This window comes from Leucopleurus acutus (assembly GCF_964270905.1).
Source record: "Leucopleurus acutus genome assembly, chromosome: 16".
Classification (NCBI taxonomy): domain Eukaryota; kingdom Metazoa; phylum Chordata; class Mammalia; order Artiodactyla; family Delphinidae; genus Leucopleurus; species Leucopleurus acutus.
Window position 1 is genome coordinate 65,613,106 of NC_139158.1, and position 71,447 is coordinate 65,684,552.

At 43.8% G+C, this 71,447-nt stretch overlaps 2 protein-coding genes across 2 annotated transcripts in view; one reads left to right on the forward strand and one right to left on the reverse strand.

Annotated features, from left to right (window-relative positions):
* Positions 1-4,112: 4,112 nt before the first annotated feature.
* RPN2 (ribophorin II) lies at positions 4,113-58,794 on the forward strand. The gene is made up of 17 exons (XM_082858220.1): positions 4,113-4,217; positions 8,030-8,223; positions 19,011-19,106; positions 19,674-19,849; positions 24,155-24,230; positions 25,250-25,384; positions 27,479-27,655; positions 29,283-29,401; positions 30,805-30,910; positions 42,742-42,833; positions 44,847-44,961; positions 47,271-47,465; positions 48,720-48,806; positions 50,317-50,412; positions 52,210-52,285; positions 53,848-53,977; positions 58,476-58,794. The coding sequence occupies exons 1-17, from the start codon at positions 4,205-4,207 to the stop codon at positions 58,486-58,488; spliced, it is 1,896 nt and encodes a 631-aa protein (XP_082714346.1). The 5' UTR covers positions 4,113-4,204; the 3' UTR covers positions 58,489-58,794.
* Positions 58,795-68,273: 9,479 nt separating this feature from the next.
* The window catches only part of GHRH (growth hormone releasing hormone), a gene marked incomplete at both ends in the record, with an annotated part of 3,571 nt that continues 397 nt past the window's right edge, over positions 68,274-71,447 (reverse strand). The window contains 3 exons of the mRNA XM_082857825.1: positions 68,274-68,346; positions 69,219-69,338; positions 71,363-71,447. The exon at positions 71,363-71,447 is cut by the window's right edge and continues 20 nt beyond it. Of these exons, the coding sequence (XP_082713951.1) occupies positions 68,274-68,346; positions 69,219-69,338; positions 71,363-71,447 (278 nt within the window). The remainder of the gene's footprint in view (positions 68,347-69,218; positions 69,339-71,362) is intronic.

The window sequence follows — 71,447 nt, forward strand, 5'->3', positions numbered from 1 at the left end:
ACCCTTAATCATGCACATTATATTGAGTTCCAATCATTTGTTTGTAAGTACACTGTGTCTATTCTGCACTAGATCAGTGTTAAGATCACAGTAGGGCTTCAATAAATATTTGTTGAATGAATGTACAAGTGAATGAATGTAGTTCCTTAGACACACTGTAGTCTTTGTTGTCTCATGCACATGCTGTTCTACCCACGTGAAATGCTCTTCCCTCTACTTCTCACCTGGGTTGGTCTTTCATGGCCTTGAGGCCTCCTTTAGCTTTAAACGGCACCATCTCAGACAGGTGTTCTCTGACAACCATGGTTTAAAGTAGGTTCCCATCGCCCTTATTTTTTGTCTCACCCCTTGTTCAATTTTTTCATAGTATTTACTGTAAACTTGTAATTACTTTATTTATTGTCTGTTTACTTTTTTTGGTCCTTTTCAGCACTATAATGTAAATTCTATGAGGGCGGAGACCATGTCTGTCTTGTTCACTGTCGTATGCCCAGCAACTGGTTCTCAGTAAATGTTTGTAGAAAAATGAAAGTTATTCTGTAGTCTCATCCAGCTTCCATCCACACCTACCCTTCCCTTTTCAGAATCCTCCTAGCACTTAGACTCTGTCCAAGTCTTCAGTATCACCTGTCTTAGGACCAAGTTTAGATTACTATATGTCTAGAATAATGCATCTTATCTCATTTTGCCAATCATATTCCAAGGTCTTAAAGTCAGGGACCAAATTCATTGTCAAAGTATAGTCAAAAAAAAAAATCAAAAAAAAAAAAGTATAGTCAAGAGCTAGACTTGAAAAGATTCCCTTTGCCCTGCCCCCTCCCCCTTTCTAATATTTCCCCTTTTCACCTGTAAGTTCAAGGCTACTTGGGCCTTTTTTAATATCCTCTAAGTTGCTCAGCTGCAAATCCACACTTCCTGAATCATTGTCAGAAGCACAAGGGACCACTACTTCTTCCCGACTACAGGTCCTACGGATGAAGAGGGGATTAGAAAAATTAGTTTTTCAGGACTGCTTCTGTCTCATCACTCAAGTGCAAGCTTAAATGTCTCCTTCTCAGAGAGGTATTTATTGATCACCAATTTAGATTAAGTAAGCTTCTTCCCACCCCAGCCCCACATTTATTTTTTTCACAGTATTTAACCATTACCAACAATCACCAAGTTCATTTGTGTTTGTTTACTGTAAAAATTTATTTCATTTTCTTGTTTGTATGTTTAGCTGTTTTGTTCATGAATGTATTCTAAGAGACTAGAATAGTGCCTGGCACATGGCAATGCTCAATAAATATTGATTCAGTGAATGACTGGATAGATCTATATTTGCTGAATGTCTAGCCTATATTAGTGAATGAAAAAGCAAGTTGCCAATCTGTTTTCCAAAATGCCTGTTGCATTTTACATTTCATTTTTTAAAAATTTATTTATTTCATTTGTTAATTTTTGGTTGCGTTGGGTCTTCATTGCTGCATGTGGGCTTTCTCTAGTTGCCGCGAGTGGGGGCTACTCTTCATTGCGGTGCACGGGCTTCTCACTACAGTGGCTTCTCTTGTTGCAGAGCACGGGCTCTAGGCGTGTGGGCTTCAGTAGTTATGGCTCTCGGGCTCTAGAGCACAGACTCAGTAGTTGTGGCGCACGGGCTTCGTTGCTCCATAGCATGTGGGATCTTCCCGGACCAGGCCTCAAACCCGTGTCCCCTATATTGGCAGGCAGATTCTTAACCACTGCGCCACCAGGGAAGCCCATGCTTTACATTTCTATCAGCAGTATATGAGAGTTTCAGTTGCTCCACATAATTGCCAATATTTGGTATTGTTGGTCGTTTTATTATCAACCGTTCCAGTGGATGTGTAGCAATATTTCACTGTGGTTTAATATGCAGTGCTGTTGGTCATCTTTTCACGTGCTTATTTGCTATTTGTATATCTTTGATGAAATGTCTACTCAAATCTTTTGCCCATTTTTTTTTTTTTTTTTTTTTGCGGTACACGGTCCTTTCACTGTTGTGGCCTCTCCCGTTGCGGAGCACAGGCTCCGGATGCGCAGGCTCATTGGCCATGGCTCATGGGCCTAGCCACTCCATGGCATGTGGGATCTTCCCGGACCGGGGCACGAACCTGTGTTCCCTGCATCGGCAGGCGGACTCTCAACCACTGCGCCACCAGGGAAGCCCCCATGTTTTTTATTGGATTGCTTGCAAAAGTATGTTGGTAAATGTTTAAAAAAGACTCTCGCAGTGTAGTTCTGAAGTTTGATATTTTCATTTATATTAACGAGTAAGATGTAACTGAAACTTCAGAAGTGACTTCTTTTCTGAATGGGATAATAGTTTTCAAACAGGAGAAGAATATTTCCTCAAGTTTTTGTGCTATTGACAATGTGAAATTGATTGATGCAATATACTTTTAAGTTTAATCTCTATTAACATTTTCTCCAACATTAAGTTTACACAGTAAAAAAGCAATAAGTCAAGCTCTGGTCTGTAGCATGTGCTGACTGTATGGGGTAAATATTCTTATTGTAGCCAAAATTCAGCTATTAATGTTACTGGGAAGAGATTTGTAGTAGCACACCATGATATAAGATTTTTACTATTCAGATATTATAGATATAAGCTACCACAAAAACACAGATGATGGTAAAATACAGCAAAATAATTAGGAAATGATGACTTTGGTTTTCAATATACTTTATTTCATTGTAAGTGCGTATAGTTTAATTTTTCTAAATAGCTGTATTTAACAACCAATTTGCAAAATTCCTTTTATTTATATATATGTTTATTGAAGTATAGTTAATTTACAATGTTGTGTTAGTTTCTGGTGTACAGCGAACTGATTCAGTTATACATATATACTCTTTTTCATATTCCTTTCCATTTTGTTTTATTACAGGATATTGAATACTGTTCCTTGTGCTATACAATAGGACCTTGTTGTTTATCAAAATTCCTGATAAATTTAACAGTAAACTCTCCAAGCGAGTATGAGGCTTCAGCACACCATTGGTTGTCTTATTACTGAGTTGGAAAGAGTTCTTTATATATTCTAGATCAGTGCTGTCCAATAGAATTTTCTGTGGTAATGGAAATGTTCTATAGTTCTTCACGGTCCAACATGATCTCCACCAGCCACATGTGGCTACTGAGTGCTTGAGATGTGGTAAGTACAACTGACAAACTGAATTTTTAATTTTAATTAATTTAAATTCAAATTAAAATATCCACATATTTAATGGCTAGTATACCATACCCGACAGCACAGTACCAGACATAGAAAGAACTGACTCTCCCTTATTTAGGATAATAATTTCCGGGACACTAATTATAGTAAGAGTTATCGCATAGTGAATACTTCATATGTTCATAATAGTTAAAAGCACAGATTATGGAGTCAGACTGTCCGGGTTCAAATATTTCAGTTTCCTTCTCTATAAAATGGGAATACAAATAGTGCATATTTCACAGAATGGTGATGAGGAGTAAATGAAATAGTGTACATGGAGTGCTCAGTACACTGTCGGGCTATCCCATAAACTCCCAATAATCGGAGTTAGCTATTATTGAGTTCTTAGATAAGTCACTTCCTTTTTTGAGCCTGTTACTTCATCTGTAAAATTGGGCTAATATTCTCCTGATACAAATGCTGTGCAAATCAGTTAAAAAATCACTCGTAGGTCAGTTATTAAGAACCGAAACAATCTTTGGAGAAAGTTGCCATAATTTTTAATTTTCTAACAAAACCCGAAACCCCTCGAACATTGCTGGCCCTCCCCCACCGCACCCTTCCTATTCCTTTAAAATCGGCCGGGCTGCAGAGAGACGACTGAGTGACAGCGCAATAGGCCAATCACAGGAGGACGCGTATAAGGCCCACCCCCAAGGCCTCGTCCAACCGCGTGCCGGCAGCGCCCGGAATGGGATGGTTGCGAGGCGGTCGGTTCCAAGTGGGCCAGGGTGCGGGGGGGAAGCGGGCCTGTACTCGAGGACTGCAGCGCACTCTGCGCGCGAGGACTGGAATTCCGGCCGCAGCTGCTGGGAGTGACCCGGCCCAGCGGGACGGCGGGGGACTGACCTGTGCCTAGAGCCCATCCTAGCACGCGGGGTCTGCCGCGAATCCCTGGCGTCCCCTCCGGCGCAGTCTTGGAGCCACTTTCCCGAGCGGAAGTCCGCCTGTGTCTCGGGCCCTGGTGGGACCTGCTAGGAGGAATGGCTCCGCCGGGTGAGGCGTTGCGCATGGGTCGACAATGGGGTCCCGCGGCCCGCAGGCCTTGGCGAGTGGGCCCTCGCCCGCAGGATACTAGTGCTCGCCACGCAGGAGCTGGCTAGGCGGGATCCCCTTACCCTGCGGGGCAGGGGCATGGGCCTGGGCATGGGCTCGGGCTCGGGCTTTTGGGGTCGAGGGTCTGACGAAGAGCTGGCCAGCGGGTGGAATTGCCGCGGAGGAGGGGTTGGGTACGGGTGCGGCGCGGAGCTGCGGGTCCCCCCGAAGCCCAGCCAGGGACCGCGGCCGCGGATAACGCTCGGGCTGACTTAACTCATTCATTTGACTTGCGCGGGCTTCCGGGCCAGGAGGCGTAAGAGTGAGCTTTTGGCCAAATCGTCCTGTTTTTTAAAAAATATTTATTTACTTATTTATTTGGTTGCACAAGGTCTTGGTTGCGTTAGGTAGGGTCCTGAGTTATGGCATGCGAACTCTTAGTTGCGGCATGCATGTGGGATCTAGTTCTCTGACCAGGGAGCGAACCCGGGCCCCCTGCTTTGGGAGCACAGAGTCTTAACCACTGCGCCACCAGGGAAGTCCCTCGTCCTGTTTTTGGACCATGGTTTCCTTTTTAATGAAAGGGGCAAGACAGTCAGTCATCTCTCTTTGGGAGCTTAGAGCATGAGTCCTGAAGTTAGAGTCTCCGGTACAGGCTTGGAGTCTGCCACGTATTCGTTAATGTGACCCTGTGCAAGTTACTTAATTTCTCTGCCCCTCAGTTTCTCATCTGTAAAATAGGTTAGTAAAGTTATCTATCTCATGAATTACAGTGAGTGTTAAATCAGATAATCTTGCGTAGCGTGGAACAGTGCGGCACTAAGTAAGCGCTCAGTAAGCTTAACTATATTGCTAGGTATTGAGTGGGCACTGTGCAGGATGGAACCTCATGTAGTCTCACAACAACTTGGGAAATGTGTACTGTTATTATTTCCATTTGACAGACGGAATATCAGAGAAGGGAAGTAACTTGCCCCAGGTAAAAGTGAATAAGTCAGTGAGCTCACTGCTCCATTATTTGAGAGGTTGAGGATAATAGAGCTCCTGCAGTTTGGTTCTCACCTAGTTACGTGTCTTAGGGCAGGTAACTATTTCTGAGACTCAATTTCATGGTCTGTAAACCGCACTCACTTGGATGTTGAGAGGATTTAATGACTAAATGGATGCAAACTACTTAGCATAGTGTGGGCATACCGTACACGTTAAGTGCTCAAATTTTAGACCCCGCAGTTGTTATGATTAATATGAGGTGGGAATATCAGGATTCTGGCACAGATGCTGTGTTAGGGGAACTTACAGTCGACCTGGCAAAAGCTAGTCATAGTTACTCACTAGATCTTAAGGTATTGAGTGCGTGCATACGGGCCTCTCACTGTTGTGGCCTCTCCCGTTGTGGAGCACAGGCTCTGGATGCGCAGGCCCAGCGGCCATGGCTCACGGGCCTAGCCGCTCCGCGGCATGTGGGATCTTCCCGGACCGGGGCACGAACCACGTCCCTTGCGTTGGCAGGCAGACTCTCAACCACTGCGCCACCAGGGAAGCCCAGCATAAGTATCTTGATTCCTCTTTTACATCTTTCAATCCATTATCAATTCTGGCTTTAACTTTAAATTCTAGCCAGACTTCAACCACTTCTCAGTACCTCCATTGCTGTCACCCTGGGTTAGACCACCAGCATCTTTTTTCCTGGGTTATGGCAGTAGTCTTCTATCCTTACTTCTCTATAATCTCAACACAGTATTGTTTATTCTCAACACAAAGTTCCTGTTAAAATGTATGTCGAGTCACTCCTCTGCTCAAGATTTTCCCGCGGCTCCCATCTCACTTTATAAAAGCCAAAGTCCCTATAATGCCCTGTGGATTTGGCCTCTGCTACGTCTGTTACCTTGTCCCTACTTCTCAACCCTTGCTTAATCCTCTCCAGCCATATTGTTCTCTTTGCTAAGGCGAAAAACACCATCTGCACTCCTGATTCAGGGTATTTGCCCTTGCTTTTCTTGGGATAGTTTCCCTCCAAATTTCTTTATGACTTGCTCCTTTTCCTTCAGGTTTACACACAATATCTTTATTTCTTAGGGCTTCACAGGCTACCATATGTAAAATTACAGCTCTTCCTGGTATTCCTTCTGTGCTGTATTTTTCTCCATAGCACTTTTCACCTTCTAAGATGATGAATAACGTTTCATAATTATTTTGTGTAATGTCTTTCTTTTCCAACTAGAATGTAAGCTCCATGAGGTTAGGGGTTTTTGTTCTGTTTCCTGTTGTATTTTTAATACCAAAAATAGTGCTTGGTACATAGTAGGTACTTAATAAATATTTGATGAATGATGATCCACATTATAGATCTCTTTCTAGTTTTTTTCAAGAGCTTTTGCATTCTTTAGGTTATTTAACACACACGAGGACTTAAATAACACTAACACTCATGCCCCTAGTGTAGGCATCCCTTCTACAACATTCTCTAAAAAATAGTGGAGTGCGAACTCCATAGATAGACCTGGGTTTGAGTCCAAGATTGACTATCTCCAAGCTGTTCTGGTCCTCGGTTTTCTTATTTGTAAAATACCTTTTTTAAGGTATTTAAGGTATTTCTAGTTCAAACTAAATTTGACGCTATAGGCAAAGGAGCAGTAATCATTAATGTTAACCTTGTGATTACTGTTACTTGGAAGGCAAGACTGTTCATGAAGCTGCCCATCTGAATGTGTTTTTTTCCAAATGAAAAGTAGAAATGTTCCACTTCTGTGATTTCTCTCTGTCCCCTGGGGCATAATGGATGAGGATTGATTTTTCTTTCCATTTATTCAGCAAATATTAATTCAGTACTGCTATGTGCCAAGCAGTGTGCAAGATCTGGAATTACTGGGATGAATAAAAGCAACGGTCTCTGTCCTCATGAAGCTTACAGTCTAGCAGAGGAATAAGACATTACACTACTAATTTTAGTTGTGAAAAATTCTGCATAGAAGTGCAGGTTGCTGTGAGCAGATATAGGAACAACAACAACAATAATGTAATAGAAGGAGTAGCTAACACTTATATAGCACTTACCTATATATGTGCCAGTCACTAACATTTTCTGTATTAACGCATGTAATCCTAACAACCCTGAGGTAGATACTGTTATTATCCCACTTTACACTTGAGAAAACTGAGACACAGCTGGTCACATTGTAACTGCCATGGCCACCTTGCTAAGAAGTGACAGAGCTAGGATTTAAACCTGGCCCCAGAAACCTCGTTGTTTGCTACTTTATAGTACTGGGACCTCATCCAAAGGAGGGCTGTTGGGAGGCTTCTTAAGGAAGAGATACTCGAAATCTGAAAGTCGAAATTAAGCAGGAGAAGGCATGCAAAAGAGCTGGGTGGGAAAGAACACGACTACTTAGAGGAGCAGAGAGGAGGGCAGAGAGCAACAGATGAAAGAGTGGGGGAGGAGATCTGGTTGGGGCAGGCAAGGCCACGGGGAAGGATTCAGGATCGGGTTTGTCCTACGAGGCATACGAGTTACAAATGTACTTGAGATGGGAATGGCATGATGAGTCCCTTGCTTTAGAGGCACAGAAGCTGCTGGGAGGACTGTCGTTCAGAGAGTTGAAAACCATGCCCACCACTTCCCCAAGGCGTGTCTCCAGGTTGAACCTCCCAGTTCCCTCACCCTTCCTCACATAATTTGGTTCCCAGACCTTGGTGTGCCTCATCATTGGAACTTTGTGTAGAACTTTGGAATAGTGTGGAGTGTATTTATTTAATAGTCGTTTCCCCCCAAGGTTCAAGCACTGTCTTCCTGTTGGCCCTGACAATCATAGCCAGCGCCCATGCTCTGACGCCCACTCACTACCTCACTAGGCATGATGTGGAGAGACTGAAAGCCTCGCTGGATCGCCCTTTCACAAGTTTGGAATCTGCTTTCTACTCCATCGTGGGACTCAGCAGCCTTGGTGCCCAGGTGCCAGATGTAAAGGTAAAGACCACTTTTGTCTTGGTGGCCTCATGCCTTCACTGGGTTCCTTTTGTGTACTTCAAAACTAACCCTTGCTCATTTGAGGATAACCAAGGCAGACCCAATATAATAAATATTTATATCAGTCTGACAGATCCTTTTTTTTTGTTGTTTTTGAATGTCTAATATATGTTAGGACCATGCCAGGTGTTTTAGTAGAATATAAAGGAGAGCAAGTCATAGATTCTTTAGAAACTTTTTTTTTTTTAAATATATATTTCAATCTCTTTCCAGCTGTTAACCAGTGTATGTGTAGGTTTATTAAGGGATATAAGACACACTTTTAATTTTATTTATTTATTTTTTTTATTTTTGGCTGTGTTGGGTCTTCGTTTCTGTGCGAGGGCTTTCTCTAGTTGGGGCGAGCGGGGGCCACTCTTCATCGCGGTGCGCGGCTTCTCACTGTCGCGGCCTCTCTTGTTGCAGAGCACAGGCTCCAGACGCGCAGACTCAGTAGTGTGGCTCACGGGCCTAGTGGCTCCGCGGCATGTGGGACCTTCCCAGATCAGGGCTCGAACCCGTGTCCCCTGCATTAGCAGGCAGATTCTCAACCACTGCGCCACCAGGGAAGCCCAGAAACTTTTTTTTTTTTTTTTGTGGTACGCGGGCCTCTCACTGTTGTGGCCTCTCCCGCTGCGGAGCACAGGCTCCAGGCGCGCAGGTTCAGCAATTGTGGCTCACGGGCCCAGTCGCTCCGCAGCATGTGGGATCCTCCCAGACCAGGGCTCGAACCCGCGTCCCCTGCATTGGCAGGCAGACTCAACCACTGCGCCACCAGGCAAGCCCCTCATGCTGTTTTTGAACATATTTCCTTATCTCTTTAATTCCTATAAACTGATAGTTAGCTCTTCAGGCTTAATTATAATCAGGGTCAGTTTTCTTGGCAGAAATAGTTCATAGGCAGTGCTGTGTGCTTCCTATCAGTGGATGCATAATATCTGATTGTTTCATTTTTAGTTATGATAAAGTTGAATCAGTGGATTCAGGTGTTGTCACACTAATCTATCTCCTGTACACAGTATATAGTAGGGACTTGTTTTTTATCCATTCTGGCAATCTCTGTCTTTTAATTGGAGATTTAGTTCATTTATATTTTTTTGTAACTATACTGTTGGGTTTAAGTTTACCATCTTGTTTTCTATTTATCCATTTTTTTCCTCCTCCTTTCCTGTCTTAGATTGAATCTTTTTTTTTTTAATATTCCAGTTTATCTCTTATATTGGCTTTTTAGCTTACTTACTTTTTTAGAGGTCGCTCTAGAGATTGTAATATGCATCTTAACTTATCACAGTATACTTTGAATTATTATTTTGCCACATCATGAATAAGGAAGGAACCTTATAACAATATATTTCTCTTTAAACTCCCATCATTTGTACTATTGTCATACTGCTTACATTCTTTCAAGGGTCATGGCCTTGTCCTGTCTGTTGTCCAACATCTCAGCTTCATCTATTTTGTTCAGTTTTACAGTTATTTATGACAGGCTGGTAAATTCAGTACGTTTATTTCTGTCCTGGTCAGAACTGGTAGTCCCTGTTGATGTCTTGCAATCCATTGCAATTGTTATTGTTTTTGATGCTCAAAATGTCCCGTTTTTGCCAGTGGGCCAGAATGTCTCTCTGTGTGTGTTTTGTTTGTTTCTATGTAATCCAGTAGTCTTTGAGAGTTTCTGATGTCCTTGGCTTAAATATTTTCTGGCCGAGACTAGAATCAGTAATTGTTATTATTTATTTATTTATTTATTTTATTTTATTGCGGTACGTGGGCCTTTCACTGCCACGGCCCCTCCCGTTGCGGAGCACAGGGTCCAGACGCGCAGGCCCAGCAGTCATGGCCCACAGGCCTAGCCGCTCCGCGGCATGTGGGATCCTCCCGGACCGGGGCACGAACCCATGTCCCCTGCATCGGCAGGTGGACTCTCAACCACTGTGCCACCAGGGAAGCCCCTGTTATTATTTATTGAATGTCTCATGTGCCAGGTACCCTGGATATGTTATCTTGAGTTGTCTTCATTCTATATGGTCAGAAATATTATCCTGTAATAGAGGAGGAAACGCAAGCTCAGAAAGGTTAAGAAAATTGTCCAGTGTCTGCCAACCATCATCTGCATAATGGCCCCCAGGGTCAAATCCAGCTTGAAGCCTGTTTTTGTAAATAAAAGTTTACTGGAACACAGCCACGCCCATCACTCACATATTGCTATGGCTGCTTTTGCACTTTAACAGTAGAGTTCAGTAATTACGGAAGAGACTTACCTGGCCCCCAAAGCCTAATATTTACTCTCTGGCCCTTTACAGAAAGTTTGCTAATCCCTGCTGTGTGAGAGCTGTGCTTATTCAGATTTCTTCCTGACAGCTATCTCTTGTTGCTGCCCAATATTTCCTTCCTGTGTGTGACTGTTAATGAAACAGACTTCCCTCATGTTGTTTTAAACCCTCCAGGTCAATATACCTCCTAATAAAATTAGTTTTGTTCAAGAGAAAAGAGTACAGGCAGCAGAGTCGCTAGCCCAAGTTTTTAATTCTGGCTCCATCTCTCTGTAAAATGGGAGTTGTGATGCCTTCCTCATGGGATCATTGTAAAGATAAAGTGAAATCATACTATGCCTAGTAAGTGACTGGCCCACGAAAGGCCCTTTGAATGGTAGCTATTATTATAATTATATTATTATATTATATTATATTATAATTATTTAATAATTATTATAATTTTAAAAGTTTTGCTTCTATTTATAACTTATTCAGGTGAGTTCAGACAATGCTGGTGCAGATACTGTATGGAAGGCCCACAGTGTCTGTAAAGGCTTGGGAAAGAGAGAGAACAGACAGTTGGGAGACATAGGGTGGAGCAGTCTTGACCAGTAGAGGTTTGTATCGTAAGGTGTAGGAGAGAAAATTGGAATATTAGGCTAATGTTAAATTTTGGCGGATCTGAATGCAGGATGAGAGTTTTCTGCTGGTCTGTTTGAAAATTCTGTGGGACCATAGGATTCCGTCTAGGGGCCTCCTGGAGGAGTGAGGAGTGAGGCACTCTCACTCTAACTGAAATGATACTTTTTAAAATTAATTTATCAATCAATTAATTAATTAATTTTTGGCTGCGCTGGGTCTTTGTTGCTGCATGCGGGCTTTCTCTAGTTGCGGCGAGCGGGGGCTACTCTCTGTTGCGGTGCATGGGCTTCTCATTGCAGTGGCTTCTCTTGTTGCAGAGCATGGACTCTAGGCGCACGGGCTTCAGTAGTTGTGGTACTCGGGCTCAGTAGTTGTGGCTCGCTGGCTCTAGAGCACAGGCTCAGTAGTTGTGGCGCATGGGCTTAGTTGCTTCGCAGTGTGTGGGATCTTCCCGGACCAGGGCTTAAACCCGTGTCCCCTGCATTGGCAGGCTGATTCTTAATCACTGTGCCATCAGGGAAGCCTCAAATGATGCATTTTTATCTGTCTCATGATTTAGAGCTGCACGTGGATTTACGTTGAACTCATGCCCCTATAGGTTTTCTCTGCTGATGTAATGGGTTTGAGGGCACGTTGGTCAGGGCTGAAGACATAGGCTGAAGCCATCCAGACAGCTGCAGTGCAGTGTGATTTGGGGGTAATTGCGTGATTAGCTGTGGGCTTTTTATTCATAATACAGACTCTAAAGTCACATTGGTTGGCTTCAAGATCTTGACTTCACAACTACACCACTGAGTAACCTGTGCAGCTTACCGAACCTTTCAGAATCTTTATTTTCTCATCTGCAAGATGGAGATAGTTATTGTACTCAGCTCACAAGTGATGGATGTAGGTTGGTTGGCATGGTGATGGCATGTAGTAATGGGTGTAAACAGTATTAGCTCTTAGTAGTACTATTACATGGTAGTAGCGGTAAATGTATGTTGATTGACATTTTATTTTTTCTCCTACTGTAATCCCCATTGCTTAATGCCTAATGAAGAGGGTGTTCCACAAATATCTGTTGAATTGTAAACTTTAGCTTAATAGAAATGAAAGCTCTCTAAATGTGCCTCTTAATTGGAAAATAAATGGGTTAATCACGTACTTCATTTTAATCACTTATGAAATGTGCTGTGGTGATGGTGTGATGTGTACATTGTAAGCAGTGGAAGGAAGGGAGTTGTATGGATATTTTGAAGTTGGTGAATTTCCTTATTAGAGGTGTACACTAAAGAAATCCATTGAGAGAGAGTCTCTGTTACTGTCACTTCCATGTAGTGGGATGTGTCCTGCTCAGCTGTTGTTGCTTTCAGCTGAGTAGAGAGAACTCCCTCAGTTCTGCTAGATGCACTGAGTTGGTTGTTCTCACAGATAGATCATTAGGGGAGATTTTGGTTATTTTGTCGAAAGAGATTCAGCAACAGAACTGAGAGGAATGGGGTTTAATAAGAATATGAGAGTAGAGCGCAGCTCTGGGAACAGTGGAGTGTGGAATGAGAGTTGATTTTAGGTGTTATGAAGACTGAACATCTTTCATTTTGGTATCAAGTACTGTGTATGTATATTTTAAAAACATAAGCACATGAGAACGGCGATTTTATAGATTTTTTTAAAAAATAAATTTATTTTATTTATTTATTATTTGGCTGTGTTGGGTCTTTGCTGCTGCATGCGGGCCCTCTCTAGCTGCTGTGAGCGGGGGCCACTCTTCGTTGCGGTGTGCTGGCCTCTCATTGCGGCGGCCTCCGCTGTTGTGGAGCATGGGCTCCAGGCACGCGGCTTCAGCAGCTGTGGCACATAGGCCCAGCAGTTGTGGCTCTCGGGCTCTAGAGTGCAGGCTCAGTAGGTGTGGTGCACGGGCTTAGTTGCTCCGTGGCACGTGGGATCTTCCCAGACCAGGGATCAAACCTATGTTACCTTGTGGGGTTAAGAATCCCCACACGCCGGGCTTCCCTGGTGGCGCAGTGGTTGAGAGTCCTCCTGCTGATGCAGGGGACGCGAGTTCGTGCCCCGGTCTGGGAGGATCCCACATGCCGCGGAGCGGCTGCGCCTGTGGGCCATGGCCGCTGAGCCTACGCGTCCGGAGCCTGTTGTTCCGCAACAGGAGAGGCCGGGAGAGGCCACAGCGTACTGCAAAAAAGAACAAAAAAACACAAAAACAAACAAACAAACGAAAAAGAATCCCCACAGGTGGATCCTTAACCACTGTGCCACCAGGGAAGTCCCTATAGGTACTATTGCTTAGCTTTTTATAAGACTTAGGAACATTGAGGGTTATTTTGTATTCGTTTTAATGAAAATATTAAGTAAATGGGAGACATACTATGCAAAAATTGTGATGGTAGATTAGATTCTAATGACTGAAATCAGGACACATTAGACAGTGTTCACAGGTTGTCAGTCAATCAGGCACTTTCCTGATCTGTGAAAGGGGATAAGAATATCTACCTTATAGAGTTGTTGTGAGAATTAAATGTGATAATAAGTGTAAAGTGCTTAGCTCAGTATCTGGCACATGGTGAGTGCAAGGTAAGTATATCTGTATCCATTCAACAAGTGCTGAGTGCTTTTTGAGGGCCAGGCACTCAGCCAGTTACTGGGAATAGCAGAGAAGCAGGCACTCCTTCAGGCAGTAATCATTTTATGGAGCATCTGCTATGTGCAAGGTATTATGCTAAGTGCAGAGGAGCTCATTAACTAGTGAGAGACAGGAACCATAAGAGAGAGAGCAGGTGTGAGTACAGAGACACATGTAACATGTAGTGCGTGGAAAGTGCCAGGGGAGTCCAGAAGAGGGAGCTGCTCACTCATCCGGTCTTCTGAGAACACTTACTCTTGGTTCCAACCTTGTACAGGGGGAGTTACCATCTGTGCTGGCTGCTACACAATTCCTTTAGTCATTCATCAGATGTCTAGTGAGTTTCTGCTGTGTGCTGAGCATGATGCTGGGCACCGGGGATTCAGTATTGAACAACAAAGAGAGTGTCTGCCTTTTGGAATGTATACTCTAATAGTGGAGACAAGCATTAGTCGTGTAATAAATATATACATGAATATTTATAACAATGGTAAGTTTTATGAAGGTGAGATGTATGGTGTTATAGGTGTGAAATAGGGGACTTTGACCTGGTCAGGGAAGGCACTTCTAAAGAAATCTCTGAACTTAAATCTCACTCTATATACCCCTAAATTACAACTCCTTGAGGGCAGGAACTTTGTTGATTTTATTTGTTGTGTATTTCCAGTATCTAGAGAGCACCTGGCAGGTGGTAGTACTCAATAGCTGTTTATTAAATGAAGGAAGGTATGATGGGTCTGAATTCTAAAAAGAAAGTAGGATTTAATCAGGAGATGGGGAGGGAAGAGACTTTAGCCAGAGGAAGTAGCACGTGCAAAGGACCTGTGCAGTTAGGGAGCAGATTACATCTGAGAGACTGCAAGGAGGCTGTGTGAGAACAGAGAATGCGAGAAAGCTAGAGAGGAAGGCTGGGGCTAAGCCTCCGTGCCTTGGTAGTCAGAGGGAAGATTTTGCTTTTTCTCTAAAGAGAAGTTGATTTTAAGGAGCAAGTATCAGGATCTAGTTTTCATTTTGGAAAGGTTTCTGTCCTGCCTTGTGGAGGACAGACTTTTGCAGGGGAATATGGCACAAGATTGAATGCTGGTGGGGTACAAAAGATAACACCTGGACTTCTGACTTTTGCCACATGGATGGATGGTTGGGATTCCTTAGGATAGGAATGCAGGAAGAGAATTAGGTTTGTGCAGGAAAGATCATAAATTCGGTCTTAAAGATGTTGAGCTTAAAATGCCTTTGAATCATGTAAGTGGCCTTTGAGAGAAGTCTGGGCTGGGGGTACAAATCTGAGAATTATCTGCATAGCGGTTCTGGATGAAGCCATGGGCATGATTGAGATCGCATAGGAAGAGAGGGGATGGATGAGAAGTGGGCCTAGGAGTTGAAAAACTCCAGTGTTAAATGGTCAGGCAGAAGAGGATGAAACTTGAGGAGCAGCTGAGAAGGAGGAAGAGAGCCAGGGGAGGGCAGGGGAATCCCGGAAGCGAAGGGAAGGGAATGTTTTAGAACAAGGAAGGTTCTATCTAGTGTTAAGGGCATGAGCATTGGAAAATGTCCTTTGGCTTCCATAATTTGGAGGTCATTGGTGGGAAGAGAGAGAAGGTAGCAGCTGGAGGGGAGAGAAGGATCAAGGTAAGTTTTACTTTCAAATCAGTCTTAAGTTTTGTTGATACATTAGGAGTTACCAGTCGAGAGGGAGAAGCTGAACTGACGAGACGGATTGGCTTCCTGATGGAGAGAACAGCCTGTACTAAGCCTAGAGACTTAGAAGTGCTTGTTGTGTTGTGGGGGCCGTGAGTTGGCTGGAGCAGAGGGGTGGTCAGAGAGCATGTGGAAAAAGCCGGCCCAGCTACCAAGACCTGGTGTGGATGGAGGCTGTCGCCAGCGTGTGCCGCAGTAGCCTGACACAGAGTCTGGCAAGATTACAAAGCCTAGGCTGAGAGGAGACGGGAGTTGGGGGCTGCTGCTGGAGAGGAAAGGGCAGATGAGAGAGAGATTTACTGTCTTCTTGGTTGCTGATTCAGGCTGGGGAGTTGTAGGGAAGCATGGACTGAGAAAAGCACTCATGTCCTTCACTCAGGAGGATATTTAGGTAGCTGGGCACAGAAAGTTGGAGGGGAACAGATAGGGGATGGACGTTTAGGAGGCCATTTTCAGCCTTCACTTGTGAGGGTGAGTGTGGAACTAGGGCAGCAGGAGTTGGAGTTACAGATCCCCTGCAAGCGGCCAGCTGAAGCCTCAGATCTGGGTGGGCTTCCTGAGGGTCCAGAGTATGTTTTGTGAGGTCCCTCATTTTTGCCACTATTAAAACTAAGCTGTCAACATTTTGAGCTTTGAAGCCACAGACCCTTGGTACTGTTTACCTAGATCTGTCTGTGCAAACGAGTAGGCATGATGCTGGTTTTATTCAGGAACAGGTCGTTTTTAATAGTCCCTTGAGAGAGAGAGACAGCTTGTATAGCTCAGACTCTGGAGCCAGGCTGCCTGGGTCTGAATTCCAGCTCCTCCATTAAGAGCTGAGTGACCTTGGGCAAGTCAGTTTCCTCTCTAATGCCCCAGTTTTCTTGTCTGTAAACTTAAGGTAATAGGAGGACGTAATGCATAGATCCCCCTATTAAATGAGAAATGCGTATACAGCACTTGTCAACAGTGCTTGACACATTTTAAGTGCTCAAAAATTGGTAACAATGACCATAATCATTGTTTGGGGCCTTGGGTGTTGTTCTATTGCTAAAGCACCAGATGGCGACAAAGCACACGTCTTAAGCTTGCCCACATTCTGCTGAAAGGATTCCTTGAATAGGTTGTTTTCTTCAGATCCCTAATTTGTGCAGTATGAAGTATTTTGTTTCTTTTCTTTTTCTTTTTGGATTCTTTCAGACTTCTGGTTGAAACTCATTTGTTTGAGACTCTTATTTAAGTGTTATTCATAAAATTTAAAACAAAAGTTTTTTGGTTGAAGTAGCACATGCATACAGTAAAATACCAGATAATACAGAACAGCTATTAGTGAAAAGCAACCATCCATCCTGTGGCCCACCTTGTCCTACTCCTGGGAAGCATCCACTTTTAACTGTTTTTATTACCATTTAATTTTGAATAGCTGAATTTTATATTACTTCAACCAAAGTATTTAGTGCTATAACTAGCTATTAAATGTTATTTCTCAATATAGTAGGAATAGCATGGGTTTTCTTATGTGCCTACTCTGTGCCAGGCACTGTGGTGGGAATTTTTGAAAGTCTCTGCTCTCAAGTAACTAGTCCCTGCGGGGGGAGGTAGTTAGTACAGTGTGGTAAGTGCTTTGGGAGAGTGCTCGGGAGGGAAGGCACCTGGCCTGTCCTGGATGAATGTCAGGGAAGGTTCTCTGGAAAAGGTGACATCTGAGCAGAGGTGAAGATGGGACCTGGTTTGGCAGGCAAGAAGGACAAGGGAAAGGTGCTCCTGGCACGGGGTGGGGGGTAGCAGGGTCAGGAACATAAATGGTGAGAGCATGTTATGTCTGGGAAGCTGCAGTGGGGTGGAGGGTAAGATTTTGGAGTTGGAGGTGGGGCTGTGGTGAGGAAGCTGGTACAGAGAGTGAGGGTCAGTCATGAGGGCATTTAAAAAAAAAATATATATATATATATATATTTATTTATTTATTTTTGGCTGTGTTGGGTCTTCGCTGCTGCATGCGGGCTTTTCTCTAGTTGCGGCGAGCAGGGGCTGCTCTTCATTGTGGTGCACGGGCTTCTCATTGCAGTGGCTTCTCTTGTTGCAGAGCATGGGCTCTAGGCACGTGGGCTTCAGCAGTTGTGGTGTGCAGGCTCAGTAGTTGTGGCGCCTGGGCTTAGTTGCTCTGCGTCACGTGGGATCTTCCTGAACCAGGGCTCGAACCTGTGTCCCCTGCATTGGCAAGCGGATTCTCAACCACTGTGCCACCAGGAAAGTCCCAGTCATGAGGGCATTTTATGCCAGATCAGAAACTTTGAGTCTTGTTCTGAGAAGGATAAGGAACCACCCAAGGGTTTTAATAGCAGAGTAAGGTGGATACACTTGTCACCAAGACAAAGCTTGTGCTGCTGGCCGCATGACAGGCCAATAATCGAGAGATGAGGTATTGGGGCAAGGAATAAAGACTTTGTTCAGAAAGCCAGCAGACCGAGAAGATGGGCTCATGCCCCAAAGATCCATCTTGCCTGAGTTACAATTCAGGCTCCTTTTATAGTAAAAGGGGTGGGAATAAAGTCAAACACTTCCCGGTTCCCATCAGCCTCCAGAGGGGTTGTGTTAATTTCTTCCTCCCTGCAGTCATTCACAGGTGGGCCTGGTCGGGATGTTTCCTGTGAGCTAAACAAAGATATTTTAGCTTAATGCTCATAACCTGGAAGGTCATTCCCAGAGTTGCGTCATCATGTATAATTTAAGCTTATAGTCAGCATCCCTTTAGTGATTAACTTGTAATAGGATACAAAAGGTTCTTCCCTATTACACTTTTGCACCTTGTAAAGATCACTCTTGAAGCAGTATGCAGAATGGATTGCATGACTTGAGACCAGTTAGGAGATGAGTGTAACAGTCTCCATGAGAAATGGCAGGGGCGTGACATAAGGCAAGAAGGGAAGCCAGAGAGTGGGGATCGGGTTTGAGAGACTCGATAGGCTTGGAGGGTGAGGGAAAAGTCGAGAATGAGTCCTAGGTTTCTGATTTAGGTAGTAGGTGCATGGTGATGCCTGTACATGAGCCAGAACGTCCAGATGAAGAAATAGAAGGTTTCTAGCTTATGTTAGATGTGTTGAACCTGACTTAGCTTTGGAGACATCGAAGTGGAGACACTGCCATTTATTAGCTTTGTCACCTTCATTACATTACTTACCAACTCCAAGCATCAGTTTCTTATTCTGTTAAATGGGGATGATAGTATCTGCCACAGGGTCCTTATGTTCATTAAAAGGAAGAGCATCATAAACACCCCACACAGGTTATGGCCAGAGCAGGTGATCAGTGGAAGTGGTTCCTTTCTAGGTTCAGAAGGACGAGAGTGCCTTCAGGTTTGCTCTTTCTATGAAGTTAGCATTTTGGGATAATACAGTGTTCTGTGGAAAATATCTGCTTGAAAAATGAAATCTTGTGTAGCTCTCGTACTTTAAGCCATCATGGATTGCTGAGAATTATATTTGTCATCCAAAAAACACATACAGTTTTCCTAATCACTGTGTATTTCACCACTTATCATTGACTTTCCCCCCGTTCAGCAAGCATGCACCTTCATTAAATCAAACCTTGATCCAAGCAACGTGGATTCCCTTTTCTATGCTGCCCAGTCCAGCCAGGCCCTCTCAGGGTGTGAGGTGAGTCCAGCTTCTTACATTTACATTTACTTTAAACTGTAAAGTGTATTTTTAAAAAGGGAAAGTCATGTCAGAATATTTTTTTTTTTAGCAGTGAGACCCCATTAAGTGTGGGTGGGAATTCCATTCTTGTGATTTTTTTTTTCTTAAAGAAATAGACTTTTTATTTTTCCCAAGTTTTCACTTTTCATGAATTTTAAATAACTTTTTTCTATAGTTGCCTCTCTTCTGGGAAGTCTTATTTTTTTTCTTTCAGTCTCCCTTTAACATTTAAAAATGTTTAAAGCAAAAGAAGAATGCCCCCACGCCAGATTTCTAGAAATCCATTTTTTTGAACACAGGAGAAGAGCCATATCAGTAGACAAGTGACTTGCCAGAATCTTTTCAAAAGTGTTATGCTGAGGTTTTACAGATATTTAATTCTGGCATCTGAGATGTCGAAGAGGGGTGATCACAGCCCAGGCGGGTGGTGTGACCTCGGCAGTTGCTCTGCCTGCCATCTTTGGCGTGCCTTCCACAGGCTGGCAGCACCTGTTCTAAACTCTGTGTCTACCCATCCTTTCTTAGATCTCTATTTCAAATGAGACCAAAGATCTGCTTCTGGCAGCTGTCAGTGAAGACTCCTCCGTGGCCCAGATCTACCATGCAGTTGCAGCCCTAAGTGGCTTTGGCCTTCCTCTGGCTTCCCAAGAAGTGCTCGGTGCCCTTACCTCTCGCCTCAGCAAGGAGGAGACCGTGCTCGCGTAAGTCACCATCTTGAGCGCTTCTCAGGCTACTATCCTGAGAGGCTTCATCCACTGGTTCCACAAGTATTGTCTGGGCACCTGCTATGTTCCAGGTGCTCTGCTGGCACTGCAGATGTCGTATTGTGCTAAGGCAGGTAAGGTCCGTGTCCTCGTGCAGCTCACCAAGACACGGTCTCCCTCAAGCTGCTCCAGCAGAGGCAGATACTGAGTCCGAGCATAAGCACACTGCCACAGAGACACGACTGCCTTTGAGGTTAGGGGCTGAAGCAAGGGTAGGGGTGACCGAGGGAGAGTGGGGCCAGAGAGCCATGTGCACCTCTTACTGCAGCTTGGCCAGGCCATGGTGAGATGTTGGCATTGGAGGCTCCGCCCTGGAGGAGGGCTCACGGGGTCCCTTGGAGAGGTGGGGGAAGTAGGGCCTCAGAGGGGGGAGTATTCTAGGGATCAGACCCTGCTCCTCTGCAAAAGGCTCAGGCGAAGGAGAAGCACCTTATAGGAAGGAACTATACGTTTAAATGTTGCAACTGACTCAAGGATGTTTACTAAAGTTAAAGTTAAAGTTACTTTACTAAAGTAAAGTAAAGTTAAAAGTAATAGTATACGTAGTTTTTTTTTTTTCCCTTTGACACTGAAACTCCTCATTTAACACAGTATATGTATTTTTCGTTTTCTATGTGTCCCCCATTTAATTGCAACCCTGAGACAGATTGGAGCACCTGGACTCCTATTCATTGTTCAGCAAGATGTTAGTGACACCAGTTCCCTACTGCAGAATAGTCCAGTTGTTTCCCAGGGTTTTTTTTTTTTTTTTTTTTTTTTTTTGCTGAGAACCAAAATGTTTCTAAACTTGAAGCTTTGTTAAGGGCAGGGCTCACAGTCAGTTGACATTCTCCCTGTCACTCTCACGCCCTATTCATATTCACATGGTCAGTAATCAGTGACTTTGAGGCTGGTACGTTTCTCAGGAATGACATTTTCCGCACCCTTTGCCCAATGCTTGGCCCTTGTGGTCCTCCTATTTCAGGTTACATTACTTTGATCTCGTCCCATAATCCCTTGTGGAATGCCTCTGCAATCACCACCATATCTCCTGTCATGAGATAACTGTCAGTGCCTTACTCTGATGCCACCTTCTACAGAAAAATCTTTCCCTTTCCCTCTGAGCAAAAAGGAAAATCTCCCTCCTCTAAACCCCAGAACAGAAAGAAGTACAAAGAAAGTACATCCATTTTGGAGTCAGTTAGACTTGGGTTTGAACACCAGCTTTGTTTCTTCCTTGCTGTGTGACTTTGGGCAAGTTAGTAACCTCTCTGAGCCTCATCTGTAAAATATTACCAACAATCCTTACATCATAGAACAAATGTCAAGATTAAGTAAGATAATACATGTGATGAGCCTAGTGCAGTGCCTGGTCTTAATGGGCATGACAAATGGAGTTTGTGCTCTCTAGAGCATTTCCTTCTTAGGTCCCTTTCTTAGGGAGCTGGTTACTTCCTTGGTTGTATTGTTTTTTCTGTATTAGATTTTAAGCTTCTTTACTTACAGTGCTCAGAGAGCCTGGCACATGGCAGATGCCCAAGAAAGAGTTAATAAAGGCTGAAACTATACTTTTGTGTTTCTATTCTATCCTCTTGCAAAAAGCTTCAGGTAGAAAGACCACACGCTTGGGGTGAGAGAGAACTGTGTCCAGACTCTTCTACTTAATACCTCTGTGGCCATGAGCAGGGTGTTTAACCTCCCTAAACCTCAGTGTTTCCATATGTAAAACAGGCAGAATGATATCTGTCTCATAGGGTTATTGTGAAGATCAAACTGGCAGCATGCCTTATATAATATTACTACTAATTTACCCTATTTAAGCAAATCTGATATAGATTAGGACTCTTCTAAATGGGCCTTCTACATTTAACTGGACTTATTCTAGGAAACGAATGTTCATAAACTTGTCTAGAATGGTAAAAAACATTAGTAGCTTTGAATGAACAATTTGAAAAGATGCTATTGTGGTCTCTCATAACCCAATTTCTTTGAATCATCTGCTGTTTATTAGCAAGACAGGATCTGCTTTCTTAGCATTTGAATATAGTGCTCCAGAGGGAGAGAAATTGCTGGAGTATAAGTAATTAAAGCCAATGACAAAACTTTTCAAAAGCTAAGTGGATTAATTTCATTCTAAAAACTTCTGAGGTTGTTACCAGCATGACGCTTATTCGTTCCAAAGAAGAGAAAAATGATATCTTAATTGAAAAGTTCTTTCTAGGCTCTCCTAGCAGCCTTTTCTGGGCTCAGCATTTATCACAGGCAGATGTGGGATTTTTATCTTGTTTGGAAATTCAGGTTTCATTTTCTCAAGTCTGTTCTAACAACAAGCATCCCAGAGGGGTCATTGAACACTCTGGGGCTTCCCTCTCTGTGAATTGTGACTCCTCTGTTTTCCAGCTTACCATCTTAATGGAATTCGTTTTCCATGGAGGGAATCTAAATTGTTACGATTGGGATGAAAGCGGACAGATTCTCGCTCTACATTCCCCAACACACTGACTTGATAAATGGTGGTTTTACATAAAGGCCCGGTCATCCCTTGGGAATTTGGGAACCTTTCTGGGGTGGACCAGCAGTTGGCTTAACCACCAGGGGTCCTCAGCTTTCTCTTTTCCACCCCGAGAAGCACCATTTGTATTTTTCAAGTTATCCACATTAAGAGAATAGAACGTAATAAAAAATCTTATGTGGACATACTTACTGCATTCCGCCTTAAAAAGTTTATCTTACATAAATACACTCATAAGTGGATAAAAATATATGAATAAACCATAAAAAAGAATGAGGTACTGATACATGTTACAGAATGGCGAGCCTTGAAAATGTTACGCTAAGTGAAGGAAGCTAGACACAAAGGGTCACATTTGTATGATTCCATTGATATGAAATATCCAGAATAGGTAAATCCATAGAGACAGATCCCAGGTTGCCAGGGGCTGGCGGGGAGGGGACAGGGCAGGGGATGGGAAATGGAATGAAGCTGTTTAATGGGTATGGGGTTTTATTTTGGACTGATGGAAATGCTTTAGGACTAGATAGAGGTGGTGATTGCACAGCGTTGTGAAATATACTAAACGCCACTGAATTGTTCACTTTCAAATGGCTAACTTTATGTGAATTCACTTCAATAAATTAAAAGGTGTATATACACATACAGCCATGAATAAGGGTTCACAGTTACAGCATTGAACAGTTACAGTTCATCTAAGCAATGCAATACTATGTCGTTGTTAATAAGGATGAAATATATTTATACGTCCTCACGGAAATATCTGTACAATCTAAATAAATTGCAGGACAGTTATCTTTTAGGGGTAGGCATTACAGGAATTTTAACTTTCTCCTTTAGTAATGTATTTGAAGTTTTGACAAATAGGTACTTTTATAATCAGGAGTAAATAGTAGGAAAAGAAAAAAAGAATAGACGCTGGTTTGAGAACCAGATCTTCTATTTCTTTCATCTTATTTAATGCCTAAAGGACGGGTGGCTTTCAGGTCTCCGAGCAGGATGGTGACAGCACAAGCGTTAGCTGAGTGTTTACCGAATGCTTCCTGTTTATATTGCATTAATCTGGTTTCAGAAAAGTTGCTCCAAATTCTACCCAACAACCTACATATGTAGATTCCACAGTGCTTCTTTGGTTTTGGAGTAGGAAAAGTAGAAAAGAGGCAGCCAACCTTTGCCCAGCACAGTTCCTCTTACAACATGGGGATGCCAAATATACCTGCATTCGATGAATTGGCTCCTCTTCTCCCTCTAAGTATATCTCTTCTAAATCTGATTAAGTCTTAGTCTGGTGTTCTATATGTGATGCCATTAGGAACCAAACAGATTTTCAGAGGGGGGTGACCTGGTGCACCCTCTCTTCTCTCTGCCCTCAGTACTTATGTGGATCCTGCTGCCCAGATTGCCTTCTCTCTAGCTGTAGTGAACTTTGTAATGTAATGGTCTTTTTTTTGGTGGGGAGTGGGGTGGGCGCTGCATCACGTGGCTTATAAAATGTTAGCTGCCCGACCAGGGATCGAACCTGGGGCCCTGGCAATGAGAGTGCAGAGTCCTAACCACTGGACCACCAGGGAATTCCCTGTAATGTAATGATCTTTGTTACATCTTTCCCTAGACTGTAAACAAGCTCCTTTGGGGCCGAGGCTGTCTTATAGTTCTAAAGAACAAGAGCGGGATATATGTGTAGGTATACCAGTACAGGAAGGGGAAATGGAGACTTGCCATTCATTGGGGTTCTATTCTCTACCTTTCAGAACAGTCCAGGCTCTACAGACGGCATCCTACCTGTCCCAGCAGGCTGACCTGAGAAGCATCGTGGAGGAGATTGAGGTACAAATTTATTTTGGCAAGTGAATTTCCCAGCTTCTGTCTTTGAAACCCTTTAGAAGAGTCTTGCAGATAGACGTGAATGATTTGTTGTGGCCAGTTACCTTTCTTTTCATATCCGTGGCACACTTTTGTTCTTTGTATCAGAGCAATATTTCCTAGGGAATATTTGTTAGGCTCGTATAGTTACACCATCAATTAGGCAACAAACTACTTCAGTGTTTTGTAGGTACAGTCTCACAGTCTACAGATTTTAGAGCCTAACAAACCTGAACTTCAAATTTTTTTCTACTTCTTATTACTTTGTAATCTCAGGCAAATTATTAATGTCTGAGCCTCAGTTTCCTTACGTGGTGGTGGTTAGGAACAAGTGAAGTTCTAAAGTGCCTAGTACAGAATTGGTGCTCAGCGAGTGGTCACTGTGGTTTTTGTTATTCCACTACCCTTTCCACTGCCCACGACCTCCTGCTGCTCAGAGACTGCTTCCATGGACCGCAGAGCCGGGGATGACGGGCACTCTGACAGTGTCATCGCTGGATGGCCCACAGGCACATTAGCTGCCTCGTCACGTTGCCCAGGAGAGCAGTATGTCTCTCTTCATCCTTTAGAGCGTTGAATAAGAAAGAGAAATGCTCTGCTCTGGAGGTTGTTTCCAAATGGATGGCCATCGAATCCATCTGTGTCACGATGCTTCCAGGGTGAACTGTGGCTGGGCCCACTGGCCTTCTGCCCAGAGCAGTTGGTGCCTTCAGTGCCATGACTCCTGGGCTTGGGCTTGAGTCGAAGGGGTCAGGGAAGGAGCACTCCGAGAGCTGCAGAAGATACTGTTCTCTTCAAATGCCTATATGATATACGTTACTCTCTGCCTAAGCACCTTTTTTGAGAAAGCACTAAGTGACTGAGGTGGTCTGCAGACTTAGAGTGGGATTTCTCAAAACCGTCTGCACTGGGGTAACAGTGGTTTGTACGTCTCATCTCTCTTATCACTTGACTTCCATTCTGCCTCTGTTTTGTTGTGACAGGACCTTGTTGCTCGCCTGGATGAACTGGGAGGTGTGTATCTTCAGTTTGAAGAGGGACTGGAAACAACAGCATTGTTTTTGGCTGCCACCTACAAGCTCATGGACCACGTGGGCACCGAGCCATCCATTAAGGAGGTGCCTGTCTATATAACAGTTCTTGGGCATGAAACCCAAAGGCGTTGTTGGCTTTATCTGCTAAGGGAAGCTTTTTTCAGAGAGGACAATTCAGTTAGCTTTGGGGTGTCTTGGGTTAGGCATTGAGAATGAGAAACAGAAAAATGTAAAGCCTGTTCCTGAGAAACTGGTTGTCAGTGGGATAGACATGTAAAGAAATTGTTATACTTGCTTTAAATGGCGTACGGACACATCATGAGGTAGAGACAAGAAGGCCAAGTGTATTACTCTCGATCCACCTCCCATTCCTTCCTGATGCTCCTTACTGCTTGTCTCATGAATGCTTTCCATGCTGGTGGCCTGTGCAAATCCTCTTTCTCTTGAGAAGTGCCCTGTACTTCAAAATTGCCTGTTCTGCTCTCTCCCCACTGACCCTCAGCAGTGCCTAAGTCTGAGCTAATCTGTGCTGATTGACATAGTTCACTGAGAGGCATGTGTGTCTACCAGACATCCACCAAGAGTTAATTCTTTTCTTTCTTTCAAGAGGAGCTTGTTAACCTGAAAGAACCTTTAGTTGGAATGTGTGTGGGAAGTCTTGTGAGTAGGACCCTCTTTGTACCACTTGTTTGTAAAGTTACCAACCCTTGATCTAAAGGACTTAAAATACAAGCTGCTGCTGTTTTAATTTTAGGAGGAAAGATTTGGGTTCCAAGTCAGAACTTCCACTTCTTTTGTGAATTATGAATGCATTGTGAGTTCTGTGCTGAGTTTCAAGTAAACAGTAAATAATTACCTGTCTTGAGTAATTTGAATTAATTTTGTATTTTCTCTGGAGGATATGATCTAATAATTTATTCATGTATTGGCCTTTTTATGTTGTCTTTTCCTTCATCCTAAGTTTAGGAGACCTAGAGATACCACACTATTTAAATTTCTGTTACGGGTGAAAGTGCAAGAATGTGGGTCTTATAGTACAAATCATTTCGGGATTCTCCTATACACAGTACAGTACATGAATTGGCGATATTCTACATAAAACAACTTAAACTTTTTCTTGCTTTATTCCCAAGCTGCTACTAACCAGGTATTTGGCTGGGATAATTTTGCTGTCACTGCTTTTGACATAACGATTCTGGTGAACACTCCCCCATTTTAACATGTCAACAGCTTACTGATGGAAAATGTAATTGGTACAATTAAAGAAAATTATTTCATGTCGACTGTGAATAACACTTTCGGGAACAGGGAACTCTTTTGTTAGACGGTAGATTTTAAAAAACGAAACTGATTGAAGTGGAAAATGTTTCCTCTTAAGCAAACAACCTCTAGAATTTTAATAATGCCTTTTAGGTTCTACTTTTTTAAAAAATTGCTTTCCGTTTTCCCCTCTAAGCAGCCCATTAGTTCTTAATGGAGAGTTATTTTAGTTTCTTTCTAATGTTCACTTTGGCTGTGAAGTTTGGTCTTGTAAACAGCAACTTAGCCCCAGCATACTGCTTAGAGGTGGGTTGGCAAGGAAGGGAGCTTGGGTGGGAGGGTGAGGAAAATCAAGAAAGGACATATTTTATTGTGGAATGACTTTGGAGACAAACAGACCTACATGTGAATTTGGGTCCTGCTTTTTTTCTTTCCATCGTAACTTGTAGGAGTAACTTAACTTCCTTTAGCCTCAGTTTCCTTATTTGGAAAGGATTGATATCAGTCTTTTCAGGATTTTTGTCAAGATTTGAGTTAATGCTTGTAAAGCACCTGTCACAGTGCCTGGCACATATAGGTATGGAACAAATGGGTACTGCTATAGGTGTTTTATAATATAGTTTCATATCTCAGTAGTTATCTAGAAGTACCTTGCATTTGTATAGTAAGCATCCATAAATGGTTGACAAATAAATGCATTAATTTCAGTTTGTACTAGAAGATGGAAAAAAACAACCAAATTCAAGTTTTACGCTTAAATGCAGAATATGTGCTTCCCCCACCCCTACCAATTTGGGTTACTGGCTAAAAGACCTTCCAAGTGAATGCCTAGAAAAAGATAAGGAATGACTTGAGCCAGGTGGGGAGGGAGGGGTGGCTGGTCACCTGTCTGACTGCTGCATTTCCCTTTTCTTTCAGGATCAGGTCATCCAGCTAATGAATGCCATCTTCAGCAAGAAGAACTTTGAGTCACTCTCAGAAGCCTTCAGTGTGGCCTCTGCTGCCGCTGCACTCTCCCAGAATCGCTTCCATGTACCTGTTGTGGTTGTGCCTGAGGGCTCTCCTTCCTACACTCAGGAACAGGCTGTCCTACGGGTATGACTTCCATGCCCCACATGCGCTGCTCTGATTGCTGTTTCCAATGTAAGCCTTCCAGAAATCCAAAGACTGGTACACAGCTGATTGTAACCCCCGTGAGGACAGACCCCTTAAATGAAGAGCAAATGGGGATGGCCACTGGGTGAACTAGTCACAGAATCCTTGAAGCAAAAGTGTGGAGTTCTAACCTCTGGACGGCTAGGGAATTACCGTCAGAGTATTTTAAATAGTATAGCTTTCACTAAACTAAGTGCTAGAAAATTGCATTTCTGGATTTGTAAGTCCAGATGTATAGAGAAGTCTTACTTCTAAAATGTATTTTCCAGTACCCAGACTTTGTAAATATATTATTTTAAGACAGCGTTTTAAATTCCCAGGTAATTCTGGTACTTACAGTTGTTAAAATCAATATCAGGTCTCTTCTTCCTTGGAGCCGACAGTGTATCTTTCTGCCTCTTCAGAACATAGCTATCCCTCTCACTCAGCAATAAGCACGGACTGTTTTGGTGTGTTAACTCTCTGAATAGAGCAAAATGCACACGTTTAGAGTTTTCCATTCGTCATAATGAGGCATTTGTTGCTATTGTTTGGAAACCAGGAATAAGCTAAAATCTTTATAAAAAATTAGCATTTTATTTATGTCTAAACACACGGGTTCCACATAGGACAGTTCCATAAGTTCTTCTGCTTCAGAAGACCCTACAGATACTCTCCTGAAGAAGTGCCCCGTATTCCAAAGTTGCCTCTTCTCTCCCTACCTACAAGTCACATCCCCTCAGCAAAGACTGGGGTGAGAACTAACCTGATTAACATAGTTCACCATGAGTTAGGGGGAGCTAAGAGAGCAAAGTAGAAAAAAATACTGGCTTTTGAAGCTAGGTAGGCTGGGGTTTGAGTCCTTAGCCATGTGGCCTTTGGCAGTCTTAACCTCTTTGTGGCCTCAGTTTCTTCATCTGTAAAATAAAGATAGATTCTGCTATGTCTCAGATGATCGGTGGGAGGATATATATAAGAGCCTAGCCTGGTATCTGGCAAATAGTCGACTTTCAACAAATGAGTGTTATTACTGTGTTATCCATATTACTTCAGTTTTCCCATTGCCCATACCTTCCTATTTTTCTTGCTAATAATTTTGTTTTTTAAAGATACTGTAATAGTGAAGTAGAGTGGGTAGATCAGGGGATCATTAACTGTGTGATCTGGAGCCAGTCCTTATGTTTCCCTGGGCTCTGGTTTCCTCATCTGAGAAATGAGATCATTGGGTAAGATCATCTTTAAGATCTTCCCCACCTCTAACATTCTGTAATCTGTCCCATTCCCAGACTAATTGTGTTTTCCTGTATTTGATTTCCCATAGATAGTAGACCAAAGGTCAGTGATGGTTTTCTAATAAGATCTTCCCCACCTCTAACATTCTGTAATCTGTCCCATTCCCAGACTAATTGTGTTTTCCTGTATTTGATTTCCCATAGATAGTAGACCAAAGGTCAGTGATGGTTTTCTAAAACAAGATGGTTCTTTCCTGGCAGAGCTTGCTCCCTGTGGATGAAGCACCCACCCTAGAAGCAAAATCTGTACTCCCTCAGCTTTTGTTGCTACAGACAATTTTAAAATTTATTTCCAGTTGCAGGTCACCAATGTTCTGTCCCAGCCTCTGACTCAGGCCACTGTTAAACTAGAACACGCTAAATCCGTTGCCTCCAGAGCCACAGTCCTCCAGAAGACATCGTTCACCCCTGTGGGGTAAGAACTGAGCACATCTCTGTAGGGTGCCAATATACTTGTTTTGGAAAGTTAGCCTGCAGCCAGTATAACCCAGATTTATGTGGTTATTACCAAGATCATAAAACCAAATTTACCTAAATTTGGGATTATGCTTTATTTATAATAATATGTCATGAACATTTCCCCCATAGGATTAATATTCTTCTATAGTCTTATCTTCAGTGGCTGTGTTATTGTTATGTAAATTTTTAAAAAAATTAAGGGTCAATTTTTTTTTTTTTTTTGCGATACGCGGGCCTGTCACTGCTGCGGCCTCTCCCGTTGCGGAGCACAGTCTCCGGACGCGCAGGCTTAGCGGCCATGGCCCACGGGCCCAGCCGCTCCGCGGCACGTGGGATCCTCCCAGACCGGGGCACGAACCCGTGTCCCCTGCATCGGCAGGCGGACCCCCAACCACTGCGCCACCAGGGAAGCCCAGGCTCAGTTTTTATATGAAACTTCGTTAAGTATTAAATTAGTAAGTTAATGAGATTGGGAACTGAGTTTTAGAGAGAAAATGCATTTCTTACACAGTTGTAAAGATACATAGGCAATATGTGAAATTAAAAAGCAAAATCATTTTTTTTTAACATGTTTATTGGGGTATAATTGGTTTACAATGGTGTGTTAGTTTCTGCTTTATAACAAAGTGAATCAGTTATACATATACATATGTTCCCATATCTCTTCCCTCTTGCGTCTCCCTCCCTCCCACCCTCCCTATCCCACCCCTCCAGGCGGTCACAAAGCACTGAGCTGATATCCCTGTGCTATGCGGCTGAAAAGCAAAATCATTTTTACGAATGATCAGTAGAATGGTAAATGACATTGAGGGTTTTGCCATGTAGTTAGAGTTAAGAATTCTCTACCTTTTTTTCCCCTTTAAAATAAAAACTAATATTTTAAAATTAAATTAAAAATAAGATGTATCCTTTTTAGGAAATTCACAAAGCACAGGAAAGTAGAAATAATGCAGAAAGTTACCTACAATTATACTACCCTACACCAACCTCTTTGAACATTTCTACTTTTTTTTGTTTTTTTTAACGTAATTGGTATCCTACTGTAGACTTAGCTGTTTTGCATTTAGTTGTGGAAGACTTACCCGAAGGAGGTGGGATTTTTAGGAGCTGAGAGGGGGAAAAATGAAAAGAAGACTTTCAAGACTTGAAAAAGGAGGTCAATTTTAGATCGTTTTGAAGTTTGCCCCTCATTATAATCTGTAACTGAGCAGGAGGTGGCCCAGGCGGGTGGGAAGTTGAAAAGTGAAGAAGTGGTGCAGCCCTGGACCATCTCAAGGAATGCCTCACTTTGTAGGCCGTTTGTTATATTTGTGACTTTCCTATGTGAGTTCTTGCTAACCCCACTGTCATTCTTAACAGGGATGTTTTTGAGCTAAACTTTGTGAATGTCAAATTTTCCAGTGGCTATTATGACTTCTCTGTCAAAGTTGAAGGTGACAACCGTTATATTGCAAATACTGTAGAGGTAAGTGCTTTTCTTGTTGTCCCCATCTCCATGTTAATATACATAAGGAAATGACCAAACAGGCACATAGCATTAACCATCTGGTATATTGACTTCACTTATGACCAAGTTAACGTGAATATGTTGAGAGGGATAGGTTTGAACTGTGCTGTTTGACAGACTTAGCCAAGAACTTGATCATAGCAAGTTTTCTTTTATTTGTAAATTGTTCATTTTCCATTATAATTTAGCATTACTATCTTACATAAAATTTAGGAAGTAGAAAAAACTAAAATCACCCATAATTCCACTGAGGTATAAATATTCTTGAGATGTTTTCTGTGGTTGGCCTTGATAGATTTATTTATTTATTTTTAATTAAAAAATTTTTTTTGTTTTATTCCCCATGATAGATTTAGAAAAGTGCTTGATGCTAATTAGGGGAGCAAAAGCATCAAGTGACCTGTAGCACCATAGTGAGTCTGTCTGGGTAAAGTACAAAAGAAAATTGGTAATCCTTCATAATGAACTATGTTTCAGATGTTTAGCTAACTCTAGTTTTGTTGAAGATCCACGTGGTTTTTTAAAATTTATTTATTTTATTTATTTATTTTTGGCTGTGTTGGGTCTTCGCTGCTGCGCATGGGCTTTTTCTAGTTGCGGTGAGCGAGGGCTACTCTTCGTTGCAGTGTGCGGGCTTCTCATTGCAGTGGCTTCTCTCGTTGCAGAGCACGGGCTCTAGGCGCATGGCCTTCAGTAGTTGCGGCACGTGGGCTCAGTAGTTTTGACTCACGGGATCTAGAGCACAGGCTCAGTAGTTGTGGCGCACGGGCTTAGTTGCTCCACGGCATGTGGGATCTTCCCGGACCAGGGCTCGAACCCGTGTCCCCTGCATTGGCAGGCAGATTCTCAACCACTGCGCCACCAGGGAAGCCCCAATCCACGTGGCTTTAAGGATGGAAAGCTATGCCTCACTTATCTGATGCTTTGTGGGAATGTGGTATTTCACATTAGTGGTTTTCCTAGCTAATTGAAGTTTACCCCTTCAGGCACTGTAGCTTTCATTTTAACCTTTTTGGGTAGAAGTTTATTTAAGATGAATTACATATTTTCCTACTTTTTAAACTATGGGATATGGTTTAACCTCTTCTTATTCTGGCTTAGGATCATAAGTATGAACCTTTCATTGAAGGCCTGTGACATGGACAGTACAGTTCTATGTGCTTTTGCTTATTTTATTCTTACAACAATCCTAGCAGTTGTGTGGAGTCCTCTTCATTTCACAGACGAGACCCAGAGGGGTAGAGTAACTTGTCCAAAACCTCCAGCTTGTCTGTGCTTGGGTGGATCCCCTGCACAATACTGGTTTAGTCACTGTGCCCTTGTGAATATTGAGCTAGCTTAGAGGCTGCAGAGCTGTGTGCAGCTCCAGCTGCTGGCCTATTTATAATATTACTTTGTCCTTACTCCTGTCATTTCTTAATGTTTCTGCCACTGTGTCTTTGTTGCACCTACCACATTGTCATGCATTCTGTTGGGTCAGGGGAACTTGAAGTAGTACAGTGCCTTTCCCGAATAGTTAAATATATGCTGTTTGTGACAGCTATTTTCTTCACTATTCAAATGTCATTTTTCACTCACTTTTCTTTTTTAATGAAACTTTTTCATTTTGAAACAATTTCAATCTTAAGTTGTAAAAATAATATGAAGAATTCCTGTATACCCTTTACCCAGCTTACCCAAATGTTAACATCTTATGTAACTGTAATATTATTGTCAATACAAGGAAATTAATAATGATATAATACTATTAATCTATATAGTCTTCATTCAAATTCCACTAGGTATCCTGATGTCCCTTTTCTGGTCCCAGATTCAACCTGGGATCACATATTCCTTTAGTTGTCATGCCCTTTTACTCTCCTTCAATTTAGGATAGTTTGTCTTTTGTGACCTTGACACTTTTGAAGAGTACTGGCCAGTTACTTTGTAGAATGTCCCTCACTTTGGGTTTGTCTGATGTTTCCTCATAATTAAATTCAGGTCATGCATTTTTGGCGCGAATACACCAAAAGTGATGCTCCTTCTCAGTGTATCCTATTAGGCAGTATATGCTGTTGATATGTCTCATTGCTGGTGATGGTAACCTTGATCACTTGGTTAAGGTGGTGTCTGCTAGGTTTCTCCATTGTAAAGTTGCTGTTTTTCTGCTTTATAATTAAGTGTCTGGTGGAGTGATATTTTGAGACTCTGCAAATATCCTGATGATCTTGCCTGTAAGAGTTATTAATGTGGTGTTTGCCAAGAGGTGATTTTCTCTTTCATTCTTTCTACATTTATTAATTGGAATTCTACTGTAAGAAAAAGCTGTCCCCCTTCCCCTGCATTTAGTTATTCAGTTACGTATAATACTTTGGATTCATGGATACTTATTTTACTCTGTAGGTTATAATCCATTATTGTCATCTTTTATTTTTTTTTGCTCATATTATCCCAAATTTGGCCTTTGGAGAGCTCCTCAGGTTGGCCCCTGTGTCACTTTCTTTTACTGAAAGGACAAGGCAGCTAGAAAGTTTGACCTTTTCAAAAGTGGGGCATTACTTAACATAGTTAGATTAAACATTTATATTAAAAGTTTGGCAGAAAGGATATTTTCTGGAACTCTAGTCTCTCTGCCTTTTCTCTACCTCATGTCTGACCTTTTTGGGCAGGAGACATCTGATCCTACTCCATTCACTAACACAAGATTTGGATAGAAATTATTGTAGTGTGTACCTTGAACCTTGAAAATCCAGATTCTTTCAATTTTAGTTTCCTGCATTAAGGGGCCTTATTTGCAACTGAGCACATTGAAAGGCAAACTTTTTTTTTTTGGCCTGAAACCTCCTTCCTTCTACCTATACAATCTTGATAACAACATATCCAATATAAGTGCCATACCCATACATCACAGCCATTCTTAACCCTTCCTTTCTTTCCACTTCTGGTCAGTCGCCATGTCGATTCCACCTTTAAGTGTCTTTTGCATGATTCCTTTGTTCTTCAGCCCCAGTTTTCCTACTTGGGTAGATCCCAAGTAGGTAGATATGTAGTTTCCAGCCAGTTTCACTGTCTTCAGTCTCTGCCCCTTCCATTTAATAAGCACCGTAGACACCACTAGAATTATAAAATCACAGTGTTCCCCTAGTTAAACATTTCTTTGGTTCTCTATTGCCTGTGAATAAGGTCTAGACTCCTCATTGTGGCTTTAGAAGGTCCTCCACAGAGCGCATGCGCATCCTGCATTGTGGCTGCATCCCCATCCCCTCAGCTCTAGCTGCTCTTGACCACATACTCATCCTCATATACATTTTATGTGCCCAATACACGTAAAGCCTTTGGACTTCTCTTGTTTCTTCCATGGGGAATGTTCTTCCCCTCCCTTGCTGAACTACTCATTCTGTAAGGTCTAGTTCAAATATTGCTCCTTCATCTGTGCTCCCATAGGAATTTAATTTTATTTTTTATTTTGGACTATTTAAAAGATACAGAAAAGAACAAAGAATAATATGATTGTCATATATCTACTGGCCACTCATCTCCCTCAAGCCCTAACATTTTGCTATGTTTTTCTCCTTTGTTTTATTTTGGTAAGAAATAAAGCCCTATAGATTGAATTTAAGCTCTCTGTGTATTCCTCACTTTTTCTTCCTCTTTCCCCAGATTTGAGGTGTATGTTCCAATGCCAGTTTTTATATTTCTGCTACATATGTATTTTTAAGCAATTTATTGCATTGATTTCCATCTTACCAGAATTTATATGCTTCATTATACTATATGTATCCTCTCGCAATTTGCTTGTTTTCACTCAATATTAAAGACAACTAGCCATATTTATGCACGTAGAACTAGAGCTATATGGATAAATATGAATAATTTTCATAAAATTGTCTTCCTTTTATGAATGCATCAGATTTATTAATTCATTTTCTGTTGGACATTTAGACTTTCACTGTTAACAGACAATGCTGCTGTGAATATCCTAGTACGTTTGCTTATGCACATTTTGTTTATCTAGAATGAAGTTGTGGGGTCGTAGGGTATGTTCATCTTCCAGCTTTATTAGGTTTTGCCAAATTGCTCTTTTCTTCATATTTGTACCAGTATTTGCTATTATGAGTTTGGATAATCTGATGGATAGGAAATGGTTATCTTGTTGTTTCAATGTTTTTCTTTGGTTTCTAGTGAGATAGAGCATCTTTTCTTGTGTCTATGGGCCATTTAGGTTTCTTCTGTGAATTGTCGTGTATCTTTTGTCTTTTTCTTTTGGTTTGTTAGTCTTTTAATTATTGATTTTTAGGAGCTACATATATTCTGGAGCTATATATATTAGTAAACCCCTAGTTATAAGCATCAGACATTGTCCCTCAGTGTTGCTTTATGGCATCTTTCGATGCACTGAAGTTCATTTCAATGAAGCCTAATTTAAAAGTCTTTTTTTCCCTAGATTTTACTCTTTGTGTCTTTAAAAAATTCTACGGTGCTCCAAGATAAAAAAGATAGTCTCTAATATTGTCTTCTAACAGTTTTAAAGTTTTTTTCCCCGTATATTTAGGGCTTGTCTACTTGGTTTATTTTTGTTGCTGTAGTATTTTACACCCTGTCCATAATTGTTCTTGCTGCGTTGTATTACTATTGTTTGCTTATAAGTGTTGCTCTTTCACTGGGCTGGGTGCTCCCTATGGGCAGAGACCAAATCTTATTTTTTCAGTGCTTAGCTTCCATCTCAGACCACTTAAAAGAAGAAAAGGATGGAGTGGTCTAAACATTAAAGATGTTTCCCCACATTCCAAGGCCCTTAGAACTATGGTAATTCATCTTCTAGGGGTGAGCCTTTTACCCTACACAAAGTAGCTTCCTTTTTTCTTTCAAATAACAGCTTTACTGGGGATATATGTAATTCACATACCATAAAATTACCCAGTAAAAGTATATAATTCAACATATTTAGTGTATTTAGATGAGAGTTGTGCAACCACTACCACCATCTAATTCCAGAGCATTTTTACCACCGCCAAAAAGCAACCCTGTGTCTATTTGTAGACACTCCTTATGCTATAGGAATATATCCTCCTCCCAGTCCTGGCAACTACTAACCTACTTTTTGTCTCTATGGTTTGCCTATTTGGGACATTTCATGTAACTGGAATAATAAAATATGTAGCCTTTTGTGTTTTTAACTTAGCATAATATTTTTAAGGTTCATTCATGCTGTAGCATGTATCAGTACTTTATTCCTTTTTATGGCTAAATAATTTAGTATTCCATTGTGTGGATATACCTCATTTTGTTTATTCATTCATCACTTGATGGACATTTGGGATATTTCCATGTTTTGGGTATTATAAATAATGCTGTTATTTACATTCATGTACAGGTTTTTGTTTGAACACCTGTTTTCAGTTCTTTCAGGTTTATGCCTAGGAGTGGAATTGCTGAGTCATATGATAACTCTATGTTTAACTTTTTGAGGAACTGGCAAACTCTTTCTCAAAGAAGCTGCACCATTTTACATCCCCACCAGCAATGTGTGAGGGTTCCAATTTCTCTATATCCTTACCAACTCTTGTTATTTATTATCTGTCTGTTTCATTTTGGCCATCCTAGATGGGTGTGAAATGGTATCTCATTGTGATTTGATTTGCATTTCTCTAATGGCTAATGATACTGAGCATCTTTTTATGTGCTATTTGGTCATTTATATATCTTTTTTGGAGAAATATCTATTTAGGTCTTTTCCCCATTAAAAATATTTTATTTTTTCTCTTTATTTCTTCCTTCCTAATCTATATACTTCTTTTTTCCTTTTCTTTTTACACTGTTTGTCTTTTTATGTTCTTGAGTTATAAGAGTTCTGTATATATTCTTTTTTTTTGTATATATTCTTAATACAAGTTCTTTATCAGATATATGATTCACAGATATTTTCTGACCGTCTGTAGCTTGTCTTTTCCCTTTCTTGATGTTGTCTTCTGAAGCACAAAAGGTTTTAATTTTGATGAAGTCCAATATCTTTATTATTCTTTCATTAATTGTGATTTAAGTGCCGTATCTAATAAACCATTGCCTAATCTGAGAGCATGAAGATTTACTCTTATGTTTTCTTATAAGAATTTTGTAATTTTAGCTCTTACATTTAGGTTTCTGATCAATTTTAAGTTAATTTTTGTATGTGGTGTGAGGTAGGGGTTCATCTTCCTCCTTTTACATGTGGATGTGCAGTTGTCCCAGCACCATTTGTCAAAAAGACTGTTCTTTCCCTATTGACTTGTTTTGGCACCCCAGGTACTGTCTGACAGCTCCCCATTTGCTCTATTTCCTGAAGAGAATAGGGCAGAGTCCCCACATTCCAGCCCTTTCCCCCCGATCCCTTTCCCTTTCCGGGGCTCCCCCAATAAACTATTTTCGTGCCAGCTACAAAAAAAAAAAAAAATCATCAGTGTGACCATAAATGGTTGCAGTTATATTCCATTAATCTATATTTTTATCCTTATACCAGTACTATGTTGTCTTGATTATTGTTACAGCATGGCTTTTTGTTACATCAAATCTGGTGTTTGCACAAGTGTTTCTATGGTCGTTGGAAAAATTAAATAAGTACAAAGTAACAGAAATGGCTAATAGCTGTTACTCATGCAATGATAGTAAGCTCCCATAGAGGCCATTGCTGTCCTTTTCCTTCCCAGTGATGGAGTAAGCGTTAAAGATCTCTCTTCATTATGTTAAGCTTTATGTGTATGTGTGCATGTGTTTGTGTGTGTGTGCCTGCCTGTGTGCACGTGCATGCTCTGACCTCTGTCACATATGCAACTTTACTTTGTAATTTCAGTAATAGTCATGCTTAGAGCCTCAGAGCGGGTCAGCAGGTCCTGTTTACTCTCCTGGGAGATGCTTGACATTGGTCAGAGTGCATTAATGGTGGTTTGGTGTGGAGGGCCTGTAATAGCACTCATTGACATTGGACTTGCTGTCAGGGGAAGCATGGGTTTTAGAAGCTGTCATTAGCATTAATTGCCCCTAATGCACCATCATTTTTGACAGTAATGAGCTAAACAGGGAGGTTATTACTCTCAGCAGAAAGACTGCATTTCCTGACGTTAAAACATTTTTTGAGGTGTATGTGGCGTGCAGTACAGGCAAAAGAAGGACTGGTTGATTCACTGTAAAGCAGGCTTAGCTGCATTTAAGTGGCTAAACAAGTCCCTTTCTTATTATAAAAACTAATCCTGCAGTGTTAGTTTGAAGGAAGAAGCAGCTAACCAACAGGGATCCTACTCTGAACTCTTTACAACAGGGTTTTGAAAAAACCTCAATTTGCTTTAAGAGAGTAGCATAAAAATACTTTTTTTTTCAGTGTTTCCAGAGACCCACTTGTGATAAGATTTTAGGAGTGGAAGGACTTGTTTTAAATGGTTCCTTATTTAAGAACAGCCCTACGGTGTTTCTGTGCAACACAGAAAGCTGTAACTTAGGAGGCCTTTTAAAATTAGGGCTGAGAGCAAACCCAAAATGACTTGAGTTCACTGCAGTTTGCCCTTTCATTATTCCATGTGTCTGTACTGTGAATGCTTACAATGTCTTCAGAACAAACACAGTTGAATCTTGATTAGCAGGCTTTAGTGACCGTGTTATTATTGTAAGTTTATAGTCAGGATTCTAAGTAAAAACCCACAAGTTGATGGCTTCCTTATCACTATAATTAGGATACACTGAGGAGCCTTACACAAGCCTTTTAACATGTTTGTGTTTATTCATCTGTTGAAAGGGAGAGTGATTGTCTTTTAAATCATATTTATTGGGTGGTACTTTTTTTTTTTGGCCGTACTGCATGGCATGTGGGATCTTAGTTCCCTCACCGGGGATCGAACCTGTGTCCCCAGCATCGGAAGCCTAGAGTCTCAACCGCTGGACCACAAGGGAAGTCCCTGAGTGGTACTTTTTAATACAGAATCATTTATAAAGAAGAAAGTATTTGTCACACAATGCCAATGCTCAGATAATCCCTATTTTGTTTTTATTTATTTATTTATTATTATTTTTTGGCTGTGTTGGGTCTTCACTGCTGTGCGCGGGCTTTCTCTAGTTGCGGCAAGCAGGGGCTACTCTTTGTTGCAGTGTGCGGGCTTCTCATTGCAGTGGCTTCTCTTGTTGTGGAGCATGGGCTCTAGGCGCTCAGGCTTCAGTAGTTTTGACTCACGGACTCTAGAGTACAGGCTCAGTAGTTGTGGCGCACGGGCTTAGTTGCTCCGTGGCATGTGGGATCTTCCCGGACCAGGGCTTGAACCTGTGTCCCCTGCATTGGCAGGCAGATTCTTAACCACTGTGCCACCTGGGAAGTCCCAATCCCTATTTAAAAAAAAATAGGAGTAAAATATGCATGTAGTTAAAAAAATTCAAACTGCAAAAAGGTATATAATGAAACATTAGAGCCTTCTCTCATCCCTTCAGTCCAGTCCCTCTCCTTTGAGCAGGGGTCCCCAGCCGCCAGTACCACTCCGCGGCCTGTTAGGAGCCAGGCCGCACAGCAGGAGGTGAGCGGCTGACCAGCAAGCAAGCCAGGCTTCATCTGCCGCTCCCCATCGTTTGCATTACTGCCTGAGCCACGCCATCCACCCGCCCACTCCCCCACCCCCACCCCCACCCCCATCCGTGGAAAAATTGTCTTCCATGAAACTGGTCCCTGGTGCCAAATGGTTGGGGACCCGCTGCCTTAGAGGAATCCATTAGTAACAGTTAACTGTATATACTTTGAAAAAGAAGGATGCCCATATCATTGAATGTATGCATATCCTTTCTTATTTACACAAAAGTAATCATTCTATGAACAGTTGTATTCTTTGCTTTTGTTACAAAGTAGAGGTTCCCAGCTTTCCCCTTGGGGTCTATTCAACTTGATGGCCTCCCCCCACCCCTCACCCCCCCACTCCCCTGCCATAATTCACCCAGTTGCCTGGACTCAGTGACAGGCGATGTTAAATATAATTCTGCCAATAGATGGCTGTGTATTCAAAAGTAGGAGGTGGTCTCCATAGACACCTACGTTGTTCTTTTTAATTGCTCCATAGCAGTTCAAAGTGTATGTGTGTATATCATTATTTCTCTAACTAGTCTCCTCTTTATGGACATTTAGGTGGGATGATGATTTTAAAATCACACTTACAAATTAAATGAGTGAGTCCTTAAGAGAATGAGTCGCAGAAGTGAAGAGGGAATTACCTAGTTAATGGTGATGAAGATTGCAGAGTAATTACCCATGAAAACAGATTATTTTTATAGCATGGAGTATTGCTAAACTCATGCTTCTCCTGAAACCGGAGGACTGCCTAAGCCCTCCTGCTACACATTTCCCACTCCCCAAACAAGGGCTGCCTGAGGCCGACTTGGGTCACAGTTCCTTCTGCTGTGCTTCCATAGCACTTTGTCCATCCCTGCATTAAAGCAGCAGCCTGGTCTGTTATAATTTAGCTTTGCCTTTATGCTTCCCTTTAGGACAGGAAGTGCATCTTGCCATCTCTGTCTGTCCCTGCACCTAGGTGTTCCAGATGCTCTAGGGGGATATAGGGAAGTGGTCTCAGTGGGGTGTCTTGCTAAAAATCAAAGCTCTTTGGCTACTTCTTTGCTTGAGCCTTCCATTCCAGTTTTTCTTCAAATGGAAGTGCTGTTAGTGCCTCTCTGGGTTGAGCTTTATAACAGCAAAGTTGGCTCTGGTTCCAAGCCCTGTATGAGTTGTGAAGCTGTTTGCTCAGCAGAGCGCCCAAGAGCCAAAGTGGAGGATACCAGCTCTCTCCTTGGTGGTTTATTCAACTTGAAGGCCATTTGTTCCCCCTCCCTCCCCCACCCCCCACCATAGTTCACCCAGTTGCCTAGATTCAGTGACAAGCTATGATGCTAAATATAATTCTGCCAATAGGCAGCTGTGTATTCGAAAGTAGGAGGTAATAATATGCTTATAGCCTTTGGTAATCTTTTACATTTAGGGTTTTTGTTTTTGTTTTTTTAAGCAAAACAGAACACCCCTATTCAACCTGATAATTGAGGTTGTTGTCACAAAATAGTTATTATGGAGGCTGTTAAAAGGAATTACTTGATCGCTATCTTTATCTCTTTTAAATTTTTCTTCTTTGCCCTTGATTTGAGGTTCTCACACCTTGATAGTGCACTTCAGAAAAATGCTGAAGCTCTCCTTCAATTATTTGCCCAGCCTTCTATCTCTATTCCTTGATCCTAACTTAGACTGTAAACCAGTGTATGTGGCGAGGATCTCTTTAAGCATTACATTCAAGCTTATCAAATATTTGGAAGTCTCACAGATATGTTTACACATTAAAAGTGCCTTGGGATTGCATAATTTGCACATTCAAACTTAGATTTTAAATAAAAAATTTAAATAAAAAAATAAAAAATTTCCCTTGAGGTAGACTTTTAGCATGTTTTCTGTCTCTTTTGGAATTTTATGTTTATTTTAATCTAATTTTTAAAAATTTCTTGTTTACTAGCATTGGCTGGCCCCTCTTTGTGAAAATGTTTATAGGGAACGTATAGAATTTAAGCAACCTAAGAGTTAAGATGGACTGGTTTGTGCTTGTAACAAACTCCAAATCTCAGGGGCTTAAAACAAGTTTCTTTTTTGCCCATGCAAGATATCTTTAATGTGTCAGCTGGAGACTCTGCTTCACGTTGCCCTTACTCCAGGACCCAGGCTGAAGTAGCAAGCTCCTTTGTAGGTCGTCTGTGTCCATGTCAGAGGAGAAGAGAATCACAAACCGACTCTTAAGCTTCCACTTGGAAGTGACACACTTCTGGCCAGAGCCAGTCACATGGCCATACCTGACTCCAGGAGGGCAGGGAAGTACATTTCTGCCACATGCTCAGAAGGAGAAGCAGAAGTACTTGGTGGATGGCAGAGATGACTGCCATAGCTTCTTAAATCTTCCTGGGCAGACCTGTAGTCTGCTTGGCACAAACTTAAGTGTTGGCTGGGAAGTTGGACAGGAAGGTGCCTAAGAACGTGGACTCTAAGTCAGGATGCCTGAGCCTGAACCCTGGCTCTGCCTTACTAGCTATCTGAACTTGAGTGAATGGCTTCATTGCTCTAATCTTTAATTTCCTCATCTGAAATAGCACTACCTTAGAGTTGTGGTGAGGATTAAATGAGATAATCTTTAGAAGGCCAGTGTCTTTCACATAGTAAACACTCAATAAACATTAGCTGTCATTAGAATTGAGTACTTGTTGATTTAAATTATTTGAAGGTTACTACTTAAGGAGTTTCTCCCTTATTTATTTTATCACTTTTTTTTTTTTTTTTGCGGTACGCGGGCCTCTCACTGTTGTGGCGTCTCCCGTTGCAGAGCACAGGCTCCGGACGCGCAGGCTCAGCGGCCATGGCTCACGGGCCCAGCCGCCCCGCGGCACGCGGGATCCTCCCGGACCGGGGCACGAACCTGCGTCCCCTGCATCGGCAGGCGTACTCTCAACCACTGCGCCACCAGGGAAGCCCTCCCTTATTTATTTTAAAGTACACATGAAGATACCTACTTTTTTTCTTTTTGTTTCTTTTTTAATATATACCATTCATTCAAGGCCAAAGAAAGGAAGAAGGGATAAGAATCAAGGAGTTACTTTTAGGCCTCAAGATGGAAGAGGTAGAAATACTACTGGGATGGGTCAGTTTACTAAAATCATTGAAGACTCCTGTCCTAGGATTATTTTCATGCCTTTACTCACAAGTAAGAGAAAAATTTGGATATGTATATTAATTCCTGGTATACTCACCAGCTGACTTGGCGATTTTCTTCTGTGTTTCACCCTAGCTCAGAGTCAAGATTTCCACTGAAGTTGGCATCACAAATGTCGATCTCTCCACTGTGGATAAGGATCAGAGCATTGCACCCAAAACCACGCGGTAGGTGGGATGCCTCCTGGGTACAGGGAGAATCCAGGCTTGAGCTGGGAGGAGCATGCCTAGGCACTGAGCCCCTTCAGATGTCATTTCTGTGTCAGCAGTGACCCAGCTTGTACTCCAGATGAAAGAGGCTGTCATTCCTCTGGCACTGCATCAGGGGTGCTGCTTGGCATCCAGACAAATTTGGGGGTTGTCTATATCAGTGATCAGTCCCTGAGCAAGCTGTTTATTAACAGTCCACAGCGAGGCAAGGAGCTTACCTCAGAATGTAAGTCTGCGTCAGTCAGCTGTGCTACCAAGCACATTATTTAGTTCAGATGTCGCTTCTTTTTAAAACAAGACTTTCTTTGGGGTTTTTTTTTTTTTTTTTGGCCGCATTGCATGGCTTGTGGGATCTTAGGTCCCCAACCAGGGATCTAACCCTTACCTTTGATAATGAAAGTGCAGAGTCTTAACCACTGGATCACCGGGGAATTCCCTAAAACAAGACTTTCTTAATGGAGGAAGCAGTGTATTAACTTATTTTCTGATGTCATCTCTTTATCTTCACAGTCTTGAACTTGCTTTTAGGGGCCTCACGTCAACTCTCTTTGGCCCACAGTGAGCCTGAAATCAGTTGTACGTCTCACAGGTCCTTAGAAGTGAGAGATGGCAGATACCCAGCGCTAGGGCTGTGAGTCCCTTTCTCAAGTCCATGGAGGGCATCACTGATCAGTCACAGCATTTGTTCCTGCTGAACTCAGAATCTTTTTTTTTTTTTTTTTTTTTTTTGGCCGCGCCATGTGGCGTGTGGGATCTTAGTTCCCCGACCAGGGATCGAACCCGTGCCCCTTGCATTGGGAGCACAGAGTCTTAACCACTGGACTTCCAGGGAAGTATTTCAGAATGTTTTTTAACACAGACTTCTAGGTAACCATTAGTAATTGATCGGAGTTGGGCCAGAACATTGTATGAAGCCATTTCTCAGCTCTCTCCTAGATCCTCATTGGGTGCCGGGGGAGGGGGCATCTAGACATCTGGGTGTAGTTCAGACCCCAAATTTACTCAACTGGGGTGGCTATAGATGCCAAAGAAAGTAAGGGAACCTTCGAGGCTGTTTTGAAGATGGGATATTAGCCAGAGACTAGAAGCTAAGCATTCATTCATTCCTTTTAAGTCACGTGGAAGGGCTAGGCTTTCTGCCTCTGGCTTGGATATTTTTATAGTGACATTGGAAATTAGAGCACTGTTGAGAATCCACTGAAATAATGTCTGTAAGAGTGCTTTGCAAAGTTTAATACTCTACATAGATAAAGAGTTGGCATTACTCATAAGTAAATATAAAGCCTAAACATGAAACGTGGCCCTTGTGAGCTCTGTAATCACTTGGCTTGTTTTTTATCCCCTGGCCATCTTAATCTAAAGTCCCAGGTGATAGCTGTGAAAAGAACAGTTTTCTCATCAAGCCTGCCTTTTGAGAGAATGACTTTTTAAAGCTCAATTTCAGGCAGAAAAATAAATTGAAACGGTGTCCAGGAAAAAAAATGCAGCATTAAAAAAAAGAAGAAACTGTACATACCCTTCTGTCCTTTGCGTCTCCTACCTCCTAGTCTCCCGACCCTGCTCACATATGCTGCTAACGTCGATCCTGTGATTTTTTTTTTTCTCCTTGTGGTTTTGCCAGAGCCCTCCAGTCCGCCTGTGAACTTGCATGGGGACACGTGAGCCCCATTGGTGCCTGACTTGGTTGAGTTGATATCCTTAGGTCCTTGAAGTGAAAGCCTGGAGCATCTGCGCATAGCGTTTTCCCCAGACCCTGATGAAAGTTTATTCTGTGCTTTTCTCAGTCCTGGCTTTATCAGTCCAATTTGCCCTCAGGCCACAGACAATTCTCCACTCTGTCCACAACAGAAAAGTGTTACAATTGGGAGAGGGAGGATTAGGCAGTGAAGTGAAGTTTGTATTCTTCTCTCTTGTCTCAGAGATCTGCAGATCCTCCTCTCTGAAAACTTACCTTATAAATGTCTCTTTCAGGGTGACCTACCCAGCCAAAGCCAAGGGCACATTCATCGCAGACAGCCACCAGAACTTTGCTTTATTCTTCCAGCTGGTAGATGTGAACACTGGTGCTGAACTCACCCCTCACCAGGTCAGGAAAGAGCGCAGACGGTTCTCTTGGCCTGAAACACTGATGTACACGATAGTTGTTGCCGTGGTATATAACACTGAGTCGAGAAAATTCCGAATTCCTGCTTTCAGATCTTCATTCTGAACCCTGACAATCCATCGGGTTCTCCCACATGACACTCTGCCCCTCTTATTACTGGTTGTAACCCTGAACCTGGAATGCACTCTTCTTTTAAAGAGATTAGCTGGCATAGAAAAGATATATTTAAGGAAGATTAGCACTTAATTGAGGCTTTTTACTTTCTGACTAAAAAACATATATTAAAATAATTTTGAAAAACGGAAAACCTAGGAAGTGAGCCCAAAGTATGCTTTTGTTCTGGCCAAAGCAGATTTTGTAGGAATCTGAAAACTAGCACTTTTTAACTCGTGCCTCCCTCGTGTTATGAAACCAATAGGCTTCATTTCTGTTTTCCATATATAACATAATGATAATTATTATTTAAAAGATTTTCAAACCGTATCTTTTCCCCAGAGAGTCTGATATGGCCCTTGTCCTCTCAGACATCTCCTTTCCTGCCTCTGTCATCCCACTTGATTGAGAATAACTGCTCTGAGCCCTGCCCCATCCACGGTTGTATTGTAAAGGGAAGTTCAGAGAAGTACTTTGAATGTGGAAAGATAGGAAAGAACGTGGGACCTAGTGGCCTTGGTTTAGGTGCTTTGTAGCAGTACTTTAGCAAGAGCTAGCGGACTTGTGTCCATGCTGAGGGGCAGCTTCAAAACAGACCATGGAGGTGAGTGGACTCAACTTGGAAACCTTTTTGCTTTCTGTTTCTTGTAGCTGCAGCTACTGTGCTTGTGCCCAGGCCCAGAGTGGCCAGCACCGCCGTCCCGGCCCTTCTCTGCTTCTCCTCCCTCCACACCCAATTTCCAGAGAGCTCAGTCAGGCCACTTAGCCACGACTAACTTTTCAGCCCCTTAGCACTTCCCAGCTCCTTCTCAGAATGACATCTGCCAGTGAAACAGCACAAGGGAAGACAGAATATGAAGAGACGTAATTACAAGACAAAATTGGTGGGATTAGGGTTAGGGCAGGAAGAGTTAGTGAGGAAGTATAACTTTAACTGAATACTCCTCATCTCATCCAAGATTCTGTTTTGGAAACCCTGGCTTGCAGACCTCCTAGGTAGAGATGACATTTTGTAGATGAGCCTGGCTGCTGCCTGTGCTTGGCTGTGACAGGAGGAATATCAGGCATCCAGGCTTCTAAATCCCATTCTTGGCCAAGACTGCTGGAGTCAGGAGGCTTCACAGCTCTGGGCCTCTTTCCCTAAATACTTTGATGGTGGTTCTTCGTTGCCCAGGTGTAAAGTAACAAATGAGATTTATGTTTTTTCTGTGGATCCAGCACTAGCTCTGTGACCATGGCAACTCATTTAAACTCTGTGCCTCATGATCTGTGAAATGGAACCAATCTACCTGCTTTGTTGAATTCTTTATTTTGAAACACTTGAAAGAAAAGCTGAGTGGATATTAAGTTTTGCTGCAGTTCTAATTTGCAGAAACCTTAGTTTCTTAGGCCATTGGGGGGATAAGGTGATTAGACTCATACCATCATTGATAAATGTTTGTTGACTAGCTAGTATATAGTGGGTCCTACGCTAAATGCTTTGCCTACATTATTGTGACTCTTGACATAGATATACCACATGTAGAAGTTAATCTTTCTATCTTAAAGATGCAGAAATCAAGGCTCAAGGAGGTTAAGTAACCTGCTCAGCCAATTAGTAGTGTAACCAAATCTGTTTGTCTTCAAGCTAGGCTCTCTCTGACACTGGGCTGCTTTGCTCGGTTAGAACTCTGCCTTGCTATCAATCCCCAAGCCTTCTCTCCTAAATCTTTAGCTGGAGGCACTAGGAAATTGAAAATGAGCTTCTTAAAGTTCCACCTCATTTCCCTTCTTTTCACCCTCTGGTGAAGAAGTTAATTGGGCAGCAAAGTGGCCAAAAGGCTGGCAGAAAGAAGAAATTACAGCAACAGCAAAGGGCTTAAATCATCCACAAACTGGGCATTCGGCCTACAAGTCGTTGAGAATTGGCTGGACCCCTAAGTTAAATTTCTTATACTAGCAAAAAGTGATCTCTGATCTCTGAGCTAGTAAGCAGGGTGGGACGGCCACTCCTCCTGCTTTCTCGGGCAGGCCTGGCAGATCCCAGAGCTCCCACTGCGATGAAAGAACTGACAGCCTGCTGCCTTGTTGATTTGATGTTGGGCCTGGAGGGAGTTTTGAAATTATCAGATGAAGGGTTGCGTTATTGTTCTATCCAGACATTTGTCCGACTCCATAACCAGAAGACTGGCCAGGAGGTGGTATTTGTTGCGGAGCCGGACAGCAAGAACGTGTACAAGTTTGAACTGGATACCTCTGAGAGAAAGCTCGAATTTGACTCTGCGTCCGGCACCTACACTCTCTACTTGATCATCGGAGATGCTACTTTGAAGAACCCAATCCTGTGGAATGTGGTATGTGCCTCCATGTATCTTGACCCAGGCAAGAGTGGCTGTGCTGCAGTCAGACACAGACAGCTCCTCTCCAGGGCATGGGCTCCCTACCCTGACCTCGCCCTACCACCCAGGGCGCACGCATTGTGAGGTGAGGGGCTGTGTGCTGTCCCCATTAGTAGTCTTAGGGGCATGCACATGGCCTGGCACGTCTTAGGGGTTTAATAAATAGTGATTGAGGGAATGATTGATGCATAGATTTGCCCTCATGGGTTCTAGCAAATTTCTATAAAAGTTGTAGTAGAAGAAGGTTTTCATAATACAGCAAAGCACTATGTGGGGGGGTACATAGATATGAGATAAAGGCTTTGAGATATGGCTTGGCCTCACAGTGTGGGCCAGGGAGGGCCTTAAGATTTGAAATCCAATTCCAATTCAGGATGGTGTGGGACAGTGAATTGTGGGATATGCAAAATGCTAAGTAATAAACAACAACTACAAGGTGTATTAATAGTTTACATAGTGTGTTTCACTTACATAACTCACTTTTGACTGGTGTGTTAAGAGAAAGCTTGAAAGACATGGCATTTGAACTAGGGAAGAATTGCAGGGGTTTATCAGAATAGTATCTGGGGGACTATAGATTGATTGCTGGGGGAACAGCCTCCAGAAAAGCTTGAGGTGCTTTCAGTGAGATATGAGTTGGGTCCATTTTGCTGGAGCACCTGAATCTGGTCCAGAGCAGTAGGCGGTGAGGTTGGAAAGGTAGCAGAGGCCAAACTGCAGGCCTTGAGTGGTTGGCTCCCTTTGCAAGACAAAGGGGCAGCTGCATTTTCTTATGTTGTATTCAAAGCTCCTTTTCTTCTCTTGGACTTTGGGCTGCTTTTTGTATGAGAGCACATTTTCATTTCTTTTTTTTTGGGGGGGGGGCGTATGAGACTAAATTACACTTCCTAGGGACATGGAGCAGTTTCTGATTGCAACTGTAACAGCCTGAGTACCAGCTGGGATTTTTGTATTAGGCAGCTCTGTGGGGCTCACCAGACCAGTAGAAAATTGGAACTCTTGCTCTAAAAAGCATTTTCAACAAATACTTATTTTGTTCTTGAAATTTTTACTGCCTCAGTTTGTCGGCTAATGGATCAGAAGTGATAGGACTGCTTGGAGCTTTTTTCAGTTATGGTCCTGGACGTGAGTTAGGAGATACTGTCCTGCTGATGAGTTTCGCCTCCTTCTCTGCCCCTGTGCCTTTAATGGCTGCATTTATTTTTTTAGGCTGATGTGGTCATCAGGTTCCCTGAAGAAGATGCTCCGTCGACTGTCCTGTCCAAGAACCTTTTCACCCCCAAACAGGAAATTCAGGTAGATCCCAAAAGAGTTCTTCACTAAACATTGAAGAGAAATGTGAAGTGGACACAGTGAGAGAGGGCAGCAGACCCCTGGACACTGGCTCTGGTCCCTTCTTTAACCTGTTTATATGATGTTTTATAGTTTGGTCTTTGCCATCCTGTGGATCAGTCAGGGCAAGTATCAGCCCCATCCTAGTGCTGAAAAAACAGGCTCAAGCTGCCCACTGACCAGCTCCCAGAAAACAGATAGTTGGAGACAAAATCAGAACCTGAATCTGTTTTCCTAAACATGCAGGAGGTTTAGCCCTCAGGTCACTGCTTGATACTACAGCACAGGTGGATTTGGCTTTGTTCCTCTCTGCTCCTGCATAGACCAGGGGCCCACAGGTGGACAACTCAACTGGAGAACAGGGCTTTTCTCCCCTAGGCAAGCCCTTCCTCTCTCCTGGAACTCACTTTCTTTGCATACAAATATTAGCAATCCCTGCCCAGCCCAGCCCATAGGACTGTTGTGAGGATCAAAATAGTTTACAGATAAGAAAAGAAAAGCTTTGAAAAGTTTCTGAAGCAGTTCACAAAATAAACAATAATTATTAAACAGTTTGAGCACTGGTTAAAGAAACTGAGGTAGAGCCACTCGGTGGACTGTTTGCAATCGTGAGAAATGATCATACTGCAGTAACAGGGAAATCCCCATTTGAATTAATGTTGAAGTGTTCCAAGCAGACCACTTACTCTTATTTCACTGTTAGAAAAAGGACAAGGGCCCAAAAGCTAGAGTAGTAGGATTTCTTTTTTAAAATCCTCCTAATGTTGTTATAGCATCGTTTAAGAATGTCAAATGCAGTTAAATAGTGGAAGGTATAAGCATGATGACAGAGGGTGCTGACTGATTTATAGGGTTGGAGTAGGCAGCAGTGACTGCCACAGGCAATGTTAGAAGTCCCTTCATGACAGTGGCAGCAAAGAGGAGCTGAGGTTAAAAAGTTGGGAACAGGAGTCTCAGGTGTAGGAGCTGCCTTGTTATGGAGTGGGTTGGCTGGACACTGGCAAGCAAGAAAATTTTAAATTATTATACGCCAGTTAGCTAATTTAAGTTGGTTAGCAAAATATGATAGTGCTATCCTAGGAACCCAGAAGCATTATGAAATCCAGAGTCCTGCCTTGGGTGTGTCACCCCAGCCATCCAGATACCCGGGCACCATCTTCGATACTAGGCAAATGCTGCTTGATAGGTTGCATTCTCCAACCTCTAAATGGCAATATGTCTTGGAGGGAAAAAGAGGGTTGGTCAGGAGTAGTGAACTGGTGTAGTGTCTTTGGAAGCAGGCCTCTGGAAGCAGAAGCCCCTGTTGAGAAGAGGCGAAAGGCTAAGTGGCCACTCACGGCCAGGAAGTTTCAGCCTCTGGGAGGCATTTCCTCTTCTTGACTGTCATTGGCGTTTGGTTCCTAGTACATATACATGGCAGCCCCCGCTGGGAAGAGCACGTTTTAAAATATTCCTGGCTTGTCTTCTTTGGCAGCACCTGTTCCGCGAGCCGGAGAAGAGGCCCCCCACAGTGGTGTCCAATACATTCACCGCCCTGATCCTCTCGCCCTTGCTCCTGCTCTTTGCTCTGGTGAGTAGCTGTAATTAGCATGGGCAGCGTGTGTCTGGCGCCAGACTCAGCAGATGTAGCTGTTCCAAAGGAGGCTTTGTGCTCTGGCCTCAGCACAGCTCCAGAGGGGTCCAGCAGCTGTGACCCAAACTGATGGTCAAAAAATTTTAGAATAACTAAAATTCCCCATTATGGGGGAGCAGCCAGAAAAACTGATCCATTATCAAGGGGCATGAGAAAGTACACAGTAACCATTAAAAATGGTAAAAGTGTATAGACGGGGATGCTCTGTAGGAACGTTCAGATGAGGTCAAGTGTGAAAAAAGCAAGACCGGATGCTAATAGCTATAGAAAAAGTGAGTACAGAGGCTGTGCATTTCAGCATTATTTGGAGCATAAAACTATAAACAACCTAAAGTCCTCATAAAAGCAAGTGTTAAATAAATTATGTACATTCATACAATGGAATAATATGCAGCTCATTAAAAGAATGGATAGGGCTTCCCTGGTGGCGCAGTGGTTGAGAGTCCACCTGCCGATGCACGGGACACGGGTTCGTGCTCCGGTCCGGGAAGATCCCACATGCCGCGGAGCGGCTAGGCCCGTGAGCCATGGCCACTGGGCCTGCGCGTCCGGAGCCTGTGCTCCGCAACAGGAGAGGCCACGACAGTGAGAGGCCCGCGTACCGCAAAAAAAAAAAAAAAAGAATGGATAGATTTATGTACTTGTCAACTGATATGACAAGGTTGCCAAGATGTTCTATTGAGTGAAGAAGGCAAGGGGTAGGATAGTATGTTTAGTACAGTGCTCTTTGTTTAAAAACCTTAAAAAGGCATCATCTATTAGTGTTGGTCACCTCTAAGGAGGGGGCCTTTTAGGGAGTATAGAAGAAGGACATTTTTACCTCTTATACTTTAATGTACAGTTTGAATTTTTTTTTTTTTTTTTTTTTTGCGGTACGCGGGCCTCTCACTGTTGTGGCCTCTCCCGTTGCGGAGCACAGGCTCCGGACGCACAGGCTCAGTGGCCATGGCTCACGGGCCCAGCCGCTCCGCGGCACGTGGGATCTTCCCGGACCGGGGCACGAACCCGCATCCCCTGCATCGGCAGGCGGACTCTCAACCACTGCGCCACCAGGGAAGCCCTCCCTTGTCTCTTTTTAAAAAATTATAAACATAGATGTAAATCCTCAAAGTTCAGAGAATTTTGAGAACTGTATGGAAAACTCATTAGATCTTACTTTTGGAAAGTTGCTTGTGTTCCTAATCCATTCATTGATTTTAATAAAAGAATTATTGGTCAATCTAAATCTGGAAGGCATGCCACAAGCTTTCAGAAACCAGACCTAGGATATGGGCACCTGTTCTTTTGAGTGATCACAATTTCAAAAAGCATGGAACCCACAGCAAGAGCGTGTGCATCCTCCCAACTGCTGGTGGGTTTATCTCACCAATACTTAGAGAAATTAGCAGGGGTGCCAGTTACTTCATCACAAATACAGGTTCTGACCTTTCAGCCTCATGGTTTCACCTGTTTTAAAATAGAAAAGTTTGCTGTCATTAAAAATGATGTTCAGGTTTGAGTTACCCAAGCGCATTTGAGAGCAGGTGTTGGAATGCCTTTCTAAAGAAAAAAGAGAACAGTTTTTTCTGAGGACTTACAATAGGGTGGTTGTCACTTGGAAAAATTCCCTGTTCTTCAGGTACGCATGAACTTTTAAGCCCTTAGGGCTGTTTATTGGATTAGCATTGGCATGGCATGTGTTGCCTCCCTTTCAAGTTCTAATGTCTTTTTAATTTATTTCTCCCCATCGTTCAGTGGATCCGGATTGGTGCCAATGTCTCCAACTTCACTTTTGCTCCTAGCACGATTATCTTTCACCTGGGACATGCTGGTAAGCGCCCCAGGCTGCTAATTCCATTTAACCTCCTTTGACATTTTGCCTGCCCACGCAAAAGCCTTGTTAAGTAGACCCACAGCCTATTAACTATAATGACTTAATAGCATAACATTTCCCTCTTCCTCCTGGCCTTTTACGACAGTTAATATGATGATAAACCTGTTTGGCCCATCAACTTAGAACAGCTGTCATTATATTGGGTTTCATTGTACTAGGCTGCCGTTGGCAGGCCGTTTTACCTTCATTTAATAGCTCTGTTCATTTCCAGAGATTACTCACTTATTGTATCTTTACATTGAGCCATCTTCCTGAGTGAACAGCATTAATGCAGTTTCCAACGGTTATCTTCCCCCAACGTATTGATCTTCACATTTGCTAGCGGCTGTGTCTGGACTGTAGTAGAAAACAGTCCCTTCCACAGTCAGACATGCTGTCCTGCATTGTTCTCTTGAAAACTTAGGACCTAACTGTTACAAGACAGTAAATTCACAAATCAGTTAGGCGTTTCAGAAACTTTCGATACTATTGAATTGGTGACCCTTGCATTTCACTGAGACATTAATATTCTTTTCTGATTTCTTTGACTCTTTCAGGAGTCACCCTCTTTGTGTCCATAGTGTGCTGATTCTGTAGGGGTCCGCAGACGAATCCCTTGAAACTCTAGGCAAATTTGTATCTCTGTTTTCCTGGGGAAAGAGAGAGTCTGTAACTTTGATCAAAAGTCTGACAGTGGTCCATGACCTCAGAAAGGGCTAAGAACCCCTGCTGTAGTTCATCTGTCATCCTTCTGGGCAGAATTGACAGGAAGACCTTTCTCTCCAGCCCAGTTAACTGAAGTTGAGTGATGGCCCTCCCAGGTCAGGCTGAGAACAAAACCTGAATATAAATTTGTTTAGAGCCATGACTTTTTTTGCCAGAGTGCTTTTTGCGTACATTCCCTCATTTGATTCTCATCACAACCCTGATGGGGGTGACCAGGGTAGGAATTATGCTCCTTGTTTGATGGGTGAGAGAATTTAGGCTCAGAGAAATTAAGTGGCTGCGAAGGGCAGAGCCTGGGCCAGAACCCAGGGTCCTCAGTGCCCAGACCTGAGCCCTATTGACTAAACCTTCCTCCTCTGTCCTCCTTGCTTCCTTCCTAGTCACAGTGGCAAATTAGCCCTAAAAATTTTTTTAATGAAAAGAAAAATGATTCATTTCTTTAATCCTATGGGCTTTCATTCAGAATTTAAAAAAGCAACTGAATCCCAAATATAACATGACATAACTTAAAAAACAAACAACAACAAAACCTGCGTTCAAGAACAAAGATGCGAGCTGGAATATGGAACCAAGTTGCTGAGACCTGGTTTTTACCTGTGGATTTCTTGGTAGCCAGGGCTGAGAAGCAAGTATATTGAGCTGTTTATTTTCTGGCATCAGATAAAGGGAATAAAACATGCTGGTCTATAAATACAGACCTCTTAGGATCTGCAGTTACTGGCTTCTAACTGTCCTCTGCCCAGGGCAATGTCACTGTTTGACTTAATTGGCTATCATGACACCTGTTCTCGTAGCTATGCTGGGGCTCATGTATGTCTACTGGACGCAACTCAACATGTTCCAGACCCTGAAGTACCTGGCCATCTTGGGCAGTGTGACGTTTCTGGCTGGCAATCGCATGCTGGCCCAGCAGGCAATCAAGAGGTAAGGTTGGGGGCGGGCCAGGGACCCAGAGTGGGATTAGAAATACTGTTGTCAGCTCTGTCCACCCAGCTCTTTGAACAGCGGTATGTGGCAAAATGATTCATGTCCTTAGGGGCCAGTGTGACACCTTAATCCAGCCCGATACAGAAGCCTTTTAAATCAGAAAAGAGCCTTGGTGATAAGTTTTAAATACATTAAAACCACAACAGTTTATGCCCCGGCACATTGAAACAAGAGAAGAAAATAATTGCTTTATGAAGATTAAAATGGGGTAGGACAGGTGGCAGAAGGTTGTTGTTAGCGTGCTGGCTGTATAACAGTTTTCTCCTCTGCTGCCGCAGAAAACCCTTTTCTGCCCTCCTCCCGCACCCCCGAGGAGGACTCTTCTGTAACCACCACAGCCTCCCGGAGCTCTTTCTCCTAAGTATGAGGTCCATGATCTTCCCCCCAGAAACCGCGTCGGGCTTTACAGAGGCCCCCAGCAGGGAGCACTGCTCAGTGGCCCGCATCACGTCCCCAAGAACCAGACAAACTTAGGTTCACACAAATGGTCAGGTCCCCCCGCAATGGCAGCTTGCTGGCAGCTTGACTTTAGAACCTGGCTTAGAAGCAAATTTAAATGTCACGTAGGTATTTCTCATTGATTTAACTTTATTAGAACTTGGGTGATTTCAGCCACATAAAGGTCAATAAGAAAAGGTCAGAATTGCTTTCACCTTTGGAAGTTCACAATTTCAGACGTGCCCTACTTTCTCCTCTCCAGGACTTTTGGTGGAAGAATGTAACATGATAGTGTTAGCCCCCACCCCCACCCCCCCCAGTGCGGCTGCCAGTTAAGTTGGTCAGATCAGAGAGAGGCTTGCTCAGAGACTGTTATGGGCGGGAGAGCCCCACGTCTCCTCCCTGCCTGAGACTCCATAGAGCTCTCTGAGTGCCTCACCGTGGATACCGGCCCCAGCGTGCTCCCTGCCCTGCCTGTGGCCGTGCAGATTCCGCCAGAGCTTCCCTTAGCACCAGCAGTGGCCACTGGCTCACTTCTCTGCCCCTCCAGCAGCCTGAACTTGGTGGCTCTGCACCGCGTCTGAGAAAGAGCCAGGACTCAGCTGTTTTCTCTGAGCAGAGCCCTGTTCCCTCAGAGCAGCCCGTCCAGGCCCCAGGGAGCCAAAAGGCTGTCCTCTGCTGAGTTCACTCTTTTCTGGAAGTTGCCCACACAAGATGAACAAGATTAAGGAGAGATGGGAGTGGAAACCGTTTGATTTAGATCCTGCTCAGCGGGAGTTCCTAGTCTGGAAGACTAACATTGTGTACACTTTCTGGGGAGGAAGACCATGGTTCTCATCCCACCCTCCATTCTATATAGAAAGTCACAGCCCACTCTGTTGCCGTCTTCCTGAGTCCTAGAGCAAGCTCTGCCCCTGGGGAAAACGATGACTCTAACAGAAGCTCTGGTCGGGTGTTTGCCATTTCTTTCCTCAGCTTATTTCTCTTCTTACTGTCCTTTCTTGACTCTCAAACCCTCTTTCCTTTGGCAGGATCGCTGCAGAGCAGAGCAGTAGATTGGCAAAATATAGGACACTACGGTAAAGATGAAGGGCGACTCATCCCAGGAGCAGGGCCCCTTTCCATCTTGCCCACCTCATGCATGTCAGTTATTTATCTGATTTTTAACACACTTGTTCCTCCCCATCCCTCCCTAAGCCGAAGCTGAATTCTGAGGCCATTTCCCCACTTCCTGGACCAAGCTGTAACTGGACCAGGGCAAAAGCCAAAGCCCCCTGAGTTAGCCCAGCTGATGGTAACTGCAGCAGAGCAGCTCTGACCTGGCTTTGACTGTAAGGCTCCATCCTCCCGTGTGTCCCACGGGGTACTTTATAGACACAGCCCCTCTCTGTGTTCAGAGGAGAACAGAGTTGAGGATAGACAGATTCAACCTTGGATTTCTTAAAAGGGGACACCCCCCCCCATTCAGGACATCTAAATTCATTAAATGATGGTCCCATGGCAAATCCTGGCACACCTTGTCACTGTTCTAGGCCTTTTTGTAATATTAAGCTCTGATTGGGCCAAACAGTGTGGTTTGGTGAGACACTAAATTTTGAAGACTGATGGCCACAGATCAAAGCCAGCATCATCAAAACCCAGGTTCCTAGAGCTCAGGATATATGGTTCAGGGCAGCTCCCTGTGTGACTAAAATGTCAAGTGAAATATCACCCGTTCTCCATTGTGTCAGTCCTAGGATGAGGATGGGAGTGGAGGAAGGTGAAGGGAGGGAAGGAGAAGAGAGTGTCTGATGCTTCACTGATCAGCTCCTTTAGACCAAGGATTGGCAGAAGTTTTCTAGAAAGAGCCAGATAGTACTTAGGCTTTGCAGGCCATACGGTCTCTGTTACACCTACTCAACTCTGCCACTATAATGTGAGAGCAGCCGTAGACCACGTAAACAAACCCGCATGGCCATGTTCCAATGAAACTTTGTTTACAGAAGCAGGTGGTGGGCTGCATCTGGCCCGTGGGGCACAGTTTGTTGACCCCTGTACTAGACCAACAAAGAGGAGGGAGGTATTTGAGTTTTCAAGTCATGTTCCCTCTCGTCCTTTGCCATGGAAATGGCTTTCCCTGCCAAAGCAACAAAGCCGTCTAATTTTCACTCCTCTGAAAATAGGAGAAATCAACAAAAGCATAGAATGTAGAGCCTTTTTCACTGATGTGTGAACATAAGCTGGAACATCTAGTTCTCAACGCAGGCTTGCTGAGAGACGACTTGCTCAGAAAGCGACTACATTTGTTTTGGTTTTGTTTTTTCAGGATTAATTCATATACAGTAAAATTCACCCTTGTTAGTGTACAATTCTGTGAATCTTGAAAGATGTAGTAGACAGTCTTGTAAACACTACCTCAGCCAAGGTACAAACTTACCTCCACACCCCAGTGGGCTCCTATGTCTCTTTGTGGTCTGTCCCTTCTCCCCACCCGCCATTCCTTAGCCTTATCCATTTGGTTTTGTCCTGAATTACAGTTGCCCTCGCTGAGATTTGTTTTCAGAACTAGTCCTTTCTGCTAAGTATTGAGCTCTTTAATTCTTTAAAACTAACTGGATTCGTTTTGTTTTTCTTGATTTTTAGATAGTCTGCCCCCCCCCCCCCCGCTACCCCCAAACCATACTGCTTGAGAAAGAGGAAAGTCACTTGATCATTTGGACATTTGGGACTTCCTGAGGTTGGGACCTTGTCTTTTAGAGGAAAGTCCCTAGTAGCCAAGTGTTTTTGATCTGAGAACAGGTATTGATTTGATTAGGCGTAACAGAGGGCTAATTTCTTAGCTAAGATGGAGGCTTGTGGGTCACCACCCTTTCTGCTGTTCTTATTTCATAATTAACGCTGTCCTCTCTGTGTGAATGTTTCGAAACACACATACTTTTTTTTCTTTTTTGGCCGCCCCACGTGGCTTGTGGGATCTTAGTTCCCCGACCAGGGATCGAACCTGTGCCCCCTGTAGTGGAAGCTCGGAGTCCTAACTACTGGACCGCCAGGGAATTCCTGGAACGCACACCTGGGAACCTCTGAATGCTGGCAGAGAATTAGGGGCACTCACTTTGGCCCTCAGGATGAGTTCCATGCCTGTGCATGCGTGCCCCTTGGAACTGTTGATTAATTGGTTTGGAGCCTGCCATTCTGCAAGACCGCCTTGTCATCACATCAGCCCTCACCACTGGGGACAGCTGCCTGCTGAGGACGGCATGTGTGTGAGCACCTTGCTTCTGCTCACCAGAACCATCTGAATCACTTACTTGGTGCTGTCATCCTCTGGCTGCACAGTGTCTCTCCAGACAGTCACTTCCCTTCTTGTGTTTCCCCGTCACTTCCTGGAGTCTAGGGGGGCAGCTGTGGAGAAAGAAGGAATAAAGAGAGTTAGTGTTTATCCCCTCAAACTTTTTCTGTGAGCTGAGTCCAGTTTTTGAGAATCATTCTTTCTTAAGTTTAGACATCGAGTCTGATCACTGACAAGAACATGACCACACGATAGGAATATGGTGCAGATTTCTGTACCGAAAGGTCAGAATGTCATCTTCCAAGCTACGTGAGGGCATGTGTTGTTTGGCAGGCCTGGAGTCCGGGAAATTGAAGACGAGCATTCTTCTATTCATCTAGTTGAAATGTACAGTGTCTTTTTGGCCTTGTACTGTGAGAGGTGTGCCTGGAATTACCTCATCTTGTGTTTTCACATACCACACTTACTTAGGTATCATCAGGTGTGTTTCATTGTTTATTTAAGATGTTGTCAGCTTCAGTTCGAGCTATCTGTCTTATATTCTTTTGTGAAATGAGATGGGGCATAAATAAATAGAATTAATAGATGAATGAAAAAAAATAGATGAATGATTGTTCCCTTATAAATGGGATCTCCTAGTACCTTGGTCTCTCTGTTGTCACCAGTTAGGAGCTGCAACACTGAATTGAAATATTCAATAATTTTGTGTTTGTCTCCATTTTCTTTCAGAACAGCACATTAGTTCCAGGAAAAAGAAGGAGATTCTGAAAGCTTAAGTGAATATCAAGAGAAGGAGTCAAGAATAATTCATAGTTTGAGAAGAGGAATGAAAAAAACCCTTTATTTAAAAAGAAAAAAGTCAAAATCGTTTTGCTTGTTTTTCTATTTCCCCAACACAGAGCAGGTACCTGTGAGCCCAGATACTCTGTTTCTTTGGCATGGTGCCCTAGCAAGATGCTGTGAATATTCTAACTTACCCACATGTTGCATTGAAAAGTTGAAATCTGTAATTAATCTGTTATGGAATAAAGAGAATAATAGGAATGAAGACCTGAGAGTTTCTTCCGGTACTTTGGGGCTGATTGGATTCCCAGGGCACATAACATGAGGCCTTCGTTGGGAAGTATGCTTGACACAGTGGCCGGGGTGTTTCTCCAGGACGTTTTACATTGGTCCCTCTCACCTCTTTCTTTCTTTTTTTTTTTTTTGCCGCATAGCATAGCATGTGGGAGCTTAGTTCCCCGACCAGGGATCAGACTCGTGCCCACTGTCACCTCTTTCTTAGCAGAGCTGAGGATTACCTGGAAAAGCCAGCATCCTTTCTTCATCTCCAGCACTGGGTACCAACTATGTCCTGTCGATATCTGAAGACCCCCCTGCTTTTGCCTTGAAAGTTTGGTCTTGGTGTGCAGTGGGGAAGGGAAGGGATTATCTTAAAAGAAGGCTGAGCCCATGAGCTATCTTAGGTTCTTAGAGGGACACATGCATCTCAAGAATGCCCCTTTGGAAGTTGTGCCTGGGATGACCATTACGTGGAGGTTATACGATATCTCTTAGAGAAGTAATATTGAGCAGTGTGTTTATGTGTGCAGACTTCAGTGTTGGGCAAGCCTACTGTTACCACTTACACGCTGAAGGACTTTGGGCAAGTGGCTTAATGTCTCTAAGCCTCCTTTTTTTTCTTCCGTAAAAGATAATACAGTACCTCCTCATATGGCTGAAAGAGTTTCATGAATCTGAAGTGCTTGGCTCAGTGCTTGGCATCTGTCCTAATTGGCCCATAGTTATGTACTTTGGCTCATTGCCTCTACTTCTATTAATTGAAACATAATAGTAGATAACTTTTGAAATGCAGGTAATTCTAGGAGTATTTATTGAGTTTGGGGGGTAGAAATTATTTTAATCAGATTGCTTTCCAGCGTAGCTGGACTTGCCCCTTCAAAATGGGGATTTTAACTGGGGAAAGAGGAAAGGAGATTCTGGAACTTTGGCTGGTTCTGAATGGGACTCTGCAGGGGAGCGGTTGATACGGGCAATAACAGGGGTGCCTCTAAGATAGGAAGGAGACCTCACCTTTCCCAGAGGTTGCAAACCGGTGGCCCATGTTTTATTTGATCCATAGTGTTCTTTGGTTTTTTTTAATTGAGTTAGTTGCTAACATTTACAAATTGAGAAAATTCATATAAAAATCCAATTTGGGGACTTCCCTGGTGGCACAGTGGTTAAGAATCCGCCTGCCAGTGCAGGGGACACGGGTTTGAGCCCTGGTCCGGGAGGATCCCACATGCCACGGAGCAGCTAAGCCCGCGAGCCACAACTACTGAGCCCGCAGGCCACAACCACTGAAGCCCGCACACCTAGAGCCCATGCTCCTCAACAAGAGAAGCCACCGCAATGAGTAGCCCGCGCACTGCAGCAAAGATTAGCCCCCGCTCGTCGCAACTAGAGAAAGCCTGTGTACAGCCACGAAGACCCAGCGCAGCCAAAGATAAATAAATTTATAAAAATAAGTAAAAAATAAATTTATTTTAAAAAAATCCAATTGGGGGTTTGGGATTCTCTGGAAAAAGAAAATCAGAGCCGGCAACATTGGGCCTGATTCCTGTATGACAACAATCAGCTGAAGCTGAATAGCATCTGCTGCCTTTGGGTTGGGCCTGCAGTCTCCAGTCTGCCACAGTCCTGCCCCTACAGGTTCCGCCTACTCTGGCATCGGTCTTCCCACCAACTTCGCGCAATTGGTACCTGCCTGGCTCCTGTAGACGTATGACTGAAAGCCTTGCTTTTAAATTTTAGCTTCTTATCCCGCCCTGATGGGAAAAGGTGATGTTGGTCTCCAACTGCTGTTGGGTGGCTCCTAGTGTCCCTGCTCATGGGTGCTGGGACCTCAGCAGCTCAGAGTAGTGGAGAAGGGAGGAGAACAGGAGACCCACACACCTGGTACTGTAGCACCTGTAACCAGACCTGTATAGTTCTGGAAAACAGACTGGTTGAGGCCTGCTGGACAGAGGTGTAGAGAAGGGACAGTAGGGCCTGAGCATAGAAGTGCAGTGGTTGGAGGGCAGGAGATCAGGAAACAGCTTCCTAGAGCAGGGGCTGGCAGGGCTCAGGGGCGCCATGGCCGGTTCAGGGCTGGCCTGCAGACCTAGAGGAGCTGGAGAATAAAGCACAGCAGACATTTGCTACATGCCAGGCTCTGTGCTTGGTCCAGCTGTGGCAGTGAGCAAGACAGATTATTCCCTGCCCTTGGTTCACTTATATCCCAGAGGGGACAAGGGAAAGGGAGCAGAGTAATCACAAATCTGAAAAGGAATATTTATCTAGAGGGGTTGGGAAGGCTAAGCTGACAATCGAAGGAAAAGAGGCAGTCTTTGCAGAGCTGGGGAAGAACATTCTAGGCAGAGCAGCAACATACGCAAAGGTTCTTGAGGCAAGAGCTTGGCGTATCTGAACTGAAAGCAGGCCAGAGTAACTAGGGCGGAGCTAGCAAGGAAGAGAGTATCCTTGGAAGCCATAACAAATATGGATTTTAAGGGCCGTGGTAAAGGGGATAGATTTTATTTTCAGACTGACAGCAAATTAAGGGAACTTGAATTTTATGCTGAGATACAGCAGAGGCAGAAACAGCTCGTATGCTGTCTTTCTGGCCCTACCCACTGGGAGAAGCCTCTTGAAGGCTGCGGGAGAGAGTCCGCTTGCTTGTAGCCTCGTGGTAGGTCTGGGGAGGCTGCAGTTGAGAACAGGCCTAATGAAATCCACTGGATTTGTTGCTCAAATTATTTGCTACTAGCAAAGATCCTTTGCTTGACCAAACTTTAGTCAGGATCCTGAAATTTCTCCTACGCCCATCTGTACTCTTTCTTTTAAAATCTAGTTTTAGCAAGAACCCTTCTAAGCAGTTTAACCAGACCCTCCCACCTCCATGTCTGATCACCCTGATATGTGGTCAGATTCCTCACCCTCCACCATCTCCCAGGTGATGTCTGATCTTCCTGGCCTATCTTCAGCCAGAATCCTGTTAGGTCAGCTTAACTAGAATCCCCTTACCCCTGATGTATCTTCTTGGTAAGTTTCCATCCACTGTTCCCCACCCTGCTCCTTGGCTGTCAGTTCCCACTAGACCATGCTGTATTCAGAATTGAGCTCACTTCTATATGAGGTCTCTTTCCCCCTATTGCAGAAGTCCTGAATAAAATCTGTTTTTACCTCTTTAACTGCTGTGCAGCTCTGGTTTTCATTTGACACCACAGTAGTGCCTGGGCCTTGCTTTCTCTATAAAGAGTACTCAGCACAGCAGGTCAGAGTCCAGCTAACCTTTCTTCAACCCCCTGAGCCTTAGTTTCTTATCGGTAAAAATGGGATAATACCTCTGAGGGCTTTATAAGGATTAAATGAGGTCACATCCAAAACACAGACTACAGTGCCTGGCACTGACATTGACTCAGAGTTTTCTTGGATTAGTATAGATATTACCATTGTTATTTCCTGTGTGTCGTTGGCAGGAGCCCAGTAAGCAGTTTGTACCAGGTCCACGTTTCTTTGTTGGTTGGTCGAATTCACTTGCTTCCCCAGCTGTCATTTCCTGGAGGGCCTGGAGGCGTGAAGCAATACAGGAGCGCTGTCCCGGAATCAGGAGTCTGTTGCGAGCTTTGCCCCCTCCGGGCTGTAGGACCTCTTACCTCTGCTCTGCCCTCCCCCAAGGGCTGTGGTAGGGAGCACGTGAAGCAATGGATGGGAAACCCCTTTGTGAATTTTAATATAAGCATAAGGGATTATCATAAGCAACAAGTCCCCCATTGATTAGAGCATTTCTTTAGGGGAAAAAAAATAATAGCACTCCATCTTAAGTGGGACCCCCCAAAGGAATGGGAAGCTCCCAGTCCCTCTGTGGGGAGGGTTTAAGTCCTGTAAGCTGCCGTTAGTGTCATAGTTAATGGAGATAAAGCATCGGAATTGTTGCCATCACGGTCTTTTCCTTTATAACGGCATTCACCTCGAAAACCACAAGTAGCAGCGGGGCCCAGTGCTCGTTATTTCATTTGAAAAACTCATTGGAGGTTGAGAGAGCCCTCAGTCTTTGCTTTTGTTGGGACAGGCGGAGGAAAGAGATGAGCAGGTGGGTCTGGGGGAAGGGAGGGGGGGCTCGGGCTGGCCTGGCGAAACCACCATTCAGCAGCCTCCTCCTTTGTTCTCCTTCCTTGGCAGGTTCTCGGCCAGCCCGCTCAGCTTGGTTGAAGTGGACCGCGGCCCTCAAAGGCCAGCCTTCTCTTCTGAAGGGGGCTTTTGTTGCCCATTGTTGGTATTGTCTCCTCCACGGAGCCATGGTGGCCCCCTGCAGAGCGTTTCCCACGCTTCACATTCTTTCTTGGAGGGCAAACTGGGGGCTCCCAGAGAGAGCAGGTGGTCTGAACCGGGTGAAGCCCCGAGCTGGCTTTACAGCCCTGGTGTGGGAGACGGGCCCACGGGATGCGGGTCCAGCACTGTGTGTGCCAGGTCGGAAAAGGCCGGAGATGGGACTGCTCACCTCTGAGTCCCCATGAACTCTGAGATGCTACAGATCTTCTTGTACTTTTAATCCAAACACATCCCATCATCCAGACGTTTCACTTTTTTTTCTTTTTTTAGATTTAATCTACTTATAGTAAGATGCACAAATCTTAAGTGTATAGCTCAATGAAATTTTACATCTAACTACGCTAGTGTAACCATTACCCAAGTCAAAATATGGAATGTTTTGATCCCCTCTCGGAAAGTTCAGAGTCTAAGAAGAGGCTATGTGTGGGGTGCTGTGTGGTGGTGTAGGTGATGTGTGTGGGTATCTGGCCCAGGCAAAACTGTTCATGAATAGAAAAAGTTGGGTAATCACTGACATCTGGTCAGTGGCTTCAGCTCTCTGCTTCCCTTTATAGCAAAACTTCTTCAAAGAATTGTCTCTACCAGTGCTGTCCAATAGAAATGTAATGCAAGCCCCATAGGTGATTTAAAATTTTCTAGTAACCATAACAAATAAGTAAGAAACAGGTGAAATTCAATTTTAATATATTTTATTTAACCCAATCTATTCAAAATATTATTTTAACATGTAATCAATACAAAAAACATTACTGAGATATTTTGTATTCTTTTTCATACTGTCTTTGAAATCCACTTAAAGCACATCTCAGTTGATATTAGCCACCTTTCAAGTGTTCAGCAGCCATATGTGTTCAGTGGCCACCATATTGGGCAGCCAGGTCTATACTCACCAGCTCTGACTCCTCTCCTGCCATTTTCTCTCTTTTTTTTTTTTTTAAGATTTTTTGGATGTGAACCATTTTTTCAAAGTCTTTATTGAATTTGTTACAATATTGCTTCTGTTTTATGTTTTGGCTTTTTGGCCATGAGGCACATGTGGGATCTTAGCTCTCCGACCAGGGATCAAACCTGCACCCCCTGCATTGGAAGGCGAAGTCTTAACCACTGGACCGCCAGGGAATTCCCCTACCATTTGCTCTTGAACCCACTCGAGTCAGACTTTTGCCTCCACCATCGACCCAATTTGTTCTTGCCAAGGTCATCAGTGGTTTCCATGGTCACTTTCATGTTCAGTTCTCAACTGACTTGACCCATCAGCGGCATTTGGTACTGTAGATCATTCCCTTCTCAAAACGCTTTCTCCGGTTGGCTTCTGGAATTTCTCTCTTGTAGTTTTCCTGTCATCTCACTGCCTGTTCCTTCTCAGTCTCCTTTGCTGGTTCCTCATCTTTCCTCCAGGCTTTCAATGTGGGGTGCCCCTGGGTAGTCCTTGGACATCTGCTCTTTCTGTTCCTCTTCCTTAGTGATCTAACCCACTCTCCTCACTCTAATGACCATCTAAAGGGTGACGGCTACCAAACCAAACCGGCTGACCAGACCTCTCTCCTGGCTCCAGACTTGTACACCCAGGTGCCCACTCAACATCCTCACTGGAGCCTTTAAGGGGCGTCTCAGACTCAGTATGTCTAAACCCAAACTCCTAATACCCGCGCCCCCCACCGTCAAAGCTCGTAAATGGCAACTCCATCCTTCCAGTTGCTCAGGCCAAAAACTTTGGAGTCATTCTTGACTCCTCTCCAATCCCCACACCGTATCCATCAGCAAATGAGTTCTACCCTAAGAATGTATCCAGAATCTGACCCTTTCTCAGAGTGACATTAAATACAGGTCAGGGGCTTCCCTGGTGGCGCAGTGGTTGAGAGTCCGCCTGCCGATGCAGGGGACGCGGGTTCGTGCCCCGGTCCGGGAAGATCCCACATGCCGCGGAGCAGCTGGGCCCGTGAGCCATGGCCGCTGAGCCTGTGCGTCCGGAGCCTGTGCTCTGCAACGGGAGAGGCCACAACAGTGAGAGGCCCGCGTACCGCAAAAAAAAAAAAAAAAAAAAAAAAAAGAGTTACCATTAAATACAAGTCAGATCACGTCGTTCTGCTTAAACTCTGCGATGGCTCCCATCTCACCAAAGGTGAGATTTTTAAGTCCTTACCATGGCCTCCAAGGGTCAGATGAGTTGGCTTCCCGCTCCCTCTAGGCCTCCTTTCCTTCACCCACAGCCTTGCTGTGCTCTAGCTGCACTGACCTTCTGCTCCTCCTCCCTCCACACTCTTGCCTCAGGGCCTTTGTGTTGGGTTTTCACTCTGCTTGGAATGTTCTTCACCCACATATTGTCAAGGCCAACTCTTGAGGGACTTTACTCAAATGTCCCTCATCAGAGAGGCCTTCCCTAACCACCACACCGCATATTCACTAGAGATAAAATAATCCCCTCCCACACTCCCATCCCATTAATTTTTTCCCTTTGCAATCGCCACCATCTTACATATTCTATACATACGAACCTTCAAGTCGTGAGCTTTCAAAGATGTGAACATGCGTTTGTATGTCCAGTCACGTAAGCTAGTTCAAGTGTCTGGCGTACATTGTCACGTGTGTGCATCCTCTATAAGTGGTTGCTTTTTTTTTTTTTTTTTTTTTGCGGTACACGGGCCTCTCACTGTTGTGGCCTCTCCCGTTGCGGAGCACAGGCTCCAGACGCGCAGGCTCAGCGGCCATGGCTCACGGGCCCAGCCGCTCCGCGGCATGTGGGATCTTCCCGGACCGGGGCACGAACCTGTGTCCCCTGCATCGGCAGGCAGACTCTCAACCACTGCGCCACCAGGGAAGTCCAGTTGTGCTTTTGTGTACTTTGCTGTGCAGTACTGTATAGAATACAGTAGTTCAGTATCTTTATTTCAAACGCAGGATGTCCGGAAGCAAGCGTAAAAGCAGCGGTGATGTAGCGGGTACGGCTAAGAGGCGCCAGCTGTGGTACTGTACTACTGTACTTTTCAACGTATTGTACTGTAAAATTTAAAATGTTTTCTTTATTTTTTTGTGTTTGTTCTTTACATATTATTTGTGTGAAAAGTATTATAAACCTATTACAGTACAGTACTCTATAGCTCTATAGGCTAACTTTGTTGGACATAAACGAACAAATTGGGCTTACGAATGTGCTCTCAGAACGGAACTCTTTCGTATGCAGGGAACTTACTTGTTTTTATTATACTTTCCCGTTTTTTTTTAAACATCTTTATTGGAGTATAATTGCTTTACAATATTGTGTTAGTTTCTGCTTTATAACAGAGTGAATCAGCTATACATATACATATATCCCCATATCCCCTCCCTCTTACATCTCTTTCCCACCCTCCCTATCCCAACCCTCTAGGTGGTCACAAAACACCAAGCTGATCTCCCTGTGCTATGCGGCTGCTTCCCACTAGCTGTCTATTTTACATTTGGTAGTGTATATATGTCAATGCTACTCTCTCACTTCGTCCCAGCTTACCCTTCCCCCTCCCTGTGTTCTAGAATATAAGCTCTATGAGGTCAGGGACTTTGTTTGCTCACAACTGTATTCCCAGTGCCTAGAACAGCACTTGGCACATAGTGGGAGCTCTAGAAATATTTGTTGAATGAATCAATGGTATTGCTCATAGGTGAACAAAGTCACCAGTGGATGAAGGATGACTTTTGCCCAGAGTAGACAAATATGGCTAAGAGCCCGGTTCTGGGCTGGGTTTGAATCCCAGCTCTCTCCCTGCCAGCGCTGACCGTGGCAATTCAGTTCACCCTTCTGTGCCTCAGTTCCTCGTCTGTGAAATGCAAAGGATGCCAATACCTCCCATTAGGCTGTGTGAGGAGCACGTGAGATTCTACACGTGAAGCTGCCCGGCTGACACTGAGTGTTTGGTAAGTGTTAGCTTTTTTTTTTTTAATATCTTGTAATACCACTTTGGGAAATGTAACTAGGTAAAACATGAAAAATTAGGTTGAAGATAAAAGAAAAATGGAAATGCAGACCAGTATGGGGGAATTTTATTGTATTTATAAAGGAAAAGGTAGGTCAGAAATGAAGTAGGATTAATCGGATGCTGTTGTGTCTCAGCTGCAGGGAGCAGGAAACATATGCAGAACCTTCATCCTTGGGAATTCCTGTCGCAGAAAGGAAGATAAATCTCAGTCTGGGGGCACTGGAGTAAAGGCAAGACGGGACAGGACACCTGGAATAAGGGTGGTGGAGACTCCGGTGTTAAGACTGACTATCTGGGTCCCAAAAGGACCTCAGTCTTAGCCCCACTTCTCCCAACCTACTCCCAGTGAGATCCTGGGCAGTCACTTGCCTGTGTAGAAGCTGCTTCTAATCCCCAGACAGGGTTAGATTAGGTTATTCTTTCCAGCATACACATTCACCACACCCTTTACATCTCTTACCATTTATCACACATTAAATAATCCACCGTACAAGTAATTAATTTCTATCTGCCTCAGGGTGTTATAAATTCCATGTGAGCAGAGACCACGGCTGTCTCATCCACTGCTGTCCCCCCAGCCCAGAGCCTGGCCATCTTTGGATGATTTTTAAGGGATGGGAAGATGGATAAATCTGAACTTGTTTCCTTATAGGACTGTTACGTGGACACAAAGTGTGGTGAGTGCAAAAGGATGCCATCTGCCAAATCATTCTACTCTGCACTCTTAGGGTGTAAGAACTCATTCTGCTGTTATGTTTTCTCAGGCCCACTGTGATGTCCTGGTATTTGCAGCAGTTGAGCTGGAGGGGGAACAATGGCTGGAGCAGCCCCCAGGCCCCTTCCTGATGCTCTATGACTTCAAGCTCTGTGAAGCCTCTGGCTTTTAACCTGCAGGAACAAAGCCTGCATTCTTAGGACTTGGCCCTCCTTAGGGCCACTCTGCCCCACTGGGGCCTGGTGGGAGTCATAAAGCAGGTGAATGATGACCTAATCCCAGCGTGAGAGGCACAGGGGAGGCATTATTCTTAGGGGCATTTTTTAAAAGAATTCTAGCCTTCGGGACCTTGGCGGTGATTGGAGCAAACCCACTCCCTTCACAGAGGAGGGAACTGGGAAGCTGACTTGCTCTGTGCGGAGAGTTGGCTGCAGAACCAGACCTGGGCCTCAGGTGTCCATCCTGCCTCCCAGGCTGGTTCCTGCCCCTCCTGCACTCTTCCTGTCACCCTGCTGCTGCTTGCATCTCCCCAGGACTGTACTTGGTGAGATCTCTGAGCTCTTGGTGTTTAATTAGGCTGGGAAGAAGGTGAGGGGGCACACGGAGAGCTCTGCTGGGAACTGAATTTGCTTAATAGTTTGGTCCAGAAGTGCCTGGCAGAGTCGTGCTGGGACACGTTTGTGCTCACAGTTCAAAGTCAGGCTCTAAAATATAGCAGTTTCTCCAAACAGTAGTGTCATTTGGGGAAACTGTCTGCGAAGTGGAGTTCATGTGAAGCGCTCCAGGGAAGCAAGGCAGGTCTTGGGCCTGCCTGGTCCCTGACTTGGGGCCAGATGCTGCCCCTTCTTTGCCTCAGTTTTCCTCCTCTGTAAAATGGGAAAACTCATTCCTGATCTCCCCTGACTCCTACTGGGATTGTGGGGGTCAGGTAGAGGGGAACTGACTGTCACTCCCGTCTCTCCCTCTCACGAGCACTGCTCACACTTGTCCACCCGAGGGTGTTGGGAGGGGCTGGTCTTCCTTTGGCTTTACAGTTTTATGAACTTGGTAAGGGATCCAGGGCACGCCTCCTACTACATCAGCATCAGAGTCCCCTGGGACCCTTGTTAAGATGATTTAGATTCCTGGATCCTATCCCAGAACTGTTGAGTAACATTTCTGGACACAGACACCGAGCCTGGCCTCTGGCTACACACTGGAGATGCAGCAGTGGACAAGACCAGTCTCTGTCGCACATTTTCTCCCCTTCTTCCGGTTCTTGATGTGTGGAAGGAGGGACCCCATTCCCAGTTTGCTTGGTAGAGCCCCACACCTTTGGAGATGACGAGTTTCTTTTCTTTTCCAGCCCACGCTCTGGGAAAGAAACCTCTGAGGTCCCTAACCACACACACACACACATGCACACATGCACATGCACGCACACACACACACATACACACGTATTCCCACCTGTGCTCCTGCAGCAGGGTCACCAGGATGTTCTCCAATGCCATCTGCTTTTGGTCTGCCCACATGCTGTCCACCTGACGGCCAAGCCGTACCTTTGCTCCTTCCTCCTGGTTTCTCTCTCTATTCGATTAGAAAAAGAGAAAAAACTGAGGTTGCTACTTGAATAGGACTCAGAGAGGCCTGCGAAAGGCCAGGGCAAAGTTAACAGAGCAGGGTGCGTCCCTCTGCCTATTCCAATATCTGGCATAGACTCTTGCACCCAACTGAATTAGACTCAGTGACATTTAAGAAGACAGTATCTATAGGAGTGAAGACAATAGACTATGAAACACATATCTTCCTACAGACGACTTATTAATTACAAAGGAGAAAATGTTAACTTTACAGAGGAGAAACCTGGCAGACATCATGCTAACCAAGTGATCAAAGTTACCATCACCAATGGGACAAATTGACATCACATGCCTCCTGATAGGATGCACTGAGAAGGACGTAACATCACTTCTTTTGCATAACATGAATGTAATCATGAGAAAGCACCAGGCAAGTCCAATATGAGGGACATTCTATAAAGAACTGGCCTTTACTAATCAAAAATGGCAATGTCACAAAAGACTGAAGAACTGGTCCAGATTGAAAGAAACTAAAGAGACATGACAACTATGATGCCACCTGTGATGCTGGATTGGGTCCTGGATGAGGAACATCTAGTTGGGGACAACTGGTGAAATTTGAATATGGACTCTAAGTGATAATTAGACTGTGATTATGTAAGAGAGTGTCCTTTAATTAGATACTAGGAGACACACAGAAGTAGTTAAGGATAAAGGGTCATGATGACTGCAATCCACTCTCAAATGGCTCAGCAAAATAATAATAATATGTATTATTATTTGGGTTTGTGTGTGTATGTCTAGATACAAAGTAAGCAAATATAATAAAAATATTAGGAACTGTTGACTACAGGGAAGGGAATGTGAAAGCCCTTTGTACTATTGCTGCAACTTCTCTGTAAGTTTGGAATTTTTTCAAAATAAAAACTAAAAAGTGGGGCTTCCCTGGTGGCACAGTGGTTAAGAATCCACCTGCCAATGCAGGGAACATGGGTTTGAGTCCTGGTCCGAGAAGATCCCACATGCCGCGGAGCAACTAAGCTCATGCGCCACAGCTACTGAGCCTGCGCTACAGAGCCCGCGAGCCACAACTACTGAAGCCCACGCACCTAGAGCCCATGCTCTGCAACAAGAGAAGCCACCGCAATGAGAAGCCCATGCACCGCAACGAAGAGTAGCCCCCACTCGTCACAACTAGAGGAAGCCCATGCGCAGCAATGAAGACCCAACACAGCCAAAAATAAATAAATTAATAAAATTTTAAAAATCAAACAAAAAACTAAAAAGTGTTCAGGCTGTAGAGTCAGGCTGTTTGAATGCTAACTCTGCCACTCTTTGGTGTGTGTCCTTTAGAAGCTATTAATGTAGCTTCTGTACGATGGGGGTAAGAGAACCTGCTTTGTAGAGTTGTTGGAAAGAGCACATAAGAAGCTAAGAATAGGGACTTCCCTGGTGGTCCAGTGGTTAAGACTTCGCGCTCCTAATGCAGGGGGCCCTGAGTTCGATCCCTGGTCAGGGAACTAGATCCCGCATGCTGCAACTATAAGATCCCACATGCTGCAACTAAAAGATTCCCACATACCGCAGCTAAGGGTTTTCTTGCCACAGCTAAAGATCTCGTGTGCTGCAACTGAGACCCGGCACAGCCAAATAAATAAATAAATACTAAAAGAAAAATAAAAAGAAACTAAGAATAATGGCTAACACTACCAAGGGCTTACTCTGTGCCCAGCACTGTGCTGGGTGTGTGCAAATGTCCCAGGGTAAAGTCTTTGTTTCTGGCAGAGCCACAGTCAAGTGGTGACTACCACTGGTGTTGTCACTGTTGGAGCCCATCACAGGGACAAGCACATAGTGGGTGCTCAGTGATCATTTATTAGTTAAGCGTAAGCTGAGGTCTGACATTGGAGCCCTTCTGCTATGGCGAGTCCAGAAATGACAGATGCCGTGCAAGGGGAGAGACCAAACTTGGTCCCTCCAAACCGCGATGCACTTGGGGTATGGGAAGAAGTCACGAGAACGTCAGCTCACCCCTGCTGCCTGCTCATGATGTCCTGGAGAAGCTTGCGGGCAGACAGCTGGGCCAGCACCTTCCGGTAGCTGTTGGTGAAGATGG

What these genes read in the sequence shown, in the direction of transcription:
- RPN2 (XM_082858220.1), top strand. An exon ending in CCCAGGTGCCAGATGTAAAG is followed by an intron (nt 8,224 to 19,010) that starts GTAAAGACCACT and finishes CCCCCCGTTCAG; the next exon opens with CAAGCATGCACCTTCATTAA. An exon ending in CTTTCACCTGGGACATGCTG is followed by an intron (nt 52,286 to 53,847) that starts GTAAGCGCCCCA and finishes CTGTTCTCGTAG; the next exon opens with CTATGCTGGGGCTCATGTAT.